The 72,089-nt window shown below is 43.6% G+C and overlaps 1 protein-coding gene across 4 annotated transcripts; it reads left to right on the top strand.

Annotated features, from left to right (window-relative positions):
• The first annotated feature begins 19,036 nt into the window (after window positions 1-19,036).
• Vldlr (very low density lipoprotein receptor) lies at window positions 19,037-52,733 on the top strand. 4 transcript variants are annotated; one of them, XM_028894286.2, is made up of 19 exons: window positions 19,039-19,718; window positions 32,635-32,754; window positions 37,585-37,707; window positions 39,046-39,168; window positions 41,239-41,610; window positions 41,695-41,817; window positions 41,907-42,029; window positions 42,625-42,744; window positions 42,848-42,973; window positions 43,452-43,623; window positions 44,204-44,422; window positions 45,842-45,960; window positions 46,546-46,685; window positions 46,971-47,112; window positions 48,338-48,484; window positions 49,371-49,454; window positions 49,794-49,874; window positions 50,780-50,949; window positions 52,081-52,733. In XM_028894286.2, the coding sequence occupies exons 1-19, from the start codon at window positions 19,637-19,639 to the stop codon at window positions 52,114-52,116; spliced, it is 2,622 nt and encodes an 873-aa protein (XP_028750119.1). In that variant the 5' UTR covers window positions 19,039-19,636; the 3' UTR covers window positions 52,117-52,733. The 4 variants fall into 4 exon arrangements, with proteins under 4 accessions (XP_028750137.1, XP_028750143.1, XP_028750119.1 ...); XM_028894304.2 differs by lacking the exon at window positions 39,046-39,168 and having other exon boundaries at window positions 19,037-19,718; XM_028894296.2 differs by lacking the exon at window positions 49,371-49,454.
• The last annotated feature ends 19,356 nt before the right edge of the window (window positions 52,734-72,089 follow it).

The following is a 72,089-nucleotide window of genomic DNA, read 5'->3' on the forward strand; positions in this document are numbered from 1 at the left end:
TATTTCTGCCAATAAGAGGCACTTACTGAGAAGTCTGGCTGGAGTATACCCTGAGTGTCTTGTTTTGGAGGGTGGGAAGTAATTTCACTTGGTCCTTCTCTATCTGATGTTTGATGTCAGTTGATTTGTTTTCCTTCAAAAGCCTGGAAAGGGAACAGGTGAGAGGGTCTTCTAGTGTTGGAACTTAACCTTGAGAAAAGAAGGCTCCACAGCACAGAGAGAAAATGGATCAATTACTCTTTCTCACAGACCACAAGTTAATCACTGGGGGACATGGGACCAAGAAAGCTAAAAATGGAATATGCAAAAATAGAATCATTTTTTGGGAACATTGCCTTTTTATAGAAGCTGAGACCCTCCCCACTGACAGCAGACACTAAGTAGAGCACGAGTCCTCAATTTCAGGTGCCTATTGGAGCCCATGACTCACCAGTTCATTTCTGTGCCTATTTGATGAAAGTGAGAAGGGCTGAAGACAATTTTGGCAGGTTTCATACAAGGCAGATCGATATTTTCCATTTCTCCGTTTATGTAGCCCTACAATTCACTAGCTGTAAGAACAAGCTGACCAGGTGCTGGGGAAGTCCAGCAGACCCATAAGTCAAGGCGAAGAGAAAGCAAGGAGTGATGGAAGGAAGCTGAAGAGCTGGAGGGAGCAAAGCAAGAAGATGCTCAGATAGGAGTCTGCAGACTAACTCCTGGGCATGTGTTCCGGTGCAGATGATGGGCCTGTGAGAAGGTCCCCTCACATACTCAGGGCTAGCCCAGCTGTGCTCATCTTGCACTCTGTGTCACAGTCAAGAATGCCGGAGGCCATAGAAAGCAGGAACTTCAAGCAATCCCACGAGAGAACCTAGAACCCAGGAGCTGTGGCCACTGGCAACATTCCTTCTAAGACTTGCCTTCGGAGGCAACCGGTCAGCCGTTAGGGTTGAGGTTGATGTCTCAGGCTTCAGGCTCCCTGTCACGTTTTTAGTGTCTTGCCTCTAGGGTTGGCATTTATTCCCAGAGAGGTGACAGGTGGCAATAAAGGAACAGGGATTTGCAAAGTTGGCCAAATATTAGCCAGGTGAATAGCAGCCTCTACCTAGATCCAAGCTTGCCCTGGTGGATCAGGATGAGGACTCTGTATCAGAAGTCGCTACTTAGGCTCTTCAATTAGGCAAGAAGAATAGGAGGTAGTACAAACTTAAGAACATGAGAGCCAAACCACAACACGGTCAGGGAATTAGGAAATACCCAGGAGACCAATGACCCTGCTGTAGATACTAAAATCCATGGAGCACAGTAAAGAGGGCAAAACAAACAAACAAACAAACAACAAACAAACCCGTAATAGCTGGACCACAGCAGATTCAAATCAGCTTGTCTGGGAAATAAGGGGGAATTAGGAGCAGTCACTAGAAATCTAACTGCTCATTCTGAGGAGTTCTCAGAGGCAACCCCAGCAGGAAACACAGATTCGGGCTTGGAAGGCCCTGCCTGAACCTCTTAAATCTCCTAAATTTGAATCTTCCCCACTACTTTACCCAATAGGCAGCCAATCTACTTATTTTCTATACTGTGTCTACAAGAGACATTTATTACATGTATTTCTGGACCACCTAGCTCACGGGTTGAATATCCCTTACCTAAAATGCTCAGGACAAACCTGTTGCAGGTTGCAGAGCATCATAGGTGAGGGGTGCTCAAACTATCTCTTGGTTAATGATACAGAAGAAGAAGACATCCTTTTGTGAGGCAGATGCTGGCGTATCTGTGCGGACAAATAGGAGACAGGAGGGAATAGTGTAGCTTTGTGAGAGCCTTGATAGGAGGTCACCCCCAGGAAGACAAAGAAAAGGAAGAGAGTGGAATTCATGGGTCCAAACAGTTTCAGGGAGGGAAAGATAGAGCTAAAGGGAAAAACACCTTCCCTCCAAGCCTGACAACTTGAATTTAATTCCAACTTTCCGAGAGTTGTCCTCTAAACACATGGTGTGGGACTTAAACACTACGTGGGTGATCATGTGTGGGTATGCCTGCCTCTGTGTGTGTGTACAGCAACACACACTAAGTAATAACAAAATAAAATTAATATTTTAAAGTTTTAAGTGTTATTTATAGCATTTTATTATTGCAAAATAAAATGGATTTGAAATGTTAAGTATAAGTGTTGTTTGCATTTGCTCTCATTTTTTAATGTATGAAAATGAAAGGAAGACCCTCCAGGGTAAAGAATAGTGGAAAAGATGGAGTAGGGCCAGAGAAGAGCATTGGGTGTCCTTCTCTATCGCTCTCTGCCATTCCCTGGAGGCAGGGTCTCTCTCGGAACACATGCTCTCTCAGCTGAGGCGGAAGCCAGCAAGCCCTGGCGACCCTCCCATCTCCACCCACTGTGGATCTGGGTCCCCAGATTGTTGATTTTGTAGCAAGTGCTTCTACCTGTACAAACAGCTCTTCAGACCCCAAGATAAAGGTTCAAAAAACCACAAATAGAGGAGGAGGAATTCTTTTAATCTAGGGAAAGACCCAGAGACACTCCCAGGAATGGTGCCATTGGAACTCCAAAGGATCAAGTCAGCAGATAAATCCCAGGCCTTTCATCATCATCTGAACTGCCCATCGGATACTTTAAACGGATTCACATCACCCAGCACACAAGTGTTTCTCTGAATTTAAAATTAAAGCTTTTATGCACAGAGAATTCATTTCACAATCAAATTCTGAATGGGTTTGCCAGGAAATGGACAGTCTGGTCTGTATGATAGGGTTCATTTACATTTCTGAAACCCCAGCGAGGGCTCTCAAGAAGCAGAACACCTGGTGCTCACCCACCTGCTGTGTTTGACACCCAAAATCCCCTCCCATTTTGATAGAAAAGAGGGCTTTGTTTTATACTTCCGTTTATCAGCTACCATTAAATATTTCAGTATTTAGTAGTGAAGCTGACAACTTCTGAGGTTTGCAGTGTTGGCTAGAGGAAGAAAAACATTCCAAACGTGTATTGATTGCTTCCTTTCAGTAACTGAATGCTAGATAATGGAGGAGGCTCCATCACTGCAGGCAGAAGCCACCCTCTCATTAATCCCAGCTGCTTAATTAAATCAACCAAAGCGCCTAATTTCATTGTGTCCTTTCAGATACCTACATCCATTCATTGGGAAAGGAAGACTTTCAGATGGCTCAATGACACGTTGGTGGAGTTGCTTCTGAAGAAACAGTCTCCATAGCAAAGTGATTATTGGGGGCGAGTTAGTGGCAGGTTCCCTCCCCCTAATTTTTAAGGTTATCATGTATTAAGATCCTGATTTCTGCAAGCCTCATCATCCAGCCAGTGAAAAACTACCAGAATTTAAGAAAATACAATTCCCACCCGTTCCTGGAACAGAATAACACAGGGAAGCAAGGGAAGGTGGGAAATGACCTATTTCAAAGCAATACAATGAAGCCATCTGTGAACGACCATAGCTGAGGTATCAGAGCCTAGAGGTCATTCAAGACATGCTTTCATGACTAAGGATGTAGCTCAGTAGAGTGTTTGCTTGACTTGTATCCAGAAGAATCTGAGTCCGATGCCAGCACCACACACACACACACACACACAATTAATTAATAATTCTCATATCTGTGGCTGAAGAGATGGCCCAACACCCATGTCAGGTGGGTGATAGCTATCTGTAACTTCAGTACCTGGGGATCCAATGTCCTCTTCTGGATTCCCCAAGCATATGCATTGTATAGATACATACATGCAGGCACAATATTCAAACATACAAAAAATAAAGTAAACTTCTTTTTAAGACATGCTTTCAGTGAATTTGTTGTTATATTAAGGAATCAGAAATTCTTGACTTCGGGGTAGGCCAGAGAGAAAATGGAATAAAGTAAGGGGAGATATTTGGGCACTTACATGGGAGAACTAGTTCAAAAGCAAGCGCCATATCTCTTTTTGTAATTAAAATTCTTTTTTGCCCACCCCCCTTCCAAAGAAAGAGATAAGAGAAGTTCTTGACCATGACCAAAGTGGCTTCTAAAAAAACTGCTTTGAAAAGGGGAGAAATCTTAGAAAGTCACATCACCTATTATCACTACCAGTGGCTGCTCTAATTTTACCTTGGATGAAAGGGCAGATCTTGCACATACTTAGTCTTTTCAAAATTGTCTCAGGAGGCACACTTGTTCTGTCTCCAGACACACATAATTGAGTCCTCATACCCCTAGGCTTCTCAGCTTGGTGTAAATTCCTGCAGATGCTTTCCCTTCTGATTCGGTTTGGCCTGAGTCTCCCCCATACTCAGGTCTCCCCTCCTACCATCCTGCCCATCCCTGTACTGATTCTAATCTCGCCAAGCAGCCTCTTTGCCTAATTTCCTAAGGCATCCCTTACTTGTGGCATGTGGCATATGACATACTTTATGGAAGGTCTGAAGCACGGTGAAGATTATATCATAGCACCCTGCACGTTCTGGTAATATAAAATGTAATAACCTATTTTATGCTGCTTAGTTAAGTGAAAAATGGAATGAATTTGTATGCACACCCTGGTGGTGTTAACATTACCCATGAGAAGTTTTTTTTTTTTTTTAAATAGAAATATGCAAAAGTGTGACAAGCAGTTAAGGTAATAAAATCACTATTAATTTTTTCCCCTCCTTAAAATTTTCTGCCTCTTCTTTGAGGTGCTTGTTCCAGAGGCATGATGGTCTTTCTTCTGCTTCATGCTTTGAGCTCCCTTTTTCTATGGCTATGGCAATGTTGTCTTTGCCTAGCTAGGGGAACTGGTCTGGAGCCTATGGCTTTGTACTTAGGCACCTGCTAAGCAGAGCTGTGCCCTGTTGCTCATCAGAGGTGACCTCTAGCTCTGTGGAGCTCCATGCTTCATATGCATTCAGTGACAATAAACGCTGAGAATGGATGACTACCTGGAACTTATTTCTCTTCCTTTATAGAAATGGACTTTGGCATGGTACCAATGAAGGCCATTATACAAAGCAGGCCTATACAACTCAATGGCAGTCCGTATGGAGAAACTGAATCATCAGAGTTCCAAACACCTTTTTTATGAGTAGCTAAGAAAACTCAATTCTGTTCTGTGTAGGAAGGAGAATGGAGCTATTCCTGAGAACCTTCATTTTTCTTTTCAAACAGGTAACCAGACAAATGAGATTTTTTTCCTTTTAGTTCTGGTCACTAGGACACTCAGAATTGTTATAGCACAGGAATGGATTTTCTATAGCTAACTTGGCCTTATTGCTTTCACTTTTTTTCTCTTTAGTCCACATTTATGCTGCTTTGAGAGAGAGAGAGAGAGAGAGAGAGAGAGAGAGAGAGAGAGAGAGAGAGAGAGAGAGACTTATAAAATCTAAGCTAGCCTTGAACCCATTATTTTAGCCCAGGCTGGCATTGACCTCCTGATCTTCCTGCTTCAGTCTCCCAAGTCCTGGGACTATAGATGTCTACCAACACACCCAGCTATATTGTATCCTTAAAGTCTTTAGGAAATAAGGCGAGTGTCCATGCTGGGTTTTATTATTGACTTCATACAACCTAGAGTCACTGAGGAAGAGAGGACCTCAACTGCAGAGTTTTCTCAATCAGATTGGCCTGTGGCCATGTTGGTGAGGAATCGTCTAGATTGATGATCCACGTGGCAGGCCCCAGGCCGCTGTGGGCAGCACCGTTCCTAGGATGGTGAACTTAGGGTATATAAGAATGCCAGGAGAGCCAGGCAGTGGTGGCGCATGCCTTTAATCCCAGCACTCGGGAGGCAGAGCCAGGCGGATCTCTGTGAGTTCGAGGCCAGCCTGGGCTACCAAGTGAGTTCCTGGAAAGGCGCAAAGCTACACAGAGAAACCCTGTCTCGAAAAACCAAAAAAAAAAAAAAAAAAAAAAGAATCCAGAAAGCCCCGTTGGTTCACGGTTCTCATCTCCAGGTTCCTGTCTTGAGCTCCTGGCCTGCTTTCCTTCAGGGATGGATTACGACCTGAAGTGTAAGCCAAGTCAGCCCTTTCCTTTCTGAGCTGCTTTTTGGTTTATCAGAGCGACAGAATGAAACCAGGGCAGCCGTCGTAAGAGAAATGATTGCTGTTACAGAGAGAAAGAAAAAATGGAAAAGTACCTATGGAATGATGGCCTCCTGTGACCAGAACTTCCCCTCATTCCTCAGAAAGGGCACAGCCTGCATCTTCTTTAGCAGAGAGCACTGATAAAAGAAAAGAATGCTTGTCACACCTGCAGAGTTTTCTCCAAGAGTCCTGGGCCACTTTCCATGGTAAGCCCGATCTCTTTTCTAAGTTGTGAGCTGGCAAAATGCTTTCACTGAACATACTCAAAGAGTTTTCCTCTATGCTTTGTCCAGGAGAACGGATGTGTAGAAGACTGTCTGGTCACTCATTTTGTATCAGCACAAGCACGAGCACACATTTTTATTCATTCATTTTTTTTATTTTTTTATTTTTTTTGGAAAAGAATACCTTAGGTGAGTCATAAGAATTCCTCTTCTAAGTGCCTTCCTCAGCACAGTGATAGATTCCAGGTCTGCTGAGCTGGAGGGAACCAAGCATTAAATAGCAACCCAGAGCTCCATGAAGGCTTTGTGGACAGCTTCCATCCCGTAAAGCATTGGTTCTCAACCTGTGTGTCATGACCCCTTTGGGGAGGACCGAAGGACCCTTTCACAGGGGTCGCCTAAGACCTTCAGAAAACACAGAATTTACATTACAGTTCATAACATTAGCAAAATTAGAGTTATGAAGTAGCAAAGAAAATAATTTTATGGTTGGGGGGTCACCACAACATGAAGAACTGCATAAAAGGGTCACAATGTTAGGAAGGCCGAGAACCACTGCCGTGAAGGTTACTGCATGGTGCAGTGACTCAGAGGTTCTGTTGGAACTCAGGATGAAGTATTAAGAGCGAACCCTCTTAAAGTCAGGAGTGGCGGCATGTCTGTGACCCTGGCTCTCAGGAGACTGAGGTTGGAGGCGCTGGACTGAGGCCTGTCTGAGATGTGCAGGGAGAGGCCACCCCCAAACAAGAGCAATTGCTGCAACAGTGGACATGTCTAAGCATGATGGATAAGACGTATGTTTATTTCCAGGCTCCAAACATTCCGTACAATACGATCTGGAGTTATCTTGTTCTTTCTTTGCTAAAGTGCTGTTTTTCAGGGAATATATATATTCCATCTCTTTGTGCTGGAAGGGAGCCACAACTTGTGACAGAGTTAGTTCGTGGAGCCTCTGTTTTGATTGACTTCCCTCAAAAGAACAAGCTTCCTGAGCGAAAGTGTAGTGCATCTTGCCATCCCAGTACTTGGGAGGTAGACACAGGAGGGTCAGAAGTTCAAGGCCAGTCTTGGCTACATTAGTCTTTGTTCAAACAAACAGTAAAATACATCAGCAAGCTTCCAAAGAGGACTACATTATCATAAGTAACAGCAATTAAACGGAGCAGGGTCTTAGCATGTGTCTGAGACTATAAAAAGTTCTGTATTAAGTGACTTGGGCCATGAAGCTGCAATGATCTGCATGTTTGTATCCCTCCAAAGCCTCAAGGGCAAGCTCTGAGCTCCAGGCAGAATCTTTTGTTGTTTTGTAACAAGACAAGACCTAGCATTGCTCACCGGAAGCACAGACAACTCTGGTTCTGGGACAGACACCTTCAGGTAGACTTATGGTCCACATCACGACTCCACCATGAAGATTGCTGTGACCTGCCTTTGCAGTTGGGGATTGAGATCTTGGTCCCTTTCTCCCAAGGAGAACTGCTAGATTCCTTGTGCAAATTTACTTACTTTTATTTTACAACCTTCTCTAGGATTCAGAAATCAGAATATGGACGCATAGTCACAGCAAAAACCTCACCAGATGTAGAGACAGGAATCCTCTCTCCCAGTTGAACTAAAGTGAGGCCCAGAAGGAGTTAAGGACCTTTTGAAAGGGCGTGGAGCTCATAAATGGCAAAGCGTGGATAAAGACCCCAGCTTTAGAGTCCAGATGGCAGCGCAGGTCACACCACACGAAGGTGCTGAAAAAGCACGATTGCCAGGATTTTTCTCACTGTGGTAGGAGAGCGAGGGTCCCATTAGCGCTAGAACTTCACACTACAGGGCAGGGGAGGTGACTCGGTGGTAATGTGCCTGTTCTGTAAGCATGGGCACCAGAGTTTGGACACCAGCACTCCCATAAAAAGCTGTTCATGGTCATGTGCCTCTGTATTGGTGGGGCCGAGAGACACAGGCAGACCCCTGTTACTCCCTGGCCAGCTGGTCTAACCAATGAGTGCCAAGTTCCATGAGAGACCTAGTCTTAAATACAAGCAGGTAGGTGTAACTCTCACTGCCCCTCATCCAAACACCACTTATTTCTGCAGCAGGAGGCTACTACGGGATCTGCGGCTGTTCAAATGCAGATAATAAGTGACCTGGGGCATCCAGCCACAACTGGTGCATCTACAATGTACTAACCTACCAAATCTATACCTAAGGCTCAGGGAACATCTGGGAAAAGGAAGTAGAAAGGTTGAAAGTGCCAGAGAACAGAATGCATGCTGCTAGATAATGTCTTCTAGATATGACAGGGATGCTGAACCCATGAAATCTCAACAATATAATTGCCTAGACAAAATCTGCATAATGACAACACCAGTTAACACGCCAGTGTGGACAGGGAAAATTCACCTGGTTCCACCCTAGATAAAGAGCTATAGACATATCAATGGCTGCTGAGAGAGAGAGAATCAGCTTCCTCCAAGGACTAGACTCCTTAGAGACTATCCAATCCCAAGTAGTCTCTCGAACACATGTAATAAGAGCAACACTAAAGGGGCTGAGGCATAGATTAGATACAGATAGAGAGACAGACAGACAGATACATACATAGATTAGATACAGACAGACACATACATACATACATATATATATATACATACATACATACATATAGATATAGATACATAGATAGAGAACAATAATAATTACAAAAGAGACCATGAACTTGAGAAGGAATTGGGGGAGACTTGGAAGGAATTGGAGGGATGAGAGGGAAGGGTAGAAGTGATGTAAACACAGGTCTTATATATAAAATTCTCAAAACAATTAAAAATTTAAATTAAAAGCATAGAAAAAAATCTAGAACTTAAATCAATAAATAAACAACTAAACAACACGGAGGTTTCTGCTTCCTGACAGCCAGATTGGCTTCCTGCCCCTGCCACTGTGTCTTCCTCAACAGGATAGACTGTGTCCCCTCTGGAACTATAAGGCCAAGTAAACCCTTTCTCCCCTAAAAGAATTATAAGGTGGGGAGTTACAGAGGAGGTCACCCAGTGTCACCTTCTGACCTCCACATACATGTACACACATATGCATCTGCATACAAACGTGCACATACATACACACAAAAGAAATTCATATTGCTCTGACAAGGCCATGCTTCCTTCTCCTTCGGATGACACTGGGCACCGAAGCACTCTACTCAAGGACCATCTCAGAATCTTTGGAGAACATTCCACATTCAGGCAGGATGGCTCTCTCGAGCATTTCTCAGGCTTAGTTCAGTTACAACTGCTCCGAGGGCAAATTCAGATCTCAAAAAGAATGACAATGGCTTCTGGAACAGAGAAAATCAGTGCTTGCTCTACTGGGGTGTCTCCAGGAAGAAGGCATAGGACAGAAATGGAACTTCCAGTTTCACTCACCAGAGTATAAACCCAAGATTGGTGCCTGATCCACATGGTCTCCAGCAATGAACACACACAGGATCCCTTTCAGTAATTATAGCATACAATGAAATGTTAGCATTAGTGTCTTTCCAAGAAACAACATTTGTTCAAGATAGACGTGGCTGTACAGAGTCCAGGACTGTGCTGCTGTTGTGCTGGGAAACTGGAACCACACATACTTTCAACATGCTGGGTATGAGTCTAGGTCCTTGGAGGGATTAGGCGGCTAAAGAAAGCACAGTAAGTACCCTCATTTGTCATTAAAGGACCTTTAAAGTAGATGTTGGGAACCTCCTAGGGAGGGCCCTGAATATTAGGGGAATATCAACACAGGCAGAGAAAAAGATTAAAAATAGAGTACTGCTTTGTGATCCCAACTTTACCAAATATGAGGACATGTCTGCAATGGCAACAATGTCACAAACCCTTCCCACATGATGCTAGGCATCAAGAGCAAAGGTAAGTATGAGAAGACATGTGATTGTATCATGAGATTCTGTGTGGGAAGAGGGCATAGGAACTCATCGTGATGGGTGGGAGGAGGCTCCCGGGGCCAATACAAAAGTGTTTACTAAGCCTTTGGAAGGAGAGGCACCACCATTTCTCAGCAAGAATAACTAATGTGTACAGCAACAACAGGTGAGAAGATAAATTTGACAGTGCAATTCTAAATACACGGCCGGGAACACCACTTTCTTATTCAGTCCAAATAAATCCAGTACCCCCACGATAGCCTCCCAAAGGTTTTCTTTTCTTTTAATTGTCAGTATTTGGGGAAAAAAACAGTCTTCTCCAAATTCAGATAACAACAAGACAGCCATTGCCAACCAGCTGCTCAGTATATGCAGGGTCAAGTCTAAATACAGGACAAGTATTTATAGCTGAGGGAGGTTTACCTGAGTGGTACTGTTTCCTACCCAAGATACCTTGGTAATTAAGAAACAAAGAATCTGGTGGTTATCAAGAGCCTTGGGGAAGTAGGGACCAATGGAAGATGTTGGTCAAAGGGTGCGGATGGAAAGAAAACATTTTGCCATCCATTGCACAGCCAATTGGGCAGAAACCAAAATAATATATTTTGTATTTCGCAACTGGAATCAGACATTTCAAATGTCCTACCATAGAAAGTGATAGGCAAAAGAAGTGAGAGGTCAATTACCTTGATTTGACCATGCAACATTTATATTAAAAAATCATGTTATAGCCCATAAAGGTGGGCTATCACGATTTGTTTATTAAATACAATATTAATGTAATTTAAGATTGAATTTTATTTTAAAAATAACAAAAGAAAAAAGTGAAAGAAAAGTAAGACACTAATGGAATAATAACTCTGTCTGACAGACAGACTATCAGACTCATTTGTAAAACTAAACGCCAGGCAGAGGCAAAGGAAACTAGAATAGAATTTGACCTGATAAATAGTTCCTGTTTTCACTGTCAATTTCCAAATAACCCTTGCTGCAACAGTTCCGATAATTTTTCCAATGAATGTCTGCTGAAATCAACTAGACTTGAGGAAATGTTATTAGATCCATAAGGAACAGCTCCATTTTTCTTCATATCCTAGGAACTTTCTTCCGTGGCCAGAACTCCTAATGTATTTTCAGACAGGCAGGCCGAAGGGAAAAACGGGTTTGGAGTTGGATGGGAATCAAGAGAGGAAAAACATAAGCAACTTGACTAAGATGTGACTGACATTTTCTTGCAACACAAGGGAAAAAAAGAAGTTATAGTGACTGAAAACTAGAACTCTCACTTACATTGTCCACTTCGAGTTGTTAACAAGGTTTTAGCAACTGTACTTAACTGAGAGATGGCAAGAGGACACCAGAGAGTATCTTTTCTCTGCTCCTGGGGTTGTGCTCTGGAACTCCAGACTTGATCCCAGCGGATCCTGCTTGGTATTATGCTACTTGCTATCTCATTTTGTTCTCACGTTATTTTTGTCTTGCTCAAAACAAAGATGTCTGATAAATATCTCTAAGTACTAAGACTGATCATTGGAAAGAAATAAGCAAAAACTAATAAAATGCCACAGTTTGCCTTTTTAAAGTATGAGTTTACCAAGAGACCTCACTTAGACTTCTTCCAGGCACCCATGAGTAATAATGAGTGCTCTCCTATAAGAAGGGCTAAGATCGAATCCTTGAAGGACACTTTGCATAAACTCAAAATGGGCACTAATCTGTGTTTGAGCTCCCCGAGCTCCTGCATGAAAGAGGATTCTTTTCCTGAGAGTTGGTCCACAGATCCCTCCAGGGAGTAATGATGTCATGTTTGTGGAGCACTTTGAACCCACACAGAAGAAAGGCAACGCACAAGTCGAAGGCATTCTTCTCCCGCTATGTAAGACATAGCTATCATATTTCTGTTCTGCATGTAGAAATAATCTGTCCCTCTTTCAAAGCCAGCTCTATAGAGTCAGTACACACACACACACACACACACACAGAGAGAGAGAGAGAGAGAGAGAGAGAGAGAGAGAGAGAGAGAGAGAAAGAGAGATCCTCTATGACCTCCTAGATTATTGAGTGCTTCAAATAGTCTCTCCTCCTTTTCCTCTTCCTCCCTTCTCTCTACTCCCATCTCTCTGCTCTGTCCTTCCCTCTATCTCCTTTTTTGTTTGTTTGTTCATTTGTTTGTTTGCAGGTCTTGGCAAAGCTGGGGGGGTGAGGGGGAGGAGAGAAATACAAAGAAAACCAAGCAATAGTCTACGCTCCTCATAGACACTCATTGAAAGGGGCTGTTCTGGAATTCACCAAAAGAACCTGATTGAAATGATATCTCCCAATACTTTCATTTGATATTTCACAAACATGTATTTTAACCCTAAGTTCTGCCCTCAGGGTACATATTTCTTAAACAGATAGCAAAGGAGCATGTTTTGACTGCAAGGGAATATTCTGATGATGTTAGGACAACATAGTTGAAAGAATGAAAAGTAAGTGTAAGAAGCAAGAGACTAAACTTGAAATTGCTATGTAGCCCAGGCTTGCCCAGAACTCATGATCCTGCTTCTGCCTCCCAAGGGCTGGCATTATAAGGGTGAGCCACCACACCTAGGTTCCCTTTATGATTCAGCAAAATAACCACATTGTTATGATGTCTGCTGAATTCATTATTCCTTTATGCTCTGAATCATAATTTATTTTCTATAGAAACTCATTTAAAAGATCTTTTAAACCTTCAATGGAAGATCCAGCTCTTGCTAAAAGAGCTTCCCTAGTTGTAATGAAATCCACCCCCAGCTCTTTGATCCATCTGTCTATTTGTTCCAGACTTCTGACTCTAAGAATCCTTAAGTGGTCTTTCCTTTCTCAGATGGCAAACTCTGTCATGCCTCATAATTGAGTGGGCACTCGATAAATGAATGCTATAGTGCTCTGCAAAATAATACACTTCCTATTGGCAGCAAATCCAAGAGAAACTTCCTTAGAAGAAAGGACTGTCAGTTACCACTTAACAAGCCTGAGTTGGCTCCCATAGAAAGAGCAAACAGAACAATAGCAACTTGCTCCCCTACAGCAGCCACATGGCTATCTGGTTGCTGCCTCCAGTCACCTGGCACCACGCTGCTGGTCCCACAGAAGGAGCTCAACAAGTCCTTGTTGTTAGATTGATTCAGAAAGGCATGCGACTGGTGATATGTAATCCATCACCTGATAGGTGGACGCCAGCTGGGTTTCTCACAGCCTGGCTGTGCCCAGCTTTTGACCTCCTGTGGTCTTTGGCTCCTTTACAGCTGACAAATTTAGCTGAGTGTGAGATGCCAGGCCAAGAGCAGGATGCCCAGAGCAAGGACTGGAAGGCTGTTCGGGAACACTGGTGGGAGATTCGCTTTTGCAAGACCCTCCTCCTCTCTATGGATGGTGTCACCTTCAAACTTTATCCCAAGATGTCCTCTACAACACTCCAGGCCAGAGCTTCAGACTAGACAGGAGTGATTCAGAATTAGAACACACAGCAGACTTAACAGGAAAGCTAAGGAAGTTGCCAATGGGCAGACCCCACTTTCAGTTACTGCTATTCTTAAGAAGAGCACCAGTGCTGACACTCTCATAAACCAACCCAAAGGGCTAATGTGCAGTGTAGACAAAAACCACTGCCTTACCTTTTTGCAAGGTCTGACTTCCCTTTGCTGCCCTTTTCACACCATCACAGCAACAAACATCATTATTATTGCCAGTAGGAAATTTTCATTGATAATGTTGTTTGCTGGTCACTGTTATGAGGACTTGTTTGAATGCAATTGGTCATTGTAAGAAGTAGGTATGCTTGCTAACCCACTTCCCGGTTGGGGAAAAAAACTGATACAAAAAAAGAGTTTAAATAATTGGGCTAAGTTCTTACAACTAGTAAGCATCAGAGTCAGGCTTTGAACCCCCAAAAGCCTGCCTCTATTCTCCACTCTCATAACCATTGACTTACGCTGCCTCTCCATATTCATTCAGTGGCAAAGACTTTCAGGTACCTAGTGGGTGCTGATCATATTTTTAAATATGCATATTAGCTCTCATCAACTCTTGATCATAAATCTTTAATGGTGTACTAGAAGCTTTGAATAAACACTCAGAGAAGATACCAATATCTTCGCCAATCCATCTATTTCTCTGATATCTCTTTTCGCCTTAAGTTAATGTATTTTCCAATAATTCCAAACTACCTGCTGTTTGTAAATTGAAGCAGTTTCAAAATCTGAACCTCTCCTTTCATCCCTAGATAAGCTGCTTGTGTTCAGTATTTGAACTCCAGTAACTACACTTCTAAAACAATAAAGATGTTTGGATAGCACCATCCAACGTGCCAGCTTGGGAGGAAACACATTTGTTCTTCAAAGAGTACCAGCTGTGATGTCACATAAACTGCAAACATAACCAACTAAGAAAACGTTAGATATATCATTTCTACCCGCATACAAATCTCGTAAAAGTTCAAAGTGGAACTATCACGATGAGACCGCGGACATTTCAGTTCATCTCCAAATCTCTTCCTTCATATTGTCACAATGGCAAGAGCAGTTCTGACCTGAGCCCATCTAGCCCATTAGTTAGAAGTAAACATCTTTCTAAACAAGAGAAAGCCTGGAGCTAAGTTCTTGAGCCTCTCCACAACTCAAGCAGCTTGGGGAATGTGGTTAAGGTTTCAGCCTTGAATGATGCACCTGGGAATGCCACAGGCTAACTGGTTGAGGCCCTGAACCAATCATGTACTTGGAGGAAGAAGTCCCACAGGTGGGTTCAGAAGTGATTCTCAAATCACATTCCTTGACTAACAGCATCAGTATCCCTGGGAAACATGTTCAAGACTGCAAATCTTCAGCAGCACCCTGAACCTGTTCAATCACGAGCTCTGGGGGTGGACCCAGGCACCCTATTGAAACCGGCCTTTCAAGTGACTCTGATAGAAGTCACATAAAAATGTGAAACACATCAGTTTAAACCATCAGGCCCTGCCCATGTGGCCTACAGAGAAGGCGAATCCTGTGGGTTTCACTAGCCTCTCACACAATTAAAAGGGGACAGAAGGGAGGCCTGGATGTAAGCATCTCAATACCTCAGAGAGGGTCAGTTCTTTTCTGACTTGCTGAGGCCTCAGCAATCAGCAGTACAATTAGCCCACTGGTTGGAAGATGACTTCTGAGACCTGTATGTGTTCATCCTTAGAACAGGCTTTGAAGAAAGGAAGATGCCAGAAGAGCATGGACTTTGGTGTTTTCTGTGGGCCCTGCCCTGATGGAAGCCTCAGAGAAACTGGACGAATAAATTTACATAGTTTTCACAGAAAAAAAAAAAACCTGCTTCTCAAATAAAACCACATTGGAGTCATTCTCTAAAAACAGCTTCTTTCATACATTTTTATATTTTAAAGAATTGATTTGGGGGGAATTTTATAGATGTATACATTGAAATATGATCATCTCTGCCTCCCAAATCACAGGAATAGGATTACGCATACAGATTTTTGAGGCACTATTAAAGCAGGATGTCTGAGGAAGAGGCCTGGAGTCTGCACTGAGAATAACAGTTCTTCCTCCCGTTCTTTAGTACACTCCATCACCCAGCATCTCGAGGTTTTCCTCCTCTGATGTTATTTTGCCCTATCTCACGCCACTGTAGAATCATCTTTCGAAAAGAAACTGAATGCCAAGCCCCTGATCACATCTACCTCAAGGCCTCCCTGGGCTTCATAGGAAACTCCACAGCCTGAGGTGCCTCACCACACCCTGCTCAAGCAGCCCCTGTCTCTTTCTTCAGCCCTGCTTCCCACCACTAGGCCCTTGGGCCCCAACCTTCGCCATTATGAATTCTCTCCACTACCTGTACTGCTCCTGTGCCTTGGTTTCCTCCACTCTCTAAGCCCTTCCTTACCTCTTCCCAGTGTGGCTGTCAAGTTAATTCCAGGTTACATTGTCTACAAACTCTCCATAGATGAAGTCAACATAGATTGTTTCCTCACTCAATACCAGTGGTTAGCAAGCCTTTTCCCTAACAGGACAAATGAGAAATAGTTTAGGCTTTGTGAGTAACATGGCCTATATGATATGTGTGAGTCTATATCTCCAAGCCTTTAAAATGTATTGAAAATCCTTCTCATTCATAGATGTCGTCAAAGATGTGATACTCATGCAGTTGATCAGAAACCTGGGCAAATGGCACAGCCACCTCTGGAATGCCTCCTGTTGCCAGGAAGACAGAAAGAAAGAGCCTCACACAGGCAATTAAATGGGCCAGTCTGGAAGTGATGCCCCATAACTTCCATCCATTAATTTAGTCAAAGTTACTCTCTTAACCCAACCAACAGTAAAAAGGTGGAGGCAGGATGTGACTTACTGGGTGAAAAATGCTGAATATGTCAGCTCAAGGGCAAGCACCTGAGGAAGCCTTTTCTTATAGCCTCATCCTGCAACCAACCCAGTTAGTTTGTCCCTATCATCCCATTCGCACATTCATTCACTCACTCATTCATTCATTCTTGTGATGCTTCAGATGGAATGTACAACCTTGTACGTGCTAAGCAGGCAATCCACCACTGAGCAATAGCTGCCTCATCTCTGTATTTCACAGCATCCCAAACTCCAGATTACAATGCTGTATGTAACATGCTGGAATTTTCAACATGTCTGTCTTACCTGGCTAGCTGCCACAGCCTCTTCAGATAAGCATGTATCTATGGCAGTTGTCTTGTCTGTCATCACCCTCCCAGCACTGCTCAGTGTGTGTTGTTTGGACACACTAATTCATGTGGTGGACTGCGGGAGTAAAGATGACTACTGGCACAAAGGCTCCTGAATCCCCATTAATTTGCCCACACTGTCTCCTCATGATCAATTTATTCTTTTAGTTATTGGTTACTCTCTCTCTGAATCACACGCATGCCTCCTTGTAACTTCTGTCTGATAATAATGGATGCCGAAGAGAGGTCACAGAAAATGTTGATTATCATGTGGGTTGTTGTTGTTTTCAGAACAGGTCAGAAGGCAGGCAGAGAAAAAGGAGTGAGTGGTTTGGGTTCTGTTGTTTGAAGTTGCACAGCCAATCGGAGGCAGAGTAAAAATGACGGAACAAAAAGCTACGGGATTGAGTACCGAGCCATAACTAAGCTTACCAATGGTTTATTTATGCTAGGAAGCATAATACATGTTTGTTGAAGATAAGTCTTATTGTACCATATCAATGTTTCCCTTGTAATGTACATTTCTCTCTCAAGGAAAACATTAAAAACATGCATGTGACAACTCATGCTTAATATTGAGCTTTTTAATGTCAACTTCACCTGTGTTCCCACACATTTCACTGACTGTAAAGTGACCATGAGCTTTTCAAGTCCCAGGGATGCTGAAGATTCTGAGGGCCTAAAGTGAGACCATCCCTCTCCACTTGGTCTGTGAGGTAAATAGTAGCTGTGAGCACCTGCACTGTGAATGGCATGAATTCTGTTTCCCATGCAACATGTGTGTGTGGCTGGTGCAGTTTTTACCCATCTCCTACCCACCAATTACACAAAACAGCATTCACATTGAGCTGCTTAGAACGACCCCAGATGTATGTGGCCTTATCAACCACAGTGAGGATAAATTATAGGGACCAAAATGTCTCTTGGGCCCAGGAAATTCTCAAATATGCATCCCTCCTAGAAGGAAGCCTGCCACTGACCATTGCTCTCGGGAGAACGAAGGCGAGGAGATTATAAATCCGGAAGAGAGCTAGCTAGGACGTGAAATCTGAAATCTGTCAACTTCTCTTCACTCAAGTTCCAGCAACTTATGAAAAGAAGAGCACGCACACTATATTAACAGGTGAAATAGCTCAGTGTACCCCTGTGGGCTGCTTAGGCCAGAGCAGAGAAGGCATCTCACCCAGGGGGATGTGTTCAAGAAAACTGATGGGCGGGAAGAGCAAGTCTTAGACTCAGGTCCTGTCTGGCAAAAAACCCATCCTTTCTAGGGCGGGTTGACTTTGCTTCCTTCTTTCCCTCCACAAGGCTTATAATTGAATGTTACAAAGTACACCAAGAATAAATCTACCCGGGCCCCCTTCCCCCAACCAAAAAAGGTTAAGCTTTTAATTACAGGCCCTCAAACTATCATTTTGTGCAATTAGCAATTAACTATAATCGTTGATGAGAGAATGCAGAGCTGGGCTGGCAATTTCCCTCCTCCCCATCCCAGACTCGGTTATTTTAGTCTTGGTCTTGTTCTATTACAGAGGAAAAGCCACAACCAAGGAGCTCTCTTGTTCTCTCTCTCTCTCTCTCTCTCTCTCTCTCTCTCTCTCTCTCTCTCTCTCTCTCTCTCTCTCTCTCTCTCTCTCTCTCTCACACACACACACACACACACACAGACTCATACTTAAAGAGACATTTAATTTTAACAAAATGGCATCTCAGTTTGCCATTGAGACGGGACCCCGAACCCCACAGCAGAGCAGCGGAGCATTCGCACCCCTCCTCTTCATCACTTTCAGGTTGGAAAGAAGAGTCCCCAGGAAGATGCTACCTACCTACCGACCTCACAATACCAGCCCTTCCTAGGGGCTCAGGAGAGGAAGGTAGAGAGTTCCTTGCCGCCCCCAGACCCCTCAACTGTCAGGCCCATCGTCCCGGAGGTGGTGGCAACAGCAGCAATAGTTGCATCAGCGCTCTCGGCCCCGGCGCCAGGAGGGTACAGTAGCGACTGTAGGGAGCTAGGGAGCGCACAGCTGCTGCGGCCGCAGGTTCCCTGGATCAGGAAATTAGGACAGGCACCCGGGATTGGAGGTGAGGACGGTGCGCGAGCCAACCAGCGGCCGTCCCGGGTCCCCCGTGAGCCCCGGGCCGACGCGCGAAGCAGCCGGGCCCCTGGAGCCGTCCGGATGGCGGCTGCAACAGCCCCAGCCACTGCCACTCACGCACGCACGCTGCCACTTGCCCCCGCACCCTCCGCACCGCACGCGGGAGAGCGGCGCGTGCAGGAGCTGCTGGGTTGAGCTCCCCCGCTGGGGTCCCCGCGCGGCAAGACCGCGCTCCTGCCGCCACCCGAGTGGGTGCCCCCGACCGTTCGCCTCGGCTGTCCCTGGCGAACCGGCTCCCCGCCCCCTCCTCCCGCGCCCTCCCCTCCCTTCTCCCTCCCCTCCCTCTGCAACGCCTGCATTATTTTCCGCCCGCAGGGTCCGCGCGCACACCGCGGCCTCGGCGGGGGAGGTGACCGGGTGGGTGGCTGGGTGGGTGGCTGGCTGGCTGGCGGGGAGTACAGCGTGCAAGTTGCAGGGAAGGGGTACCCGCTCCTTCCGCGCTTTCCGTGCTCCCGGCTCCTCACTCCTTCCCCCCTCCTCCTCGCCTCCTCCCTCCCCGCCCCCACCTCCTTCCTCCTCTCCGAAGGGCTGGTAACTTGTTGTGCGGAGCGAACGGCGACAACGACGGCGGCGGCGGCGGCACCATCCGGGCGGGCAGCATGGGCACGTCCGCGCGCTGGGCGCTGTGGCTGCTGCTCGCGTTGTGCTGGGCGCCCCGGGACAGCGGCGCCTCTGCAAGCGGTGAGTGGGGACGCGCCCCTCCGCACTCGGCCCGTAACAAGCCGGGGCGCCCGCGATCGCTGCGTTTTGGGGGGCCTTGGGGCTCCTCTTGCCCACCCCCTCCTAGGAGGCGCCTCTCCGCGCTCCTCTCCTGCCTCCCCTCCCCGCCCGGGTGGCGCCTCTGAGCTGTCAGAACCGAGGCTACTGGGAGCTGGGCCCGGGGGACGGTGGGGTTTAGGGTGTCCTAAAGCGTTCCTTGAACTTGTTGTCATTCCCCTGTGTCCCCTTTCTTCCCAGAACCTCTGTTTTACATGGTTTTCATCCCTCTTGACAAGGGCTTGGGGATGTGGGCTTTGGAGCCACTGAACAATGGTTCTGCCTCCTCTGCCAGGCGGGCTGTTAGGACCGTGGCAGAGCACCGGGCCTGGAAGCCCGGGTGCACCCCTCAGACTTGAGCAGGGTTGAGAGCGCACAGTGGGTGAAGGTGGGCGTCTCCGAGGACACCGGGCGCCAGGTGCCGGCCGGACAGGGAGTCCTCGCGCAGCCGTGAGCAGGCGCACGTTCGGTGGGCGGCAGCCTGGAGGCCGAGCCATGACAAGTGCGCAGGCTGCGCACCGGGACTGCGACTCCCCAGGCGCCCGGCCGCCTCTCCGGCCCCAAGTGTGGCTTTCAACCGGACTGTCCTCCGAGTGCTTTTCTCCCTTCCCCCGTGATTCCGCCGCTACTGCGGCGTTCGTATACCTCCGAGTCTCTGAGATAACTGAACGGGGGAGGGGAGTGGGACCCAGACTTAATCAGGTTACTTTGCTGAGCCTCGTTCTGGGTGACACTTCCCCCCAAAGAAACCGATGTAGTGACTGCAACTAGCCCTTTATTTCACACAATAGATCGAAGGTGTAGTGCTAGAGCTGGGGTGTGACTGTAGCTTGGGGAGGGCGGGGTTTACTGTCCTGAGTCCCCTAGGGTCAGCGCCCTGGCTTGGGATCCCTCTGTGTTTTCAGTTCCCCATCTTGGGTCGCACAACTTTCCAGAGCAGGCGATAAGACGCCTTCCTAACAAGGTCCGGTTTGATCCTTGGCAGGCCACTGAAGAGGTCTTAGAGGTCTTAAGAGGTGACACCAAAGAGCTTGCTTGCCAACCAGCTCTAGGTAATTAGGGCAGAATGCTGTCCCAGCTCTTAAGAGTCCACAATACCCATCTCCTGTCGCCGGGTAGCTTAGAAGGACCGCCTGCGTGCGGTCACGTGTGTCCTGGAGTGAGAGCGAACTTTCAAGTGTGTGGTCAAGCAGTCTGTCGACCTATGCTGGGGTGTTGAAGTCTCCCAGCGCCCCTGAGCCTTTGGTTCCGCTGTCCCGAGCGTGAGAAGCTGGGCAGGGCTTTTCTGCCCCATGCGATTGGCTGGTAACTGGATTGCGTTTAGGTTGGTCACGTGTTTTCGCGGACTTAATTGAGCTGCCCCAGCTGGGTTACCTTTAAGATCAGCCAGGCTCAGAGGGACTGTGCCTTCTGGTGCTTTCTCCTGCTGCACTCTGAAAAGTCCATGTGTAGTGACGCTAGAATACTGTGTGGGGCAAGCCTACGAGCCCAGAGAAGCCCTGCTTCACAGAAATTCTCAGACGCTGACATTAATCATTAATGGATGAGTAATGCTAACTTATTAAACCATCCCTCAGAGTGATTGACTTGCGTTATATATTTTGTAATAGTTCAAAACACGAATGTGTATAAAATCCATTATTGACTGTGATCCAGGGAGGTGGGAGAAAAGAGTCCTAGCTGCAGGTCCTTTTGTATTCTGGGAATTTTTTAACGTGCTAACTTTCCATTAGGTGCTGCTTTTTTATGGGGTGCTAAGAAAGCACCCAGACTGCTGCACTGAGCTAGTCCAAAGTCAGAAGCTGTTCAGTTGTGATCCATAAAGTGAGGATATCCTGTGCTCCTCCTTTACTGCAAGTGGAATATGATGGTGCTGGAAAAAGTGGAAGAGAGAACCTGGCACAAACCTAAATCATCAGAGTGGGGGGAGCCGTTCTTTCTGAACTGCCCAAACTTGAAATTGGTTGAAGCAGGTATTGACCCTAAGCCAACCCATTCTGTCTGTGCCTTAAGTTCAAAGTACCAAGACATGCAGACTGATTTTCTGGCCCTGGTCTTCTATACTCAGTCTTTCTGTCTAGCCCTTCCCCTTGTCCCCCAGTACACAGACACACTCGGAGGCTGCTTGGAATTACCTGATCAGAGCAGGCAGGTGTGCACCAACTTCCTGTAAGGAATTTAAGTGAGGCTAACAAGAGATCTTACAAGGGCTGATGGCAAAATACGTGGGGTCTCTGGGACTCTTTCCTCCACCCCAGGTATAGATTAAGATGTGAGATGCTGTGTAGTCTTCAAAGCCAGAGTTCTGCGAGAGCTCTTCCAGTATGACCAATGACTCTTACTTTTCCTGCTCTGGGAGTGAATGATGTGTACCTGCAGGCAGGAATCTGGAAAACCAGGAGAACTGATATCTGGCTTACCGAAGCACCAAGAGAAGGAAGAGACCAGAGCAATCTCATCTACATCCAAGAAAGGCTGCATAGACCAGACGAGTGCATTCTTTTTAAAAGAGGGTTACAATCCAAGCTTGAAGTCTGGAACAGTTTTTTTTTAATTTTTATTTGTTTATTTTTATTCTATTTTATTTTATTGTATTTTCCTAGAATCATCATCTGAAGTCTGGAACAGATTTTTTTAATTTTTATTTGTTTATTTTTATTCTATTTTATTTTATTGTATTTTACTAGAATCATCATCATCTTACCAGCAAACTCTAGTGCTGGTCCTGTATCATTTCATCTCTTTGTGCTTGAGTCTCCAGAGACCTACAGCGTGCATATAAAGGCCAACTTCAGTAGAGCTGGCACATGTTAAGACTTCAGGTGGACAAACTGCATTAGCAAACTTGTAAAGGTGGCCATCTCTACCTTCCAAACAATTGCCAGCTGATCATTGTGTTTCTGCTTTCTTAAAAAATGAATAGCCATAGACAGGATTTCACTGCAGAACTTTTGTGATGCTTCTGGAGGAGCTAACACACTATTAGGACCCCCTTCTGTTCCCTGAACAATGTCAAACCCATAACACAAAAGGCTCTAGAGCACAGCCTCAAGGTCAGGAGTGCAGAGAGGACCCCAGGCATATGGCTTCAGGCTTAGATTCCCAAACCCTTCTACTTACCAAATAGAATAGAAAGAGAAAATGTATAGGAAATATTTCCTCTGCCCTCACACAATATAAAGTTGTTCTCAGTAGAGGAAACAGGATGGAGATGGAGTAGTTTCCCTTTTTGGCCTCTGCTCTTGACCCTGATTGGCTTCACTTGACCTTGCTTTGGAAAGCCACTGGCATGTGCTAGCCTGTGAGACATTATGCACATTACAGGGCCGAAATGGGCCTGAAATGGTGTACCTGGTGAGTCTTATGGCAGACTAAGGCAGCTGCCTTTTACATGTGAGGAGATAGATTCTTCTAACTTGAAGTAATCTCAAGAGATCACCCGACCACAGCACAGTAGACAGCTTTCTGGAAAAATAAAAACCCTTCTTTGGAGGTTATGAGTAAAATGTACTTTTTGAACGGGAGTAATCTAAGGCCATTTTCCTCCTCACTGAGGAGGGGACAATCTGAGGACTGGTAGCTTGTTCTGAGGTCCCCAAGGCATACTATAACCCAGTTCTTGGAGAACCTGATTTTGTAAGTGGAAACTTGCTCAATTTTAGTCTCTGGAATTGTTTTCGCTACAAATCCGTATCTCTCTGCTAAGCTCCAGTGTTGGTTTACAGTCAAGGCCCTGAAATTGGTAAATTTCAACACGTTAGACATGCTAACTGCAGTTTAGCTAAGTGAGAAAGCAGGTGGCACCTTAAACGGGGCCCACTTGGCCTTCTTGTGGAGAACCCTGGATGCTTTGGGCCTGCTAGTCATTTTTAGGCTCTAAATTAAAAAGAGAGAATCTGCTATGTATAGTGAGAGTAAGCATAGAGATCTCCCAGAAGCATTTCATCGTTTGTGCAGAGGGCCTTTCGCCAGCTTTGTGAGGTAGAGATGCTCAGTTTCATATGGTAGAGCTGCCCTGTGGGGAGGGGAGAGAGTATGCCAGAGCCAGCATTTTAAAAGTACGTTTAGGACAAGAAACTATACCTTGGAAAGGTCAGGCACTCACTAGAGTGGCCAATCTTGCCACTAACTTGGGGCATCTGGGTTGGCAAGGTGGCCAGTAGTCTTTGTGCGTCCAGAAATAGTATTGGCAGTGGAGGTGAGGGGGTAGGGGAATGTGCAGTTTGCCAGGGTTGATGACTGACCTTTGAGAGTTCACACATTTCTAACTTTGCACTGCACAGACTGGTATACTATACTATAGTATACTGTGTATACTTGTCTATTCTCTAGACCTGCCCCTGATCTTTACTTTTCCTAGCATGCTTTCCTAAGATCTAAGTTATTCATTGGCAGGGAGATTTACCAGGCAGGGTATAAATTGAAGCCAGCCCCCCCTGTACATCTGCTCAAGACCGCTTGATGGACAATACAGAAACCAGAAAGCTAGCCTCTGTGCCATTTCTTTGTAGGAAGTCAAACCAAGACACTCAAGATTCAAAAAGAGCTGAGTATAGAAGCTGTGAATGGAGTGAGCAGAGCTAGTGTTTCTTAATCATGCAAGCCACAGACATCAGCTGAAGATGTCTTGAGAGTTCCCACATGCTGCTTTGATTATAGCTCATAATGCTTCCCTAAAATCACCAGCAACTTAGACTTTAATATGCCAATACCAGAAGGGATCTTATCTCTGCCAATGGTCCTGTGAAGGTGATGATTCAAACCCCAGTGGGCTATTGCCAGCTTTCCCAAAGAGCAATAGAATGTCAAAAGTGAAACTTGGGTCTGACATACCAACCTCCTCACCTTGCCAGATCTTCCATGTGTGTTAGAATCTCTAGCATGTGGAAATGTGGCTGACACACTAATTATGGCAAATAGATGTGCAAGCAAGGTATGTTTTTTTTGTTGTTGTTTTGTTTTGTCTTAGTGATAACTTGCCACACAGATGAGATGAAAGTACTCTTATAGGCATAGGAAGCGGGTACCTCTTTATCTTTCAAAGGATTCTACTGGGCAAGACTTCATTTAGCAGGCCATGCTTCCTTTCAAGTTCAGAAAAGCTGGGAAAATATTTTGACAAAAGTCTATAATGCAGAACAGATTTATGGGTTAATTCATTAACCAACGAATACATTCATGACTTGTAGGACTTAGCAAATCTTTGGATGCTAGGTGACAAGGCCTCAGTGCACTGGGGCACGGGGGCAGGTTAGAAAAAGTTTTGGGAAAGAAGCCAGATCATACCTGGCTCTGGGGGCATATTTAAGGGTCCAGCGGGCCGCAGCGAGGAGATGCTATCTGAACCTGCTCCTGTGGGGAAGACACAGGAAGACAACAGGAACCATATGGGCAAACAGAAACTGCGCACTCGTGAGGATGGTCAAGGCAGGGGAAGTCAGGGAAGCCCCTTCGAGCTGTTAGCTCAGCTGTGGCAGCTCGAGCAGATGGTGGGTGGTGGCTGAAAGGAAGAAGTCAGGGAAAGCTGGTAGGGAATTGAGACTCAATCCTGGAGTCAGTGGGAAGCCAGGAAATGATCCTATCCTTGGCCCTTCTGGATATCCTAAGGGGCTTAAATCACTGTCTTAATTTGGATAGAGACCGAGACAGCCTGGAGGCAAAGGGAAGGGTGACTTAAATTTAGATCAAGTGAGAGATGAGGGGTCAGACATGGCCATCAGGCCCAGTGTCAGGGGAGAAGAAGCTGGGCTCCCTCCCGGGCTACAGATTTAGGGAAGTCAACTTAGGCTGTGTAAGACACAAGAGAGGAGGGCAAGCATGGGGACCAACTGCTTTACTCTGCATGTCTGCTGAGGCATCCCGATGAATGCTACTTATACAATGCGCCCAAAAGCTGTGCTCAGGTCGTCACCAACATGTCTGTTATAAAACACTTCCACCTCTCTCCTGTCTCCCTGCAGTGACAGTGTTCTGAGGTCTTAGGGGGATTACCAGTATATTCAGGAGTACAACCTTGAAAACAAAGCCTCTCCCATGATTTGTTGCCTCTGTAACTTCTTGGTCTTCATGCTGGTGCCCCTTGGGCTGTTCTCTATCCCCAGGCAGATAAGATAGAGATATGACTTGGTTAATGTACCCTAGTCAAGAAAGTTAGAAAAATTAGAAAAAGCCACTATGGGAATTCTAGCAGCTACGATGAGAACAGGAAATAGGGCCCTATCTCAACTACAAAGCTATGCTGTAGAGTGTCCTCTTGAGACAGGAAACCTCTTTATTCTTGATTGATTTAAGCAGAGTGCACTAGCTAAATTCCAAGCGAGTGGAATATTCTAGAGCTATGTAGTCCTGAGTTGGCTACTGTGATTGGTGTGCTTGGTAGTATAGGATTTAGAGCCAGCAGACCTGGGTTCAAATCTTAGGTCAGCCCAGGGCAACTTTGGGCAAGTCACTGTATTTTTGTTCTTTTCCTAATCTACAAAGAGGGAAAGGGGAAAGGTCACGTAGAACTAATGAGTTAAGACATGAGAAGTCTTAGAGAAGCAAATAGGCCAACAATACAAAGTGTTTGGTTGCATCTATGAATGGAAGATGCTCTCAGTCAGGTGTCAATGGAACAGCCTGTGACAACAGTCCCTTACTGGGCATCTCAGGACCTCCTCCCGGCCACCCTGCTGCACTGTTAGCCACTGACTGCCTCTCCTTCCTGTAGGAAAACTTCTTTTGCTGACTCAGAAGTCTGCCTGGCCTAAAAGGAGTTTTAGCCTATGAATAGAAGAATTGGCATTAAATTAGCAAGCAGTAGAGGTGAGGTAGTCTAAAAATAAATGCCCTTGGTGGCCCTAGAAGTGCCAAAAGCAATGGACTGAAGATATTCCAGCAGATGATAACACCCTTCCATGTAGGCAAGTGAAGTGAAGGCTGGGCCTGGCAGAGTGTGGCAACATGAGACCCTCAATAGAATCAAGTTCTCCCTGAGCCTGATACTCTGAGCATCTCCTCACTATTCCAGGATCCAACCAGAGGAATCCTGCCAAAAAGTTACTCAAAGCCTATGGGGAAATTCATGGCCCATCCTTACTGCCAGCTAGGCTACTCACTGTAGGACTAACACAGGGCTTTATGGAAGCTCACATGCTGATGTTCCATGTTAACCCTTACAGAACCAATTAGGTAGTGGCAAACTGACATCCCTGTGCATTCAAACTGCTGTGTCTCCTGAAGCCAGTGAACTGCTGATTGTGGGTAGCAATCAGTGTTAACTATTTAGGTGAGCAAAGCTCCTGGGACATGGACGCCTTCCAGTAAGCTTCAAGTCTGATGCCATACATACAAAGGACAATAAAGGCAGGACATTCTTTGACATTTTGGGACATCTATCACTCACTTTAATAGCCACACAAGTGGGTAGATACAAGTGACCTCAAATCTCCTGACCTCAAAAGATGAAAAGTATTCTTGCTTAATATTAGAGCTGGAAGGAAACTTAGTTTGATCTCTTCATGGAAGAGGACCCTTTGCATATTCCTTAACTAACAGCAAGAGTCTTTATGGTTTGGGATGGAGGTAGAGCTCCAGGCTCCATGCTGCGCTGCTCTATCCCCCTCCCCCAGCCCTTTAGCCCCAGGCTATTTTCTGTGAGCACTGCAGTTTTTAGGAGCCCACTGAAAACTGTGGTTTCCTCCATCTCCCACCTTTTCAGAGCAGACAGATGCAGGGATATAGAGTCCCTAGCCTTCCCACTCCCAAGGTTATTTATGCCTTACCGTGGCTTTAACTCGGTTTAACAATGAAAAGAAACTGGGTTGTGGATGATTTCATACCTGTTCTGTTCCCTCGATGAACTGTAATAGTGAATTTGAGATTTAACATTCATGGATGAAAATAGACTACAGGTCTACAATCCTATAATCCCCAAAGCTTTGAGACCCAAAAGCTTCTTAATTCATGTGGTGCTTTCAGTTCTGGACCTCTGAGCTGCAGTGGTCTCAGTGGAACACCCAGACAGAAAGATGGAGTCTCTTTGGAACCTGCAGGGGAAAACCCACAGTGTTCCAGGAGGGTGGCTGCGGTCTCTGCACTCAACTTAGTGGCTGAGCTCTTCTGACTGTGCATGAGACATAGAACTGGACAGAGCCGGGGAGCACTTTCTGCCTAGTTGTAGCCTCTCAAAGTGCTTAGGAAGCTAAGAGTCTGAGAGGCATGGCTGGAAAGCTTACTTTGCTTCTCTTTAGAGGATCCTTTACCAATCTGGCTGTCTTCCCAACCATCTTTTTCTCCAGCATCTTTCAGACAAGCAGGGACATTTTGGTACCCACTATCTTCCTTGTGTAAATTCTTCCTCTTTGTTAGGGGAAGGTCACGTCTGTCATGATGACATAGAACTTTCTGATAAGCAGGCAGAAGCCTGGGTGACATGGACACTTGTATGATATGAAAAGGTAGAAGCTAAACTCCTTTCTGCTTTAGGATATTGAAATGATCATATGAAAATGCTTATGTCTTTAATAACCCGTGTCCTGAGCCAAACCTCCAGGATTTTAACATAACTTATTACTGTTGATAGCTTGTGTATTACAACTAAATCCAGAGTCCAGAGCGACCATGAACTGTATATTAGTCTTAGCATGTTATATGCCAGGCTTTAGTCTCAAGACAGCTTGAGTGTCTACAAAATCCATCACACTGGCCTCATTTTTGAGGAAGTTCTCTCCCACAGGCCTAATTCTGGAGTTTGCTTTTTATTTTGTTTATTTGGTTTTTTTTTTTTTTTTTTCAATCTTCTTAATCTTTCTCCAAGTCTGATGGCATGCTCATCATCCTCACTATGTAGAGTTCAAATGTAATGTTTTTGGCTCATTTTGACTTACCCTTCAGAATGAAAGCCCTAAAAATGTCAGTCTTTTAGGCTTTACTGTATTGTAACTGCAGTGAACAATCCTTTCTAAGTGTGTTTCATTCTGTATTCTCTGATTGTGAACTCCTTTTTCTAATAAAATCCTCAAAGTGGATTCCTGCCATTCCCATCGTCCTCAGAGCTGCAAGGGTATAGAGCAGAAGCCAATGGCCCCTGGAACCTCCAACTTTGAGAATATGGAGAATATTCTGTGGTCACAGTGGCAATGGGAGGGAGGGAGGGGGCCGCCAGGTACATCACTCTTGGCTTATTGGTCTTAAAAACAAATAACTGATGCTCACCTCTTATTCTCTTTGTAATTCCCTAGGATTTTTTTATTCAATGAAATATTTATAGAACAAATAAGCATTATGAAATATTGGTAGGAAATATCAAGTTACATTGCTCTGTAGCTAAGTTCTAGCTTGCTAAGCATTTAAGAGCTGAAAGGTTCATAGAGTTTTAAAAGCAATATATGTAGTACCTGAAGGTAACCACAGCTGTGTAGTAATCTTGACTTGAGCTAATTTTTAATCTCTTTGGGAATTAGCCACAAAGTGCAGAATTCTCCCCGACAGCAGGGCGCGGTTGACACTCGGGACCAACTAGAGCATTGTGTGTTTCACACAAGAGTTCCAGTCTGTGCTTGCCTCTGCCCTGTGCTTGCCTCTCCTATGCCAGCACGCCCCAGCTGCAAATGCTGAGAGGTAGCAGGAAATCTGAAGGCTTTCTGCTTGCAACCACCCTCCCCCAGCAAATCTGCATGCACCCCAGGCCTCATGCTGGGTTTTGTAAGTCTATGTAGTGTATTTGAGGGAGGCCTTTAAGGGACAAGAGCTGCACCTTTTATCACAAAGCAATCTGGTCCTGCAGAAGGATAGAAGTACTCTTGATGGAAGCACCCAAACTGTCCTGGCCGTGGAGTGCCTCCATGAAGTCTTAGTTCACACCTTCGTAAATGGTATGTCCATAATGAGCCAAAGCAACTGAGTTCTGGAAAGCAAAATCAGGTCTGTGGCTCTAGCTTGCTCTCCTTTGTCTCATCACTGAGTTAAGATTGGCACCCTGTTGCCTTCCAAGCTTTCATGGTGCTTTTGACCTGCCTTTGGAGCTGGTTTGTAATCACGTGTTTTCCGAAGGAAACCTCAGTTTTAAGATGCGGAATCATTATCAGCCCGTCATTTCTGCCCTCTCCTTGTGGCCCTCACAAGTCCTTTGCTCTTTCTTGTTTGTGATAGCAGTGTCACTCCTGAATAAAGCTGTGGATGTGGCCAGGAAATGCTATTAATGGATTAGGGTTGTCTGCATGTTGTTGGCAACACACACACCATTTATGCAAAAAAGAGTCCAGAGGTCTTGTGATGGCCCCTTGTGTCTCTGACCTGGCTAGGTTCATTAATCTTGGACTGATTCCACTGGCCCAAGATCACTATTGTAGCCACCATGTCCAATTTTTTAGACGTATGTAGTTATGTGTGTGTATGTATGCACATATGTGCCATAGCGTGCATAGGAGGTCAGAGGACAAACATAGGAATCAGTTCTTTCTACCCTATAGGTTCTAGGAATAAAACTTATGTCCCAAGGTTGGTAGCAAGTGCCATTTCCCACTGAGCCATTTCACCTCTGGGTCCAGGAAGTAAAAAGGATGAAAGGGAAGGAGAATGAGTTCCCTATTCTTTTAGAGATATAGCCATGCATCACATGATGAGCAAGAGAAGTCCTAAGGACTTATTCATTGCTCCTTTACTTAAACACACAATGATATGTCTTAGTTACTGTCCTGGTACTGTGATGAGCTACCATGACCAGACCAACTTATAAAAGACAGTACTTAACTGGGGGGGGGGGGGCTTGCTTAAGTGTCTGGGGGGGGGCTAGTCTATGACCATCATGGTAGCATGGCATCTGGCAGACAGGCATGTGCTGTGAAATAATGCTTTTGTACACTGGTTTAATAAAACGCTGATTGGCCAGTAGCCAGGCAGGAAGTTTAGGTGGGATAAGCAGACAAGGAGAATTCTGGGAAGAGAAAGGCTGAGTCAAGAAAAGCCAGCCTGCCGTCCAGGGAGCAGCAGCATGTAATGACACACAGGTAAAGCCATGGAATACGTAGCGACATATAGACTAACAGAAATGGGCTGGGTTTAAGTGTAAGAGCTAGTCAATGGTAGGCCTGAGCTAATGGCCGAGCAGTTTTAATTAATAAAAGCCTCTGTGTGTTTACCGGGGTCTGAGTGGCTGTGGACCGAATGGGACACAGGAAAACTTTCAGCTATAGGCATGGCACTGAGCCAGTAGCTGAGAGCTTCCATCCTGAGCCATCTGCAGACATCAGGTAGAGAGAGGGTGGAGGAGACTGGCATTGGGCTTGGTGTGGGCTTTTGAAGCTTCCTAGTCCTTCCCACACAGTTCCACTAACTGGGGACCAAACGTGAAAATTTATGAGCCTATGGGGTTCATTCTCATTCAAACTACCACAGTGGTTTAGGGGACTTCATTTCTAGACTCTGTGGGCTATCCTGTTGATTCTAGGCTCCTGTACACAGCATGGTACTTGCACTAAGTACTGTAGGCAGCTGTAGCACAGTGGCAAGTATGTGTGTGTCCAAATACATCTAAACATGGAAAAGGTACAGAAAATATATCTGTAAGATTAAAATGGTGCCTCCGTATAGGATGATTATCACAGATGGACTTGCAGGGTTAGAAGGTGCTCTGAGTGAGCCCGTGAGTGAATGGTAAGTGAAAGTCAAGGCCTAGGACATTGCCATTACTTTAGAAACACCGTATGCTTAGTGGGCCTTCAATTTAGAAAAAGTTTATAAAAATATTTCTGTCTCCAATGATGAATTATCCTTATTTTTCTTTTTAAACATTAAAAATTTTTGTGTTCGTTTCCTTCCACCATGGGTTCCAGGGCTTGAACCCAGGTGGTCAGGCTTGGCAGCAAGCACCTTTAACCACTGAGCCATCTCACTGGCCCATTTTTTAAAAATTTAAACTCTGATAACAGCTTAAAACACATGCTGTGCAGCTACACAAAAATATTTTCTTTATATGCTTGCTCTATAAGCTTTTCTCTATTGTGTGTGTGTGTGTGAGTGAGTGAAAGCTTTTCCTAAGAACTAACACATAAACCCACACCTTCTCCTAGGCCTAGAGAGGGTCGGGCCCGCCAGTATCTTACCCTATGGGCACTAATGTGCATGCAGCTCTTCCCTACAACAGAAAGGCCTTTTGGACTCTCTCCTGAAGGAGCGGACTAGAGCTCTCTGTGGGGCAGGTTCTTCCTTCCTTCACACTTTACAGAAGCATGCCCATGGTGGCTTGGTTGCTCTGTATCTTCTTTTCAGTCAGACAATTCTCTATGAGCATCCCTGTCTGTCAGTGAGGACATCTTGGGGCTGGGTGTCCATGTTTTCCAATGCATTCCTGAGCTGCTTGAAGTCTGAAGTCTTCTCCTAACCCTTCCTCTGTCAGTTTCCTCAGAGGTGGTTCTTAGTCTTCTGTAGTTTTCTCTTGCTGGTTCTTCAGCTGTATGTTCTCTAGATGCTGGGAATTATTTTGCTCCATTACAATTTTATGGCCACTGTTGGAGATGAGGTACATGTTGACATACTGACTAAAACATCACTGGCCACTATGTGCCGGGATTTCTTAGAAGCTGTATAATCCTTTTCTGTTGGCATTCCACTAGCTGGAGCCTGGTCTCTCAACTCTGCCTCTCCGGGAGAAAGGCTTGAAATCTGGTGTTCACTTTTAGTTTGTTGACCAGTGAAGGACTCTGCTACTGTTGTTCACGGCCCCCAAACTCATCCAAGGCTGGTCCCTACAATGTTACAGCTTGCTGAGTCTGTGGCTGTCCCCATCCATGGGCTTTGGGGAACGTGTATCTCTAACTTAGCTTCTATGCATGCATTGCTCAGTGTTCCTTCCTCATCCTAGGGAAAAAAGCCAAATGTGATACTTCCCAATTCCAGTGCACAAATGGCCGCTGCATTACTCTGCTGTGGAAATGTGATGGAGATGAAGACTGTGTTGATGGCAGTGATGAGAAGAACTGTGGTAAGTAAAGACTTTGGCATTCTTACTTGTTACCAAGCTTCAATTCTTGAGCGGACTTATGCATTCTGTTAAAATGTGCAGATGTTCTTTTAGTTTCTACACATGTATTGAGATTCTGTAAATAAAATCCATTTTAAAGTATTGCTGTCAATCAGAGTCAAATGAATCTATACTGGTTGGGAGGCATATAATTGAATATTTGATATGAGGTAATCAACTTGAATATGGAATGTTGACCACCAAGTGGAATTTCTTTCACATGACAAGACCTGATTTATCTTACCTCAGACAAACATGTGCTATAGAAAGCTTAGAAAGGAAAGAAAAGAACAGATGTAGAAGAAGACAATAGATTGCTTAAAAGTAACTTTATACATTTACAAATGGGGGGATATGTGGAGTGATGTCTTAGTGGTTAAGATTGTGTACAGTTTTTCCAGAGGGCCTGAGTTCCACTTCTACCACCCATACTGGGTAGCTCTCAGCTACCTGTAATTCCAGCTCTAGAGGATCTGACACCCTTACCTGACATCCATGGGTATACCCTGCGTGCGTGCGCGCGTGCGCGCGCGCACACACACACACACACACACACACACACAACGTACAATTATACAAACACACATGTATACACATAAACGAAATAAATAAATCTTTAAATTCACAAATGGCTCTGATCCAAGAAGATAGCAAGCTATGGACACTACAAAATCCCCTAAAGTTTCAGAAGCTAACTAACTCTGGCTTAGAAATAACAAGCCAGCACATGTCCAAGATCAGATAAGGATTCTTCAAATTCTCCGCTCACAATACTTGCTTATTCGAAAGCATTGGGCAGGGTAGAAGACATTCTCTTTCCAAATGAATGTGACTGCAACAGCATACCATTGATCAGAAACTATCAAAAGGTCATTGTGAGAAATGCCTGCAGGTATAGGCCCCATAACGTCATGTCACAGAGAATAGCTGAGAACTGCATGTCAAGATCACAAAGACCTGGAATTCTTGCTGACGTTTACTCTTTCATCCCTCTGTTCTGTGTTAGAAAAACCCTAAAGCAGTGGTGAGTGGGGAGATTAGTGTGGCCACTGTCATTTGCCTTTTGAAAGATGGTACATGCAATGCGGAGTGCAGAGGTACAAGCATATCCCAGCATGTAGGAAGAGAAGAAAAGTAAAGGCCGTGGAGTTTTGTAGACTGCCATGTTCATTATGCCATTACCTGTGTCTTTGTTTATCATCATTTAAATGCTGCAGATATCATCCTAGGGAGCAATACCCAAGGGACTGTGACAGCTCTGAAAGTCCGTTTTTGAAAAAGCTTATCCCCAGTCTCAAGACCAAGAATAGTCCTCCTGTGCTGTCCTTTTCCATTGTGTGTTTGCAGTGGAAAGATTTCAGTCTGCTCTACAAAACACTGAGTTCCCTGCTATTTCTAGGTGGCCCAGAGAATACAGTTTTCTCAATACATATCTTACTAGGAGGACCTCTTTTCAGCTGTTCTCTAGTAGGAAGGGGCAAGGCTACTGAGAATCGGGGAAAAGCCATCCCCCACCAATTTTTATACTTCTTATTATAGACAGTTTTATCATCTAACTCAGCAGAGACACCTGGGACATTGTAGGAGCAGTGACTGGATTTTCTTTAAGTTCCTTCTGCATCAATACTGTTTACCAGCCCCATGGTAGAAGAATTTGGCCGAGGGAAAGAGGTAGAAGAACAGCACAGTAAATCAAGCTCACTGGAGGTGGGATAGATTAAACACATCGATGGGCAGATTTGTTGCTGGATCCCAGGTATGGCAGTAAGCAGAGAAAGTGTGAGCATGCCCAAAGCAGCCTTAAATGTGTGTTTAAAATGGAAAAACTATATATTAAAACTTATAGCCGGGTGGTGGTGGCACATGCCTTTAATTCCAGCACTAGGGAGGCAGAGGCAGGCAGATCTCTGTGAGTTTGAGGCCAGCCTGGTCTACAGAGCGAGATCTAGGAAAGGTGAAAAGCTACATAGAGAAACCCTGTCTTGAAAACCCAAAAATAAACAAACAAACAAACAAATAACTTACAAAGCCTCCTTCCAACTTCCCCATCTAACCTTTGACCTGTACTTGGTTGTAATTTTTGGGAGTGCTCACTTTCATGCTTACAGCTAGTATAATCAGTTTGAGTGTTGATTCCACATCACTTGCTTCTGTGGGTTTCCAAAGTAAGTATCTTATGGCTTTCCTCCCCTGTGGAACACTTTCTATCTTTCTGTCAGTGTGTAATTCGAACATCTTTTCTTTGCCCTTATAGTGTACGCTCAGAACTGAGAAAGATGAACTCTATGAAGATGTGTCCTTATTAATCTTTGCTCAGACTCTCTGTTGCATTGCTGATCTTTCATATCATCATGACATTTTCCACTTTGCAAAACCATCTGCTTTCTTTATGGCCATTCCTCTGTTCTCACTTTTGCAAGTTATAGAGGTGATCATGGGTTGAATTCCAGCAAAAGGCCCAATAGCCTGGCCTCTGTTTCCATATGGGCCCAGGGGAACACCAGCCTTGGATAGCATTTGCTGTGTTCACACCATATAATGGTGATTTAGAAACAGGGGTGAATTATGAGCTGGCATGGCTTTCCTTGGTTCCTTAGCTATGTAGTTCAAGGATATGCATAATCCCTTAGGATCATAATTCATCAGCCCATGTTGAATGTTACAAACTGACTATCTCCCGAGTTTAAAGGCTAGACAAGAGTAGCCGAAGAGTAAGCCCTTGCCTCCAAGACCTCCACCTAGCTTAAACCCCCGTGCCAAGGGATCTCTTTTAAATTTGCAACATACTTCAGGCTTTGGCTGATTTACAAACACAGAATATTGATTAGACTGGTGCTTTAAAATGGAAGTCTAAGCAGAAAGTATAGACATATAGGTATGGAAGAATCCTATCTAAAAAGACTATCACAGGGTGTGGGTGTCTTATCTAGCTGCTTTGGCAAGACTTCCAGATTCTGGGACTCCTTCGTGGGTACAGTGACCAAGCTGCTTGATTTGTTTGTCTTTACTTTCCTGGTCTAATTACTGGATGGTATGTTGTATTGTAACTCTAAGTCCTGCCCTAGGAAGAATTAGTAGTAGAATTGATAATTTGCCTTAGGCTCTTTGTATGGGAGCTGTGAATTATGGGACTCAGTGCTGGCAGCTTCAGTAACTTTCAGTTGGTTGATGTTAAACCAAACTTTGGCTGGAGGCCTGAAATCTCCTTGAATTCGAAGTTCTACCACTTGTTGTAAGTGTTCTAATTGGTGTAAAGTCTGTCTAGTAGATGAGTTCCTCTGCCCTGGTCGACCCATTGGAGTGGCAGGATTCAGTTCAGGAGCATCAGCATACCTTTACACTAAGTGCATGCTTTGTGAAGAATGTCCCTGAAATAGTCTTGGTTTACATTGCTGTGACAAAAATACCATAGGTAGGGCAACTTAAATGATGGAAATCTGATGGTAGGGTTCTGGGTATTAGGATGTCCCTAAATTAAGAGGTGGCAGATCCGGTGTCTGATAAAAGCCCTCTTTCTGAAGTGCGGGTGGCTGTTTTCTTTTCTTTTCTTTCTTTCTTTCTTTCTTTTTTTTTTTCATTTTGGTTGTTTTGTTCTGTTTTTGGGGTTTTTTTTGGCGGGGAGGGGGGGGTTGAGACAGGGTTTCTCTGTGTAACAGTCCTGGCTGTCCTGGAGCTAGCTCTGTAGACCAGGCTGACCTCAAACTCACTGAGATCCGCCTGCCTCTGCCTCTGCCTCCCAATTGCTAGAATTAAAGGTGTGTGCCACCACCTCCTGGCAATGGCTATTTTCTTGCTGTGTCCTCCCATGGTAGAGGAGAAGGAATAAAGAGGGAGAGGGAGAGGGAGAGAAACAAGCACTAAGGTTTCTAACAAGGGCATCAATCCCATTTGAGGGGGGGGGGAGAGAGAGAGAGAGAGAAAAACAAGCACTAAGGTTTCTAACAAGGGCATCAATCCCATTTGTGAAGTCTCCATCCTCCTGACCTAATCGCCTCCCTCAAGTCCTCCCTTGTAGAAAGAACAGTGCTGTAGGGATTTCAGGATATGAAGTTTATGAAGGCACACATATTCACTCCACAGCGAACAGTTATCCTAAGGGCTAGTCAGAGGATGGAGTGTTTGATTGTTAAGACTTTTTCTATGGTTTGTCTCCTCTGGAGCTCATGCTGAAGCTTGATTTTTAATAGTATGGTGTTGAGAGGTGGCAGGGCATTTAAGAAGTGATTAGATCAGCGAGAGGGAATAAATCCTTTCTCCCTAGACCAGATTAATTACTAAGAGAGTGGGCTGAGAAGCAAGGCATGAGGTCCTCACCCAAAGCTAAGCAGGTGTTAGTGGTATGCTCTTAGGATTCCCATTTCAGAAGCTTGAGTTGAAATAAGTTTCTTTCCTTTATAAATTGCCTACTCTCAAGTGTTCCATTTTAGGGACAGAAAATGGACTTGGAGAAAAACACCTCTGAGTTTGTGAGTGAGTTGGAAGAAATCCATAGTGTTAACATTGTAAACAGACCAGTTCGTTTGAAACATCCCTGGGTCATAAGACAATGGACAGCCTTTGTCTTTCCTTCAGTTTCTTGTCCTCAAAATCTCTCCAATGAATAACTCCCTCCCCTGAAACCTATGAGGAAAAGGATGAGCTTTCTAAAGATGCCAACAGTTGAATATCAGTCAACAGATTCAGCATTACTTTTAAAGGAAAACATACCAAAGTATAGTTTTTACCTTAATATGAAAATTGGGGTCTGGGATCATTGACTTTAATTCTAACTCTGAGAATAAACTCTTGTAGTAAAGAAGACATGTGCTGAGTCTGACTTCGTGTGCAAAAACGGCCAGTGTGTTCCTAACAGATGGCAGTGTGATGGGGACCCTGATTGTGAAGATGGTTCTGATGAAAGCCCCGAACAGTGCCGTGAGTGTGCCTTGACTTGCTTTGGACTTGATTTCTTTTGTGCTGTTCTGTCTCCATTCTAAGTGATGCTTTATCGATTGCTTGGCATTCATTTTTCTTTGCCTGCCTTGAACTTGAGGCCAACTGACTTGAAGGTCATTCAAGCTATTAACAGTTATTCCATCTCCTCTAAAGACTGCTCTCTCTAGTCTAACAAGACTGACATTCTCTTGGGTAGCTTCGCCTTTGAATACTTAAGACTGAAGCCAGCAGACTCAATTAAGAACTCCTTGACTAGGTGCATAGATTTCAACTGTTTGACAATAACTGAGTAGATGGTCCCCTGAACCTAGAATGTAAGTCAAGATATGAAGGTTTCCTAAGGGTCACACATAAGCTTTGAAATGCACAGATTTTCGTACTATGAAAACATGCTATTATTAAAACAGCAAGGTGGTTAGTAATAGGGTAGTTGGGGGATTTTAACAAATGTATAACCTAATGCAGGGGCCATAGAGTTTGTTATTGAATAAGAAAAACTTCATGAAGGTACAAATATATCTCTCTGCCCATAGGCTGATGTGCAGGGAGAAGTCCACAAACCACAGAGAAAGGTGTGTTGAGCTCAAATAAACTGGGATCATTTGGATGCTAGGATGCAGGAAAGTCTGAAGATTCATCGCAGTAGAACCCTGTTGACACAGAAGAAATAGGATTGGCATGAACCAAGTTTAGGTTAAGGATATGATTATGAAAATAACCAAGGTGGTTATTTTCTACCAAGAAGTAGACAATTTTGTCAGCGAATTAGAAACCTGAGGGTCCTAGACAGGATCTACACAGGTTCAGCCCCATGTTTCAGGGGTTAATGACATGGTATAATCAAGAATCAGGGTATATTTCTGCTTTGCATATATAAAGAAAGATGCGAATGGAGGCCTAGGAAGGCTACTATTCCATGGAAGGTCTCATAGGTATTAGCCCATCTGACCTTTAATAGAGTCAGGAATAGGTGACAATATCTGGTGTGCCCACTGATAGCCAAACATAAGTAATGGACTAGGAACAGGCCAACAAATCAACTTAATCATGCCAAGTAAAACAAAAGCCAGAACTGAGCATGCCGCAGAACCTTGAAGGAGTGACCTGGTCAAGGTTCTCGGGTGTGCTGCCAGGTGGCCTTGCTTGGCATAGCTTCTAAGGACAGAGCTGGCGAAGGAGCTGCCTGGCTTCCACTAGTCAGTGTGCCCCAAGTACCTGACCACTGAGTCCCAGGTGTTGCCCTTCCAGGCAGCACAGGAGCAGCGGCTGTGCAATGACCAGTTTGGAGGCTCTTTTGAGACTGTATGTCATCAACAGATATGAGAACATGCCGCATAAATGAAATCAGCTGTGGCGCCCGTTCTACTCAGTGTATCCCAGTGTCCTGGAGATGCGATGGGGAGAGTGATTGTGACAATGGAGAAGATGAAGAAAACTGTGGTAAGAAGACCAGTGTGAAGTGGCATACCCCAAAGACCCTTTTCCTAAAGAAAGGTGGGCGAGGGATGCTAACTTAAGCCCGAAGACACAGTGCCACTGAGTCACTTTTCAGTGGCTTTGCTGTCTGCTCAATGTTGGTCCTTCCTGGCCACCATAAAACTGTGAAAGGCCTATTCCTGGTAATTGGCCACTGCCTGGTGCATCTTCCAGGCAGATAGAAGCAAGCAAAGAAGTCATCTCGATGCTTACATTCAGCATAGTACATTTAGTGTAGCTTAGTAAGGCCGCAGCTATGTGGGCTTTTTTCTTTTATGACAGTAATTCAAAGGTCTTCCTTACATTTGGCTCAATAAAACTAAAAGGTGATGGGGCCAGCAGACACATTCAAAGATTTAGTTAGATCGGCTTCTTGGAACAAGTTACTTGAGTGTGATACAAGCATTTCTGCCAACTAGAATCTATTGGTACATTAGCAAAGAAGCATGGCCTAACATGTTGCCAGCAGATAGCTAAAGTCTACCCAACCTTTGTGTCCTATGATGATTCCTATCTCTGAATGCTAGCACTATTTCCTATTCTTTCACGCTTATATTCTCGGGGTGTCTATAATGAAGTGTTCCATGTTAAAGGTGAGGCCCTGGAGAAAAACCTGTAGGTTGAAAAACATTGCTTTGAGTGTTGTTGCAACCTACCACTCCTTCATAGTGCTTCTAAACCTGAGTCTGTTGAGCCTAACTCTAGGCTGCTGTAATATCTAAGGGAGTTTAGGGTCCTTGCAAATGAAAAAACTAGTCTGGAGCTCAGGGTCTTACAGGTGAAACACTAGTCTGGAGCTCAGGGTCTTACAGGTGAAACACTAGTCTGGAGCTCAGTGTCTTTGCAGGTGAAACACTAGTCTGGAGCTCAGGGTCTTTGCAGGTGAAACACTAGTCTGGAGCTGGAGCTCTGGGTCCTTGCAAGTGAAACACTAGTCTGGAGCTCAGTGTCTTTGCAGGTGAAACACTAGTCTGGAGCTCAGGGTCCTTGCAGGTGAGACACTAGACTGGAGCTCAGGGTCCTTGCAGGTGAGACACTAGTCTGGAGCTCAGGGTCCTTGCAGGTGAGACACTAGTCTGGAGCTCAGGGTCCTTAGAGGTGAAACACTAGTCTAGAGCTCAGGGTCCTTGCAGGTGAAATACTAGTCTGGAGCTCAGGGTCCTTGCAGGTGAAACACTTGTTTGGCATGTACAAGTCACTCTGTGGGGGCAATCCCACTGCACCTAGTCCAATGAGTTTCATGTTCAGTCATAGACTCGAGCTTCATCCATTGCCATGGCAAGCCCTGGAGCTGCCGAACATTTCCCTCGCAAATCTACACTTTGCTTCCCAAGAGAGTCGTGGTCTCCTTTCACCAATTACCACCAAATTGTGACCTTGGTATGTTTGGCAGGAATTTAAATCAAAACCTAAACTGGCTACTGTGACTACTTTGTCATGACTAGCATGCAGAGTTGCTAGGCTGTGATTCTGGTCCTAGCAGTGGAAAAAAAATCTGAAAATTATTAAGATGGTATTCCTAATGTTTATTTAAAGAACCCAAAAGAAAGGAACCATGTAGAATGTTCTTTGGTTTGTTTCTTTTTGGATAGTGCCTTAATATCCATTTTACATTGCCCATATATAGCTGATACATATTCTCAGCTAGTGATGTGGTTTGGGCTGACATATAATAGGTTGGTCTAGGTATAACTCTGCCTTCCAAAATGAAGTCCCTGAAACCAGCTTAAGATATTGATCACTGTCCCTTTAAGTGTCAGTTGTGGGTCTCATCTCAAATTAGTTTCTAGCCTTCTACTGTTTTCTTGGTCCTTTATTTCTGCTCTTATATATAGTATGGCTGCATCTTATTTTATACTGTGAAACTGTTTTGTCATATTTCAGAAACTTGTTCTCAATATAATAGCACTATAGCTTTTACGTTCAAAAGCTAAAGTTACTCATCAAAGATCAATACATTTGATTTGGTGATGAGAGGCTTGTATAAAAAGCAGATGCTGATGTACTTTCAACGGGACATCTTCCCTCCGACAGGCAACATAACATGTAGTGCTGATGAGTTCACTTGCTCCAGCGGCCGCTGTGTCTCCAGGAATTTTGTATGTAATGGCCAGGATGACTGTGATGATGGCAGTGACGAGCTGGACTGTGCCCCACCGACCTGCGGGGCTCATGAGTTCCAGTGCAGCACCTCTTCCTGCATCCCCCTCAGCTGGGTGTGTGATGATGACGCAGATTGTTCTGACCAGTCGGACGAGTCTCTTGAACAGTGTGGCCGTCAGCCAGTGATACATACCAAATGTCCCGCCAGCGAGATCCAGTGTGGCTCTGGCGAGTGCATTCACAAAAAATGGCGATGCGATGGAGACCCTGACTGCAAGGATGGCAGTGATGAGGTCAACTGCCGTAAGTAACTTTCCAGTTCTCTTCCATGCATCGGCTGGGGACCCTTTGACTGGCTTCATCCCATTGTGTTACCTCCTTCCACAGCATCTCGAACCTGCAGACCTGACCAGTTTGAGTGTGAAGACGGTAGCTGCATCCATGGCAGCAGGCAGTGCAACGGCATCCGAGACTGTGTTGATGGCTCTGATGAAATCAACTGCAAAAACGGTGAGGTTCTCTCCATCGTGTTCGGGGAGACCGTTGGTTGCACTGGTTGGACCAACAATGGGACTTCTCTCCTGTGTTTGGTGTTATAGTCAATCAGTGCTTGGGCCCTGGAAAGTTCAAGTGCAGAAGTGGAGAATGCATAGACATCAGCAAAGTGTGTGACCAGGAGCAGGACTGCAGAGACTGGAGTGATGAGCCCCTGAAGGAATGCAGTAAGTGAGGGGCTTGCTTGAGGCCAGAGTTGGGGGGTTCCCTTCAGTCCGTCGGAGCCAACGCCGTTTGGACCCTGCTTGATGCCCTGTTGAACTCAGAATGAACTAAAATTTAATATAAGCTTGACAATAAAGTCTTATGACATGGGATTCCACCCAGTGGCAAACTTACCCTGAGTTTAGAAACTCCTTAAAATAACTAAAATTGATAGCATCATGAGTAAATCCTGCATAACTAACTGGTCGCCTACCATCCAGCCTGAAACATTTATCTACAGAACAAATAATCAGATCTTAGAAAGGCCAGCAGCAGCAACCTGAGTTTGAATGTGAATAAGACAACTATCAATTAAGAGTAAGATGTCGTACTAATTTGGACTTTGAGTTTTGAAACAGAAAAAAAAAAAATGAGCAGTTGAAGTTGGGAGGGAAATGTGTGTGCAGCATCTTCAGAGAGTTGGATGGGGTATGGAACGGGAGATAAGATCAAAATCCATTGTATCTGTATATGGAAGTCTCAAAGAAGAAATCTAAAATTTTATATTAAAAACCAAGACTAAGCTGCCAGGTGACTTTTGCTACCCTTTTATTCCAGATATCAATGAATGCTTGGTCAATAATGGTGGCTGTTCCCACATCTGCAAAGACCTAGTTATAGGCTATGAATGTGACTGCGCAGCTGGGTTTGAACTGATAGATAGGAAAACCTGTGGAGGTGAGTGGAAGCAAAGAGCCTGGCCCCTGGAGGACATGGGAAAGAACAACATGCATCTAGTAAGGCAGAGGAACAGCAAGACTAATTCTAATTTCCCTCCTAGATATTGATGAATGCCAAAATCCGGGGATCTGCAGTCAAATTTGTATCAACTTAAAAGGCGGTTACAAGTGTGAATGTAGTCGTGGCTATCAAATGGATCTTGCCACTGGCGTGTGCAAGGCAGTAGGTAAATGGACTTGGGCTGGTGTTGCTCTGGTACCTTTATGAGTTAGTGATTCTAAAAGGTACAGCCGGTGACTGCAGCAGTCAACCTACACATAAAGTCGTACCCCAGAGCAATGCTACTAAACTAGCGCAGCAGGATAACTTAAGGCAGATCACCTTCCCGTGCATCTGCCTTGGTCTTTCCTTTTGATTGGATACTATGAAGACTCTCCACATTCACTTCCTTTTTGCTTCTGGAACTGAGCACAATGCAAACAAATATCTTTTTTATCAGCCACCCTACTGTTGAATGCTGTAACCCCAGGACTGCCTTCCTAAATAGGGTAGAAGTACTTACGGGCCCAGGGGGCTTGAACTCCAGGCTGGGTACTACTGAGATGTTCAGCATTATCTTTAGAAATGGTCCTCTGTGGAGAGGCAGTGACTTAGAAGATCTTGCTTTATAGCAAAACTAAATCAACCTGGCTTATGTCTTATAGGCAGAGAGCCAAGTCTGATCTTCACTAATCGAAGAGACATCAGGAAGATTGGCCTAGAGAGGAAGGAATACATCCAACTTGTAGAACAACTAAGAAACACAGTGGCTCTCGATGCTGACATTGCAGCTCAGAAGCTATTTTGGGCTGATCTAAGCCAAAAGGCCATCTTCAGGTAACTTTCACTTGCATTCCTGACATCCAAACATATAAGTCACTGTCATTGGGCCTATGGAAAAGATTGGGGTAGGGAATGGGGCTTCTGTTGTCGCTGGCTCCAGTCTACCATCTAGTCAGTTGGGAGTATTAAACCCAACACTGGTTTTCCAGCTAATAAGTTACTGTCGGCTGTTATTTAGGAATGAATCATTGTCCATGAAGGAAAAGGTGACAATGCCTGCAGATGACACCAGAATTCCTCATATTTTCTCCTTCTATAGTTGTGAACTGTCTTCTCCTGCTAACAAACAAAAATGATGGTAGTAGCTTCTCCTCAGTGGAAACTGTAGACCTGATGATGGCTGCTGAGTTAAATGCTTTTCTTGCATCTAGAATACATAACCACAACTAGACAAGCTACAATATTGCTAGTTTTCCATCCCTAAGCAACATGGCTGAATAATTTTAGTGGATAGCTGTGGGGTTCCTAGGGTCCTTTCTGAATAAAGTCCTTGACCATTTTATAAGCAGAAAGTCCATTCTCCGGGGTCCAATGGTGACAACTTTTAAATTTCTTGTGACCTATTCTGTTTCAGTGCCTCAATTGATGACAAGGTTGGTAGACATTTTAAAATGATCGACAATGTCTATAATCCTGCAGCCATTGCTGTTGATTGGGTGTACAAGACCATCTACTGGACTGATGCGGCTTCTAAGACTATTTCAGTAGCTACCCTAGACGGAGCCAAGAGGAAGTTCCTGTTTAATTCTGACTTGCGAGAGCCTGCCTCCATAGCTGTGGACCCGTTGTCTGGGTTCGTATTCTATGTTTTACTTCACTTAGCCTTTTGAGTGCTAGCCACGTAGGTTGGGAGCTTATCTCATGCATCCTAAGAGTGCCCAGGAACAGAATTATCTGGTTCAAGACATCAATGACACTGTTCACTGTCCAGCTCATCCCACTTTTCCCTGTACACCTCCAGCTAACTCCCTTTCTTGCTTTATCTCATGTCTTCTCTCTCTCTCTCTCTCTCTCTCTCACACACACACACACACACACACACACACACACACACAATTTATGTATCTTTATGAAATCTAGGAAAGATTTCATAGTAGGAAAAATAGATGTGATATTTATTCTTGGAGTCTTACTATACCTAATATGATCACCTCCAGTTTCCTCCATTTTCCTCAAAATGACATAATTTCCTTCCTCTTTATGGGTAAATAAAACTCCATTATGTACATGATAAACTTGAATGAAAAGATCTTGAGACCAATCATGATGCATAATGAAAGTACACTAGTAAAAAGAAAAATGTTGTGAGTAACAAAATACAGAGCAGTCCTGGAGCAGCCCTTGTGTATGATGTCCCTCCCAATCTCACTCCTGACTGTCCAGGTGCATGACAGCATTAGTGAGGCTTTAAATTTCATGTATGACATACACCAAAAGTGATGTCTGAATCCTTTGTCCACCCAGATTCTATACAAATAATGTGTGTGTATGTGTGTGTGTGTGAGAGAGACAGAGAGACAGAGAGACACACAGAGACACACACAGAGAGAGAGAGAGAACACTTTGCTGGGTTAGTAGCTCTGGGTAGTCAAATCCAGGACTCAAAGAAAACACTGGCATTTGTATAACCCTGTCCCCTCAAGGCTTCCGTCTAAAAATACAAATTGTGTGAAAGTTCAATTGAAAGGAACAGACTATTGTCAAAATGTTTCACTAAGGCAGGCAGCTTGGAAAAAGTCGACTATAGTCATCACAGTTGGTCCCTGTGAAATATTATCAGAACATAATCCCCCAGCTCCTTCTATAGAGCTTACAGAAAAGGCATCCTTCATAGATCTGAAAGGATATGTCTTTAGAAAGAAAATGTACAACCTTGGGACTTTGGGCTGATACTTACACATCAGACCAACACAGACTAACACAGCTATAACCTGGACATTATATTATTGTCTCCCGTAGTTCTGAGGAGTAGATCCAGAGCCTCATGCATGGTGAGCCAGGTGCTCTACCACCGAGCTGTGCCTCCAACCCCTGTCCATTCTCGCTGTTCAATTTCATGTACACAAAACATATGTAGAGCCTTGAGCATCAGCCTTTATCTTGAGAGCCTCAAGCACAAGAGTTTTCTGTGGCCCCATTAAGCTTTGGATTTAAGTCACAACTTTCTTTCTTCTTAGCCACTAAGGCACGTTTCTGGTTTAACTCTTCCCAGCTTTGTTTACTGGTCAGACTGGGGCGAGCCAGCTAAAATAGAAAAAGCAGGGATGAATGGATTTGATAGGCGTCCACTGGTAACCGAGGACATCCAATGGCCTAATGGAATTACACTTGGTATGTATGTCCTTCTCGCTCCTTCACTGGTAACTCCCTTCATTGTGTTCAAATGTATGCTCATTGTAAATTTGAAATGAGGCTCCTAGTTCCGTCTATAGCCGGAGAGAGGGGCTGAACAAACATGGTGGACTTAACAAATTACAGGTGCCAGGATGGCTGGCTTGTCAGCTAGTTGGTCTAATATACAATGGAAACTCAGTGAATCTTGGATCTCTGGGGTTTTCATATGGAACACCACAGGCATGGGTGCCTTAGCCTTTCCTGGGAGTTAACTTGCAACTGTTTCCTTCTGAATTATCTGGAAGAAGTGAAAAATACAAGCCTTTTAAAAACCACTTTCTATAAAGTAACATATCCCCAGTCAGTGACTTTGAGAGTCTTAGAAATCCCATTGCCACCATCCCCCCCACCCTCCCCACAAAGAGAATGCAGATACAGGTTCTATCACCGGCTTCACAAGTATTATGGTGTCCCCATTAAGAACTCTTGATAGAAAAGAAACCAGAATAGATTCTTTGGATATTTTTAAATAGAAGTCAGAACATCCACAGCTCATATTGTGTCGATTATCTTCTTGCCTAGACCTCATCAAAAGCCGCCTCTACTGGCTTGATTCCAAGCTGCACATGCTGTCTAGTGTGGACTTGGATGGCCAAGATCGCAGGATAGTACTCAAGTCTCTGGAGTTCCTAGCTCATCCACTTGCACTCACAATATTTGAGGTAAGACATGCACCTCACATCTAAGAGGACACTATTAGAACAGGTGCCTGAAAAGAGGAGGGAACAGCAGGCAACTGAAAAACTTTTACCTAATGACTGGTACATGTTGGACACTAAGTCCTCAAAGAACTTCAAGAAACATGAACTTCTCTTACCCGTCATACACAATGTCCCAGAGAACCATTCAATAACCTTAGCCCATTACATGATGAATAAATCATGATATTAGATTTTGATTTGTGCTAATCTTGGATGCGCATGCTAATTGTCAGGGTTCTGTTTTAGGATCGTGTCTACTGGATAGATGGAGAAAATGAAGCAGTGTATGGTGCCAATAAGTTCACTGGGTCAGAGCTGGCTACTCTAGTCAATAACCTCAACGATGCCCAAGACATCATTGTCTACCATGAACTCGTTCAGCCATCAGGTAACATGAGAAACCCACTCCTTAATGACCATGCTAAAGGAGTAGTGTGATCTAGCACCTACTACCTACTGGCTCCTTAGCTACTCAACCTCCTTTAAAATGTCTTCTTGCCCTCTTGAACTCTAGGCTAACCTCCACACCTGATGTCTGATATTTTATTCCAGCCATCTTGGAAAAATGACTTCTGAGTCAGCTCTTGGCTCTTTTCAACCCTAGTGGCATAGTTTTCATCTCGATTTCTTCTAGATTCCCATTGCTAAGCCTACTGTACGAGCTTGCGCAGTAGCCTTCAGGCCACAGATTCTCCTTATGATTTGTTTTCTAGGTTTGTTGTAACAAAGTACCACAAATCGGGTGCCTTAAACAACAGAAATTTACTGCCTCACAATTCTGGAATCTGAAAGTCCTAAGACAAGGTGTTAGTAGATCGGTTCCTTTCAGGGACTTGAGGGAAGGCTCTATCCCAGACCTCTCTTCTTGGCTTGAAGATGGCCATTTCTCCCAGTGTCTAGTCACACTTTTTTTTTTTTTTAATATATGCTGCTGCCCATATTTCATCTTCTGAGGACACTGGAAACTTGAGGTTAAGACCTACCCCAAAGACCTCATCTTAACATGATTACCTCTGGCAATACCCTATCTGCAAATAAGGTTGCATTCTAAGACATTGGCAGTTAGGACTTCAATGTGCGAATTTTATAGAGACACACAACTTAACCCATAATACCTATTCTTCCCCATGGCACATCTTATACAGGACTTAACAAATCATCAAACGTATCTATCTAGTCATGTTTTCTCCTGCCCAGAACACTGGCTTGCCTATCAAATGAGACCCTCACATCTCCCTGTGGCTGAGCTCCCATTCACTTTGTAGGAGTTAGTCAATATAATTCCAGGAAAACATGACTTGTCTCCTTCTTCTGACCCTTCACTCTAAGCTTTGAACAAACAGTATGAGCCAGGCCTGGTCCCTCACCTCCCTCCACACCAACCCGTGGAAGACATAACTCTCACTCTACTTCCAAGAAACCCTGACTCTGGTATCTTTAGAGCATGTTTCCAGTACATTGATTGATACCCATTCAACATCAGTGATGGACAGTCTGCAGGGATGTTAGTCTCACCTGAAAGATTGACAGAGTACACAAAGTTAAGCTCCATTGAGACTATAGATAGTTAACATTGCAATGCCTATTTTAAAGGACCTTTTTCTCCTGACTAGGTAAAAATTGGTGTGAAGAAGATATGGAGAATGGAGGATGTGAATACCTCTGCCTGCCAGCACCACAGATTAGTGACCACTCTCCGAAATATACCTGTTCCTGTCCCAATGGGTACAGTCTCGAGGAGAATGGACGAGCGTGTCAAAGTAAGGCTTTCTGCATCTCAGCAATAGGCAAGACACATAACAAGCACTAAAAGACACTGTCTATGACAATTTGCCTGGAGTCTAGAGATTCTGTTGTAGTTTTGAAATTGATTACAGAATATTAGGTGGTGGTGTTGCACAACAGGCATTTGTATCAGTACGTTGGAGCTGACATGTGCCCCATTTCAACATCAGATGAGTTTATCAATGACCAAAGTGTCGATGTGTCACACACTGATTTGTACCCATCACTCTGTAACACCCCTGAGCTAGCCAATGTTCAGGTACTTCAAGTCCTCCACAAAAGGCAGAATAAAAACACTGAAGACATTTGAGGAAGGAGGCCATGGTTGCAGGATACTTACAGACCTCAGTAGATTGACAGAAATTTAAGCTCTCGGGTAGTCAGAACTTGAATTTTAATGTTTTGTTCTCAGCTTTTGATTAAGCAGTGGGCTGAACTTGCTTATTGTAAGCCAAGTGCTCACACAGTGATGTCTTAATTAGCATCATTCTGCATCAGGATTTCCTGAGAAAATAGGTGCAGGACCACTTGATGTGCATACCACACCAGAGCATTTTTAGAACATCTGTGGTTCTTCAGGAGCCTGGGGTTTTGTTGAGAGGTAATCTGTGTGGCTGTGAATCTTTCTGCATTGTCAAATTCCACATGCTGACTGCCCTGCCCAAAGTTTTGTGTTTCTGGTTTTTGCTTGAAGCTGGCTAGTTCTCTCCATTCAGATACATCCACTTTACAACTTAGTTCTACAATGGGTTGTCACTTTTCCTGGAGTTGAAATGACCCTCCAACATGATTTCTCTGGACTATGCAGCCAGCCACACAGGAACCTTAGCCTTAACCAGGTTCTTGGTTTTTATAATCCAGGTACTTCAACTCCTGTGACTTACAGTGAGACAAAAGATATCAACACAACAGATATTCTACGTACTAGTGGACTGGTTCCTGGAGGTATTGGGTCCAGTACTGCAAACTGTTAATCTCAACTAACTGCCGCTTAAACAATTAATGCAGCCTTTAACTACTGGTTCTGCCCCAACTGGCTACTTGTGTCTGAAGTCCAAAGATTTCAGAACCTGTGTATCCTGGATTTCTCTGACTTATTTAAACCTGTTGGTGAAATGGCCGTGTAACTCAAATAATTCTAATCCCAAGTTTTTCTGGTATGGAATTATAGTGGATACTAGAGATTAATATTAGGTACAAAGGTTTGAGGACATCTACCTGATGGGTAGATTTCTAAGTCTTAATTCAAATCATGATAGACGGATTCCTTGTATGTCCTTGTAGGGATCAATGTGACCACAGCAGTATCAGAGGTCAGTGTTCCCCCAAAAGGAACTTCAGCTGCCTGGGCCATCCTTCCTCTCTGTAAGTACATTCGCTTCTCATATAGACAATTCTAGTTCATCGAAAGCCACCTTTCTGTGGTCTCTTACACTATCATAACACATGAGACACTGAATTGCATTCACTCCCTCAACTGTCTGGTACCTACTCTTCAGTAGTATCTTTCACGTGACAGTGGACTCCAGTGAACATTCACCAATTCCCTAAAAGGTCTTAACTGCTTTCTGGGTTGAGCTTGTTAGCCTTGCTTATCTCTACATAGAGGAAGCTAGTTTAGCAAGAATTTTGTTCTAGTGCCATTTGTTGTATATAATGACCACAAAGAGGTCAACAAAGGTTCAAATGCTTTTTTGACAGAGTTGTAAAATTCATAAAGAGTAAATTTTTGTGGGGGAGGGTTTTTTTTTTTTTCCTTTTCGGCAAGAAGTTTCTTTGTAGAGCCCTGGAACTAGCTCTATAGACCAGGCCTCGAACTCACAGAGACCCACCTGCCTCTGCCTCTGAATGTTGGGATTAAAGGCGTGCACCACCACTGCCTGGCCATAAAGGATAAATTTAAAGTAAAGTTTTTTAAACTCAGGGGAAGGGGTCCTCTAAAGCTGCTTTCAGGCATGTGAAGTCTAAGGCACTTTGATTTAATGGCTCCTTTGACCTAGCTTACTGGTTTCTCTAATACACCAGGACCACTTGATTGGCACTCCAAAGGCTTCTGTGATTTTCATGAAGGTGGCCAGGGTTGTGACTCAGGACTCTGTACTTCACCCAGTGTGTAAAACCCCAGTATAAATATTCACACAACCACTGGGCTGGACTTACTTCAAAATTTTGTGTCATCTGTATTCCACCTTCCCTAAAACATGGAACTTTCATTAACGTCAGTTACCATAGATCAATGCCTATTAAACTTCACTGCTGATGTTTTTCAGTGCTCTTGGTAATGGCAGCAGTAGGTGGCTACTTGATGTGGCGGAACTGGCAACATAAAAACATGAAAAGCATGAACTTCGACAATCCTGTGTACTTAAAGACCACTGAAGAGGACCTCTCAATAGACATTGGTAGACACAGTGCTTCTGTGGGACACACGTACCCAGCAGTAAGTCTTCTTTGTCTGTATTTACTGTGGCTTGGCATGAGTCTCTTCAAAGGAGACCAGAACCTCTAGTTATGGGTACCTGGGCTGGGAAGGATCATGGAGTCCTGGACACTTTATCCACTGGCTACATGTTAGATGCTAAATGTCTGGCCCAATAAAATAGTCAGCCGATCAGCATCTCACCCCCAGAGGAAGGCAGGTAAGTCCTATTCCTCATTATTTTAGATTATAAAAATGACATGTAAATCGCAGTATGAACCAACTGGCTTGTTTTTAAACTTCAATTCCTGCATCCTGGATAGCTAAAGGTAAATCAGGGTGGTCCTATGAGGATCGTGTATAGAGGAGTTGGCTGAAAGCCAATAGCTTGAGTAAGATTCAATTAGCCTAAAGGACCAAATGCTTTCCTTCAAGAGGTGCTCCATCCCACCCAGGAGAGCCAGCTTTCCGCAGGAGCAGCAGCTGCAATCATTTGTTCCTCCCCTCAAGACCCAAGTACACATTCAGCCTCTACTTTAGGACCATGCTGAGTGAAACATGCTGAACAGGGGCACTGCCCTTGCCCATTCTCCAGGGGAACATGGAATAGTGTTCAGTCCATGTTAGGTGTCTTTCACATTTGTTTCCAAGATTTATACTTCTTAGAATCAGGCACACTGTTTTTGTTTGTTTGTTTTCTTCTAGCAAGCAGGTGTAGGTTAACTATCCCTTATTTGAAATACTTGGTGGTAGAAGTGTTCAGGGTTGTTTTTTTTTTTTAAGGGAGTATGGATTTTGGAATTTTTGCATACACAGAAAGTCTGAACCAAAAAAAATCCATTTGGTTCACGTATTCTTATACACATAGTCTAAGATATTTTACACAACATTTTAATGTGTGTTCATTTTGATCACAACCAATAACATAAGGTGAGGTGTGGAATTTTCTATTTATAGTGTCATAGTGGCACTCAGAGAATTTCAGATTTTGGAGCTCTTTTGGATTTCATATTTTCAGGTTGGGAACAAATACAATTCATGTATCTGGCCTTCAGTTCTTTGCATCTGTGAATAGCCAACCCAAGTCCACTTCATAGAGCTGATAACAGGGATTAACCACCAAGCTCACCTGAACCTTTTTCTTCTCTGCAGATATCAGTTGTAAGCACAGATGATGATCTGGCTTGACCTCTGAATAAGTCTTGACCTCTGAGGTCTAAGCCAACAACACTCCACTCCAGAATGGTAACCGAACCAGCGCTGAAGTCGCCTTTCTTCCTCCCATCTGGAAGAACATCAAGATATCTTTCCATGGATCAAGTTTGTGTACTTGACCATTTTTATATTACTTTTGTAAATATTCTTGGTCACATTCTACTTCAGCTTTGGATGTGGTTACCAAGTATCTGTAACCCTTGGATCTCTAGACAGTATTGCCATCTCTGGCCAAATATGCACTTTCCCTAGAAAGCCATAGTCCAGCAATGAACCTTGTGCTATAGTGAATCCCACCTGTACATACATTGTATAGGCCACCTGTACATATCCCAGAGAACAATCACTATTCTTAAGCACTTTGAAGATATTTCTATGTAAATTATTGTAAACTTTTTCAATGGTTGGGACAATGGCAATAGGATAAAACGGGTTACTAAGATGAAATTGCCAAAAAAAAAAATTTGTAAACTAATTTTGTACGTATGAATGAAATCTTTGACCTCTGTGGAGGTTTACAAAGACTGACTTCAAACTACTGTACATTTTTTTTCAAGTGCTAAAAAATTAAACCACACAGCTTAACCATGGTTTTGATTATTCCTCTAAAATGAACTGGGAACAGCCTGTGTATCACCAAATGTTCTAGATATTTGAGCTATAGCTCTTGGTGTTGTATACCTAGCCTATAATTGGACTAGCATCTTTTACAACCAAGTGCTAACTAAAGAAATAGCTACCATTTAATATTTGTTCCCCCGAATTTATCAACCTTCCCTCCTTCCTTCCTTCCTTCCTTCCTTCCTTCCTTCCTTCCTTCCTTCCTTCCTTCCTTCCTTCTTTCTTTCTTTGCTGGCCTCAGGCTTGCAGTGTTCCTGCCTCAGCTTCCTAACCTCAAGGATTACATGTCTCATGTCTGTACCACTACACCCAGCTGACGTATTTCTTATTTTATAAAAGACACTGTCTTCCCAGAATTCCTTTTGCTTGCAGAAGATTCCCATTCCTTCTCTTTTTTTCACAATGATCTAGAATCCATGCTAAGATTCCCACAAGTTCTCGTGCTTTGTTGTTCATGTTCTGTCATGAATTGTAGGTCAAAGATAAGTGCCTTCCACGGCATAGGGAAGGGTTTACTCTAACAAGAGCCTGACTTGTCTTACCGTGAAGATGAGTAGGAAGGATACTAGGCAGCATTGTTGTTAAACAGTCTAAGTTGTGGTTCTCAGCATGCCCCCAGGATCAGCAGTATCACCGATAGGAACTTAACAGAAATGAAAATTCTTGGGCCTCACCCCAAACCTACTTAATCAGAAACCCCAGTAATGGGGACCAGGAAACTCTTCATATAGTTCTGATATAACCTAAAGTTTGATACAAACTATTCTTATGTGGCTTCATGGAGATCATAATTGTAATGTGTTCAACACATTGCCAGTCTATAGCATCAGACATGTAGACATGTTCTTCCTATGGAGAATTTGTGTGGAGAACAGCTGGGGAGTTGGAGGTGGAAAAGGGTACTGTGTCAGGGGAGAGTTTTCTGAGTTTTCCATCACATTGGCCATCACGTCCTTACTCTGACATCTCAAGACATCTAAAAGTGAAGAAAGATGCAAGGCTTAAAGCACAGATGAGATGCTCCAGTAACTCCACTGTGAGGTGGGCACAGTAGAAAGGGCACTGGTTCCTTGGGGATGAGATGGCTGAGCTAGCATCTAAAACAGACAAGGTCATCTCATTTTTAAGAACCTTGTCTCCTCTGCAGAAACCTAGCATTAGAACTAGAACTAACTGTATTTTAAAAGGCACAAAGTCATTTAAAAAAATGAAGTGCTTAAATATTGATAGAGTGTTGATGAGTATTGCTAGAGAGGTTAGTTATCTGCTGAGACTGCTAAGTGATTCAGTGGACAACAGTTCACAAGGGATGAGAACCCTGACCTTTATCACCCATACAAGAGCTTGAGGACTGTATGTGAGATGGGTTGACGTAAATTGGCTGTATCTCTAGAGTTTAATGTAGTGGGTAACTCATTAAGAGGTAAACCATGAAACATCAAATTCTTAGAAAGGATATTTATAATTAAGCCTGTCACATGAGGCCACAGTGAGTGGAACCTCAAGGCACTTGAGGAATACCTGCAAAGGACAGACAATCAACAGATTTGTGGATCCTGCTAAAGAAATTCAGCCAAGTCTAGGAGTCCAAAAGTTTAAGAGTTTGTTGCAAGCTACATGCTCCTTGGCAAGAAGCAGGCCCCGTAGATCACTGGTTCCCTTAGAATATTCTAACAGCTTCTTCGAAGATTTGGCATCATTTCTGAGCCTTTGGATCTGGATAAATAGAGGGCAAAAATAATTCTTTGAGGCTTCAACTTGGGCACTTGCCTTGACTCCCTATATTATTAGAAGGCAGACATCCCCTCTCAAAAATGAGCAGGCAGGTTTTAAATGGCACAGTTGCTGACCAGTTAAAGGAGTCCCTTTTCAGTTGGAAACATTGCAGAAATCGGAGACCCACCAAATGTCTAGCTTTTAACTTCACCCCCATCCAAAGATGCTGGTGGACTTCCCATGTATCGTGCAGTTAAACAAAATTGATTTCCTAGCATTCTTACCTAGTAAAATCTTGCCTACTGGAACAGTATGTTCCCTTAAACCCAAATAAATGGTCACACTTCTTTCACTTCTGGCAAAATAAATAAATAAATAAAGCAACCACAGACCTTTTTGCTTACTTAGGTTCAAGAACAAAACAAAATGCTACTCCTGATCCAGAACTTTGAGCCCTTCATTTCTGAAGCCAATGTTTTGCCCTCTTTGGAAAGACTGAGAATTTCGTCCCTATTGTAGCCATAGTCTAGACCCTTACACTGGGCTAATTCTAGAAATGTAAAAAAGTCTGAGAAGGTGTCTTGTTTTCAAGGAGAAAGGAGATGACCTGGAAGATGAGACAGTCAGGTTTTGTTGTTGGTTGTTTGCTTGTTTTTCTCACGGCCAGCACAGAGGTTTCCAGCTCACAAGAACTTCATGGAAAGGACAATAACCACCATTTTTGTATGAATCTCATTCCCACCTACCTTCACTAATGAAAAGCTGAATGTTAGTTAGTAGAGAGTCTGAAATTGAGGTTTGCTATCACATGTCCCATCTCTTTACAGCATCACTTCAATCTGTTTAGTGTTTCTGAACCTGGTTCTTCCAAGAAACAGGAATGAAGTGGGACCACAGATCCAGAGTCCATTTAAGTCCTCCTGTATGTGTCTGTGTGGACCCCGAGACAAGTGTGAGACAGGGAGAGTGTGGGCGGGGTGGGCTCAGCAGGAACTCTGGGATATCTCAAGAATGGCTGCTTCTTGGCTGTGCTTGGTGGCCAAGTTAGATGGGCGGCTTGGTGGGTGTGTTTAGAGTTCTACACATTATGTCAATAGCATGTATTTCTCTGTCCTGGGTGTGCTAGCTCGGTCAAGTCACCAAGCATCTCTGTGGTATGGAGGTGATAGGGATACACTGGGACGATGGGATGGAGGGGTCCAAGAGCTCAGCCCAGTGCCTGGCATTTGGTGTGTATGGGCAAACGTACTGACTATCGCTGTCAGTATGTGTTCTCACACAGCCTGAGAACTGGTAAGTGACTACCAGTGAGCATGGCAGGCAGATTCACTCATTGAGTAACAAGAGCCTTTCCTCGCCCTGAGTGGTTGTTCCCCATCACACTGAAGTCTGAAGTTCAGGATTTTTACCTCATACAGGTGAAAGGCCTTAAAGGATGATATGGTTTAAACCTTAGAATCACAGCTGGTATGTGTCTACCTCCATCTTTGACTGCTTCTCCTAGGACGTAGAAACACATATTGGTACCCGCAGAGTCTTTAAATGGCTAAATGTTTGTAATGACCCTTCAGTTCTTACCATATGCTTAATGTCGTGTTAAATACAGTGTTCTCCTGTCATATCAGATCCTCACAGTAACCCTAATAGGAAAGCATCTTCATTCTGCAGATGTGAAAGCTAAGGACATGAACCATGTAAGATCCCAAACTAAGTATGCTGCCATGGTCTCGGGAGAGGGTGCTGTCCTGTGCAAATGTTAAGGTGGATATCACATTGTATGTTTGCTGAGTCTCCTTTCCTACAGATTGTAGAGCACATCTACAGTTTCTCAATTGTTTTAGATTCCCCATCCAGCAAAATGGTGCCCAGAACTAGAAAGCTGGCATGGTACCATGAACATGGTACCAGAACAGCATGGTAGCACTTGGTTAAGTCTAGTATCTTGGTAGCCATCAAGGGATAGCTTTAAAGCAAAAGATACAGGTTCCCTGAAGGAACTTGGAGATATCACATCAGTCCCTAGCAGAGCATGTTAGAAGAAGGCATGCTACCACACAGTAATTCTCAGTTTCCAAGGTAGCCAAGTGGACAATTCGCCAGAGGAGACAGGAAGGAATGTGGTTTGTTCACAGAGTGATGGTGCTGTGACTTCAAAACTGATCTCAACTGTTCTAGAATCTGCCCTAACACCTGGCTGTTTCTCAATTGACATGTACACTTGGGGAGAAAGGAATGTTTTGAACAAAATTACTTTCACAAAACTGTCTCGCCTCTTTTAAACATCACACTTGATACTAAGAATATGATTTAAGAGCATGTGATGCCTCAGAAGGCCCATGAACACACCCTGACCATTGCCTTAGGGTTGTCACTGTTGTAAGGGCACACGTTGGAACACATTCAGTCCTTCTGACCTGTAGATAACTATTTTTCTCTAAATGAACTGTACATTTATCTTAAATAAAAATTTATTTTTGAGATAACTGTTGCAAGTCTATTTTCTTCTAGAGACCTTTTGGAAAAACATTTGCTCAAATCTTCCTTCTTTGCTCAGCTGAGTAACTAAGGGTGGCTCAGTCGCCCTTTATAGAAAACACTAAGAATCATCCAGACCTGAACTGGTCAGGTTAAGATGACTCCTCTCTTGCCACACTGAGAAGGCCTCCCTACAAGAGACAGTGTGTTAGTTACCTCCTCACACCCACAATCTCTGTCCCTCCTTCTGTGAATGAAACAAAGTCAAAGCCGTTTTCCAGGAGACTGCTGGACCAGTTCTTCCTCCCCAGGATGGCTGGATCAGGCTGCACTTGGCTCCTGAAGGGATGATGCTCCAGGATGGCAGCTCAAAGAGGCACAGACAAACAAGGAAAGCCATTCCTCCATTTTCTGCCTCATCGGCTCTTCCAAGGTCCATTGAAAGAGATTCATGATCAGGATAAATCGTCATGAGCCTTAGAATTATTTCACATGAACCTTTTCTACGAAATGGGTCTCCAGAGTTTGGATTATATTGGCTGCAAAATCTTGAAATTGACTCTGGGTGGAGAGAAGTAAATTGGAAGATAGAACAACTCAAAAAAGGAAGACAGGAAAAGGGGAAGAAAGGGATGGAGGGAGAGCAGCAGGAAGGGGAGGGGAAGGAAAGGAGGGGAGGGAAGGAATCTTGGAAAAGATGGAGGTCACTCACTCTAGTGAGTCCTTAATGAATGGAAAGAGGCACAACAGGTGGGACTGGCCACCCAGCACTTGACTCTGCGGTCACAGACCTGCCTGCCATCTACACTCTTCCGACAACTGCCACGCCCACCTTCATAGGTGTCTCAGAAAGAGGCAGCACGTACCGACTAGATCATTCAGACGACAGCTACTGCCCTTCTTGCACCATCCCTACATCGCCCCTATGATTCTTGTTCCACAGAGATTTTATTAAATTTTATTTTATGTGCATTGGTGTAAGGGTATCAGATCTCCTGGAACTGGGGTTACAGACAGTTGTGAGCCGCCGTGTGGGTGCTGGGAATTGAACCTGGATCCTTTGGAAGAGCAACCGGTGCTCTTCACTGCTGAGTAACCTCTTGAGCCTGTCACTGTTTTTCTTTTTAGTAAAGTTCAAATCTTTTACTCCTGTTCACTTGGGGATCTGGTTTCTCATCTACCCTTTGTGTATCACTCTCCCATGTACAAGTGTTCCTTCTTAATCCTCTCCTTGAAACACTGGCATTGGTGACCTTTTCTGCATTCCTAAAACACAAGAAGATTAATTGTCCTGTACTTATTGGCTTTGCAGAAAGCCTCACATGTGACTTTCTGATGATTAAAGAATGCAAGTGGTTGTCTGGGGTTCACCAGTTACACAATGAGGTCCTTTTAATCAGGGGTGGGGGGATGGCAGGTTCCACATCCCACCACTCAGCAAGGCGAGGCCAACACACCCTCCAGATTGATTGTGCTCAGTAGACAGGACTGGCCTAGAATCTAAGAAACAGAGAATCAGGTCTGAATAAGTAGCTAAGGGTGGAATGTTTAATTTTGGGGCAGAATGTTTGTTTCAAGCCTTTAGTCATTATATGTGTTTTCTTTCATTAAAAAGATGATGATTTTTAATTACATGTAGGGGTGTGTGTGTGTGTGTGTGTGTGTGTGTGTGTGTGTGTCTTGTGCGGGTACATCCATGTGAGTGCAGGTGCCCATCAAAACCAGTGATGTTGGAGTCCACTGGAGCTGGAGTTACAGGCAGCTGGAAGCCACCCAACATGGGTCATGGGAACCAAACTCAGGTCCTCTACAATAGCAGCTTAATGGCTATTAAAGAATTTAAGAGCTATTAAATAAAAAAAAATAGTATTGTTTTCATCCATTCATATGTGACATTTTCTGAGGATTAGTTCCTTAATATTGAAAGGAAATCTACCTCTCAGCCTAGTCCCAAATGAATAGGACTATGGTTTTTTGAGAGATATTTTCTCAGTGGAGGACAGTGTAAGGTAGACAGCATAGTGTTGTTCCCTTGGGCCTTGGAGAAACAGTGGGAACAGTCTCTTAGAAGTTCTAGGACAGTTTCAAGATGGGCAGATTCTAGATGGAACATCAATTAGGGCAAAATGCAAAGCTCTTTTAATGAAATTAAGCTGAAATTAAGGATGTATGGACCTACCCTTCATAAGTTACTCCTCCTCACATACACACACACACACACACACACACACACACACACACACACACATCACATCACAAGTGTTATCCTTATTTTGTTTCTTTAGTATGCCCTATGGGCCAGGCACTGTTCTTGGTGCTGGAAAGCCAGTAAGACCAAGACAGACAAAGCCACACCGTTCATGATGCTCATTCTAGCTGGGAGCCAGGAACTGAACAGACATTAAGCCAGGTGGAGACAAGAGCTATGAGGGAAAAGAAAACAGACCATGGAATACAGAATGACAGTTATAGTTTAGGTAACATGTCAAGGACACCCTCCGGGAAAGTGACTGGAGCAGAAAACCCAAATGAAGTAAGGGGCAAGCCCATCATCAAGGGAGGAGCAAGGTTCTGAATGAAAAGCAAGCATGACTCATCATAGACAAAGCAAGGTGGCTTTGTTGCTACAGGTGGCAAAGCAGAGTGGGATGAAGGAAGGCAGCAAGGACCAAACGTGGTCAACTTCAAGAATCATGGTTAGAACGCAGGAATGTCTAAGTGATAGGTTGACATTAGAGGAGGGTGAGATAAAGGTTTGCACGGGATGCTTTGCTTGGAGTAGATTGCAGAGACGAAAACACAAAATCAGGGTGTAAGCTAGAGGATTATGACAGTAGTTCTGGAAGATGTCCATGGCTTGGGTGGGGCTGGCAGAAAGCTACACTTCACATTCATTACCTGAGGAAGGTATGTATACAGGATGCCTCCCTGAGTGGATAACAGAGTGTGACACATATCCCTTCATCCAGGCTCCTGTCTTAGCTGTGTTCTCTGCCTGAAGATACCGACAAGATGGCCCCTGACTGACAAAGGATGATAGGCACAAGCCACATAGATGGAAAAACCTAACACTGCTGCGTGCAATCTGAAAAGAAAGTTAATGGTGCTGATTGTGGTGGTATTGTGTTCCCCAAAATATTGTGCACCCTAATAAACTTATCTGGGGTCAGAGACAGAACAGCCACTAGACACAAAGGCTAGAAAATGGTAGCACTCACATCTTTAATCCTAGCATTCCAGAGGTAGAAATCCCTCTGAATCTCTGTAAGTTCAAGGCCACATTGGAAACAGCCAGGCATGGTGACACATGCCTTTAATCCCAAGAAGTGAGCCTTTAATCCCAGGGAATGATGGCAGATAGCAGAAAGGTATATAAGGTGTGAAGACCAGGAACTAAAAGCATTTGGCTGGTTAAGCTTTTAGGTTTTGAGCAGCACAGTTCAGCTGAGAGCCATTCGGATATGAGGACACAGAGGCTTCCAGTCTGAGGAAACAAGACCAGCTGAGAAGTTGGCCAGGTGAGGTTAGCTGTGGCTTGTTCTGTCTCTCTGATCTTCCAGTGTTCACCCCAATATCTGGCTCAGGTTTGATTTTATTAATAAGAACTTTTAAGATTCATGCCACAGCTGATCCCAAGCCAAAGAGAGTTAGAATCTAGAAGACTCTAGTAGCACCAAGAGCACTGGAGCTTCAACATGTCAGTTCTTTTCTATCTTGCAGTTGAAGTCCTTCTAGGGACACATTTGGATGGGGTCTCGAACACCTGCCTCTGGAGGCATGCTTTCTATGGGTGCTATTTTCTCTTTTATAACGCAGCAGCTTTAGACAGTGTTTTCTGCCCACCCAGCTGCTTCCTGTGTCTCTGCTAGCCGTTGGGCTCTTAAGAACTTCAGAGAGGCATCCAAACTGCTTTCTCAGAGAGCCATCCAAACTGCTTTCTCAGAGAGCATCCAAAATGCTGGGATCCTGGCATTTCTGAGTTAAGGGAGATTCTAAGGCATATCCTGAGCCTGCTATTCAATGGAGGAAGATGTGACTGCCCTGGTGGAGCAAAGAACCCATTCATAAGACTGGCTTCAAGGTGCCCACAGTGTAACAACAATTCTTATCATAAGCCACAAATTCCCTGACAGCTCATGCCATTCTGATTAAAAAAAAAAAAAAAGAGGAAAGAAAAAAAAGGGATAATTGTCTAGGAAAATAAAGTCTCCCTAGGATCAAAAATTTGTAGGATTTTATTTAAATGTGCTAAGACATGAACTGAGTTTCCAAATTGCCACTTGCCTGCCACAGAGCAGGATCCAAATGTTACCAACTAGCATAAGAAAACAGAGAGCCACTTCCCACACATCAGGCCCAGTACCCGTTTCTGCTCAGAGAAGCAAGCCTGCCTCATGATATCTCCGGATCTGGTAACCTCCAGGAAGGACAGCGCTGAGAATAGAGACTACGTGCCGTTCGCCTCGCAGCCCTTCCCAGCTGCAGACACAACGTTCCCAACACTCTATGAACTGTCTCCATTAGGAAACAGATAAAGGTTTCAATGGACCTAATTAATAGCATCAATTCACCAGAAGTGGTGGACTAGTTTGCCTGCAATCTCAGGCTCTCAGAAACCCAGTGAAATTGAGGTGGAACGGGATCTGCTTTTGCCTTGGCAGAAGGCCTGGGAACATAATGTCCCTGGAAAAGGTGATTTCTATATTGCTGTAGGAATGGGAAATCTTTATATTTACTGGAGAAGGGCTCTGAGCCGAGACTGGGGAGTGGGCTTATCCACAGATCCAGATTCTATAAAGAATAAGGCAGGAAAGAGGGTGGAGCCAAAGTTTAGGGAGTGGAACTTTGCACCCTAAGTAAACAGACAATGGCAATGTGAAATACACAATTACTTTGTGTGTGTGTGTGTGTGTGTGTGTGTGTGTGTGTGTGTGTGTGTGTGTGTGTTAGTTAAATGAATCCTTCCACCTCCATGGCCCTATAGTGAAATTTATTTACTTGAATGGCTTTTGATGAAAATCATAAGAAGGCAGTAATCCTAGACCTGGGTGGACAAGTCAACAGAACAGTGAGGGGACTTACCAGGCAACCCATTAACTGAATAAATTCAGTCACTAGAGAAGCATAGAGCCCAAGAGACTGAGCACTCCAGGGAGTTTTGTTCATTTACGGTTGAAGTGCCCTTATACATGTGGCTTGAAGGTGATCTTGAATATAAAGAGTTTGATCATTTTGCATATGAAACAAGGTTCATGGTGTGAAGTTTTCTTCTTCTGGTATCATGTTAGAGCTCAGAAAGTTTCTATTTGGTGTCTAGGGGTCATGGATGCATAACCTGTAATCTTGATGTGATTTAAAGGACATGGGAGGATGAGTATAGGTTGTATGCATTACTACTATTTAAGGAAACATATAAGAAACTCTTCCATCCATGAAATTTGGTATTAACAGGGGTCCTGGGACATATCTATCCCTGGTAGATACCGAGGGGTAACTGAGACATAAATTCTCACCTTTAATGTCAGTGACCCAGGATCTCCTGCTGCCTACCGATGAAGTTTAAAGATGTGTACAACTCAGGCTAGAATTCTCCAATTCATGCATGTCAATAACTCCAAGTTTTCTCTTACTGTTTCCTTATTCCTAAGACCCAATATTTAAGTCCTGAGATGCCACCAAAATGAACAGAGCCACCCACAGAATTAGTATCTTATGGGAAAGCCAAATATAGGTGTCCTTTATACAATTGTAACAACTCAAAATTTCACAAAACACCCAGTTCTGTACGGTAGACAACATGCTTTAGTTAGAGGACACAGAGAAATCAAGCTGGAGCTGAGCTGTAGGTCTCCTCCCTAATGGTCACTGTACTTAGGACCAGAAGGTGCTATGCAGGGCTGCTGGGGAAGAATTGTCACCAACGGTCTTACCCAGCTTCGACCCACGTGTGCTACAACATCGACCTACCAGGCAAGATACGCCTCCTTGTGCAATGGTATGATGGCTGTTCTGTGGGTGGGGGTTGGGAGAGAGGTAACCAACTGCTTTCCTGTTGGATTCAAAGCCCGCTCCACAGGAGGCAATTAATTCCTGCTATAGTAAACGCAGCCAAAAGCCTATGGCTGGTGAAAGAAATTTAATAACCCAACTCCAGGAGTGTAATGTTGACTTTAGCTGTGGCTTGGGGATGGGGGTGTGTTTTAATCTTTCAAACTGAACACTTAACTGTAATATCTGTGTTTTTTGCTCTGGAGAAAGTCCCACAATGGTAAAACCATGAGAGCCCAGGTTGGAAGCTGTGGGTTCTAATCTTAGTTGTTTCCTTCTAATCCTGGCAAATTCCCTTCTGTCACCAAGTCTCCGTTTCTCCACCTTACAACAAGCCAATGATAAACTCTGACTCAGTCACTGCACACAGTTGTTGCGAGGACCAGATGGGAAAACAGATGCGCACCATTCAAATGGGAGCTCTCTGCCCCCAGAGCTGTTGGAATAAAAGACATTTACCGTGTGCACATTTGGCAGGCTCACATTCCAGATAGAGACTGTACTGGAATTTGACACCACAGACTTGGGGTTTACAGAAAGAATCACTGAGCAGGGTGTTCTCTGGTTAAAATAATCACAAAGCCAAGTCATTCACACTGAAGCCAGTGAGCCCTACTCCCTAATCCATTAAATCTCCAGAGACATTGACTGTGACTTCCCCCTGATAACAGTGACATTAGCAAGGTATGTGTACTTTACTAACACTCAGGCTTTGTTGGACTTAAAGAGCAGAAGGGAATCCCAAAAGATACTCTCAGAAAACTTGTGTCTTAGGAAATATTTTCATGAGCTGCAACTGATTTACAAGATCCAGTGGCTTTGACCTTCAAATAAGCTTATGTCGCCATTCTTACAGTTGAACTTACTAAGCTTTATTTGGCCCTGTCCTATCCTGGGAGCTGATGCAATGCAGGGCAACTCAGTGTGAGCGGCCTCGGCAATCCGATCACATTGCAATGCTGTTCTCTTAAACACAATGAACAGTATAGAAGGAAATAGCCCGGACACCATGTCCAGAATAGAAGACCAAGTTCCAGATTGTACTTGTTCATCTGACAAATCCTCAGAGTTGTGGGCAGCCAGCAACTTTATAGAGTGCTGTTATGAATAGTTCCTTTGGGTTTCTGTTTCTTTTATGACTGTTTAAACATACAAAGAAAAGGAAATCCAAAATAGTCTTTGAAAACCTCGGTCACTTAAAAACATTCTGGTCTAATTTCATTCCTGGCGCTTCATAAAGTATGTGTGAAGCCAGGCTGGATTTGTTTAGCTAAATGAGAAGCTCCAGGCAAGAGGCATCACTCTTCAGTGACCGCGGTTACAGCCTTCTTCTAGCCTTTCCATGAAGAAAACCTTTCTTGCAGTTTTCATCAGAAATACCCTAATTGTTATCAGAGAACCTTCATCCAGTAACTGATGGAAGCAGATGCAGAGATCCATAGCCAAGCACTGGGCCAATGTGGTGATATACTGTATCCCCTATATATTGTGTACCCTAATAAAGCTTATCTGGAGATCAGAGGGAAAAGCCAGCCATTATATTAAACATAGAAGTCAGGCAGTGGTAGCACATACCTTTAATCCTAGCATTTGGAAGGCAGAGATCCATCCAGATCTCTGTGAGTTCAAGGCCACATTGAGAACAGAGCCAGGCATAGTGACACATGCCTTTAATCCCAGCACTAAGAGGTCTGGAAGTCTGTACAGACATCAGGAAATGATGTATCTGAGTGGAGAGAAGAAGTGAGATGGCAGAACAGAAAGGCATATAGGTGTGGATATACAGGAAGTGGGTCTCTCTGGAGGCTGAGGATTGGTAAAGTGGGGTTGGCTGTGGCTTGTCCTATTCCTCTGCTCTCTCAGTTTTAACCCTAATATCTGATGCCATGTTTTTTATTAATAAGACCATTTAGTAATTCGTCTTACAGGCCAAGATCCTGGAGTTTAGTTGAAGAGAGGGAGGAGGGATTATATGAGCAAGGGAGATCTAAACATTCTCCCTACCTACAACTGCCAGATTCAATTTTTCAAGCAAACTGTGTAGACATCATCTTTTTATACCATGGGTATGCTCATGAGTCTGGTGTTCAAAGCCCTCCCCATCAAGTATTAAAGAAAACCATAGCACTGTGTTTATCTAATATCTTCTGGAAACTAAGAGCCATAAGAATATTTCTCAAATTATTTCAAGATACAAATGTTATTTTGATACAAAACCAGATGAACTATTTCAAAAAAATAGGTCAATGTACCCCATGATCAAAGACATAAAAATTCTTCAGGTATACATGTCTACTGATACATTATTGAGAAACAAACATTGAAATCTCTTATTATAAAAATAGATTATCTACTGCATTTTACTTATAGTGAAAATAATCCTGCCCTGTCCTTTACACTGATAGATTGCATGCATGCATACACAACCACATTCACATGAATCTATACATGCCTATTAACCTACAGATCATTATCACTTATGAAGTCAAATGAAGAGAAAACCCCAAAGAAAATGCTAGCAAATCAAATTTGAAGATATTATAAAGTGCAAAATCTGCCACAATCAAATCATAATTCTTAAGCTAAACTAGAAATATTAAATATTAAGCAACCTAATGACATATCAATGAATCAAGTAGGAAAAAGCTTATAGAAGGCATTCTGTAAAATTCAACTGACAAGTTAAATAAAGGTCCTTTGAAATTCAAGATTGTAAGGAAACTTCATTAAGATGGTAAAGAGAGAGGGAAGGAGAGAGAACACACCATCTCAAGAGTCAACAGGCCACTTTCAAACTTATTGGAATGTAATTAACGTTTTTTTAAGACTCTCAATCACATGAAAATGCAATGTTTACCAAGGATGCTTGAAGCTTTCTACTCTCTCCTCGTCCTATCTGCATCCTGGTCCCAGGGCCCTTGAGTTTCTCCAGCTTTACCACAGGTAGTAGCTGTGGGCTGTTGGGTCACTAGGTGCCACAGAGCTTATACTTTATTTCACCTCCTATTTGGCCAAAGAGTCAAGTCAAAAATATCTGTGAGTTACACAGATGACAAGAGGTAGAAAAAAGCCAGAGCATATAATCTTCTTATACATCATCAAAGGAGAAAGCTTTTTGAAAAGACAACTCTTTAGTTTTATATTTAAAGAGCCATATTACCTCATTGATCTTGTTCATATAGCTTTTGCCTTATTACTCAAAATATTTAATCATGACAACAATTTCACAGTTAATATTTTTTTTTTTAATACATTACCAGGTAGTGGTGGCATATGCTTTTAATCGCATCACTCGGGAAACAGAGACAGGTGGATTTTTGTGAATTCAAGGCCAGCCTGGTCTACAGAGAGAGTTTCAGGGTGGTTACACAGGGTCAATGTATATACATATTTTATCACATGAACTTTTGGTTATGAACATTTTCCTATGTATCAAGTTTGCCTAATAATTATTTTATTATCCAAATATCAGGGCAAGGTTCCATCATAATCTACTTGATTTTGTCCCTATTGCTGGCACTGCATTTTATCTCTAATTTTCCTAAATATTGCATTTTAAATTTTAATACATCAACCTTCTCTCATCGATACAGCAAATTGAAAACCCCTTAGATGTCTTTTATAACATAGCTCATCCCCTAATCTCAAGGGGGAATATTTAGCTCTACATTCTTCTTTTTTTTTTTTTTTTTTTTTTTTTTTGGTTTTTCGAGACAGGGTTTCTCTGTGTAGCTTTGCGCCTTTCCTGGAGCTCACTTGGTAGCCCAGGCTGGCCTCGAACTCACAGAGATCTTCCTGGCTCTGCCTCCCGAGTGCTGGGATTAAAGGCGTGCGCCACCAACGCCCAGCTGCTCTACATTCTTAAAGAGACAAAACAAAGACTTCCCTTAGAAAGTAGGATGGTCAAACTGAGAATCAACACTGTGCATCAATCTTGTTTTCAAAGATTTATTTGTATGTGTTTGGTATGTGTGCTTGTATATGTGTGCACATGAGTTGTGTGTGTGTGTGTGTGTATGTTGTGCACACATGCTCACGCGCGCGCGCACACACACACACACAGGCTCGCACACCAGGAGTTTGTAAGTCCCTGTGGAGGCAAGAAGAAGGTGTCACAGCTCCTGGAACTAGATTTGCAGGCAATTATGCATCCCCCATGTGGGTGCTGGGGATTCAGCCCAGGTCCTTTGGAAGAGCAGCGTGTGCTCACAACTGTTGAGTCACCTCTCCAGCTCCCAGAATGTCAATCTTAACCAGAATGTTTCAGCCTAAAGTTATAATCCTAATCACTCCCCCAATACAAATGTACATCACAGAGGACCAGAAATTTTGATACACCACGAAAATGAACCTACAGTCACGAGTTCATGAAAGTTTCTCTAAAATGGCCAGGCCCTGAACTAACCATAGATAAGGAACACTTCCAGTCCACAGCTTATACAAAGTTCTAACCATTATTTTAGTCCCTCACTCCTAAATATGAACAGCAGAAGACCAAACATTTCAAATATTCTGAAATGAATATTAGAGTGAGTTGAATAAAGAAGAAATTGTATAAGTGGAAGGAAGAGAGAAAAACAAAAACAGAACAAAGCACTGTATGTAATTCTTTCCTTTAAGATATAAGATCTGCCTATGTTTAAAAAATAACAGAAGACTGTGAAAAAGGAACTTTCAAAGAACAAGAAAACTCTTGAAAGTTAAAAATACTAAATCAAGTGTAAATATAAAAAAAATACTAAACTAAAATAAACATGTCAGAAAAGAATCAAGGATGCTTTTTAATTCTAAAAAAAATACATAGAAGAAATGGAAAGGAAGGGGAAAAAAGGAAAGAAAATACATATCAACCAGAAGGCTGGTCTAGGAGACCTCCAGAAAGAGTTAAAGAGCATCATCAAAGGGATGATGTGAGTTTACTAGAGTAAGAGACACAAGTTCCAGATGGCCAGGGACTACTGACTACCCTACACAGTGACAAGGCTGGTCATCTCAACACTCAGAAAAACAAACCGAGTCAGAACAAATAATAGACAAAGCAACAGGATGCCATTAGACTTCTCAAATATACCACCAGAAACTGAACAACACAACAATGGCCCTAAGATTTAGTACTCGTAAATCCCTAAGAATTCTATGCCCCATCAAAGTATCAATCAAATGGAACACATTTTCAGATATAATATCTTAAAAAGATTTATAAAAAAATTCAGTTAGAAGATTATAAAGGACATTAAAAGTGATTATGCAAAAATTAAAACATGCATGATTCAGTTGAGAACAAGACTTACAATGTTATAAAAATGTAAATATCAGCTATTAATATAACCCAATGTTGCTTAATAAAAGGATGTAAAGAGGAACAATGTGGGCTAGAGAGCTGGGAGAAATTTTAAGTGAGAAAATTCTCATATTTAATTGTAACAAGTCAATTGATAATATCTAACTCAATAAAAATAAGACAGAACAGCAAAATTACATAATTTACAAAATGGAGTATGATAAATATTAACAGTAAAAGCAATAAGAGTTGATAATACTTGTCTCTGCATAGCTAGATTCAGGAGGAGGGATGAGTAAGAAAGAAAAGACTGCATTTCTTTATAATTGCTATAGAACCTTTTGACTTTTAAAACTGCCTGCTTTAAAAATAGTAACTTTAAAAAAGAAAGCCATGAACACACAGGAGAGAGGAGGTTCCTTTGTGCTTTAGTATAAGGAAAGTAAAATTGACACTCTAAGAAATTGACTGGCTCTAACTCTCCAATGATGGAGGAATGTGTGGACCACACCAGCAATACCAGAGACACAAAGAAAGGACTCTGAGCTCCAGTTTAAACATCTGCACAGCTTTCCAAACATACACCTGATTCACAGACTGTTAGCTCCATAGTAGCTGCTCCCTGAGCCAGCCAGCACTCACATCTATCATTGAAATCTTTGATCAGGGGAACAAATGTTTGCAAGGCAGAAACAGCAGGTTTTGAAATTGTGCCTTACCTTTTTTTTAAACTTTGGCAGGACACACATCACAGAAATTTTAACCATTTCTAAGAAGGCAATTCAGAGGGACTGTTTTAGTTAGGTTTCTATCGCTATGATAAAACGCCATGACTAGAAGCAACTTGGGGAGAAAAGGGTTTATTTTGCAGCTTATAGTCCATCAAGAAAAGAAGTCAGGGCAGGAATTTAAGCAGCGCAGAAACCTATAGAGGCAGGCACTCAAGACAGGAACCTGGAGTCAGCAACTGAGGCAGAGACTATGGAGGCAGGACCACCTGCTCAGGAGTAGCCCCACCCACAGTGGACTGGTTCCGTCTCACATGAATCACTAATCAAGAAAATGTCCTACAGACTTGCCTATAGGCCAGTCTGACAGAAGCAATTCCTCAACTGATGTTCTCTTTTCTTAGATTACTCAGGTTTGTGCCAAGTTGACACAAAGAAAAATTACCAACAGGGGAGCCAAGTGCATTCACAGTGCTGTAACTGTCACCACTATCCATTTCCAGAACTTTGTCAGCATCTCACATAGAATCCCATACTTGTTAACAGTGACTTCCCAGATCCTGAAAACTCCTATGCTTTCTACCTTGATGAATTTATCTGTTATATTTTCCTAATATAACTAGAACCATGGAGTATATGTCTACTTGTGTCTGACTTACTAAGCATTATGTGTTCAAGGTTCAACCACATCATAGCACACACCCAAATTTAATTCCTTTAAAAGACTGAATAATGTTCCATAGGAGCTACATAACACATTCATTTTATCCAATAACCTGTTAGACATTTGAGGTTGCTTCCATAATTTGGCTGCTATCAATTATAAAGTGATGTGAACTTTAGTGTACATGTAAATGGCCAATGTTTGCTTTTAATTCTTTAGACTATTTTTATATACATTTAAGCTTTTCCTTGAATGTAATACTTTAAACATCACAAAGTTTCTCCAACTCTCTCTCTAACTCATTACTCTAGCCACACTGCATAATTCAAACATCTTTGAGTTGTTATTGCTGTTTCATTTGTTTGTTTTTCGATAGGGTAGAGTCTACATAGCTCAATCTAGACTTGAACTCTGGCTCTTCCTGCCTCAGTCATCCAAGTGCTACCATTATAGAGGTTCACCACACACTTAACTCATACTTCCCACCTCTTCAATCTATCAGAGAAGAAGAGAAAGAAGAACCATTGTTTCCAGGTAGCTCCTTACATACTATGGACCTTTTTAATGAATGACAAACACATTAGGATCTTCATTCATTCCTTATTTTACTTAAATATTTTGAGGACTTTTTTTGTTTGTTTGTTGTTTTTTTTGTTTTTTGTTTTTTGTTTTTGTTTTTGTTTTTTGTTTTTGTTTTTGTTTTTGTTTTTGTTTTTGTTTTTCCGAGACAGGGTTTCTCTGTGTAGCTTTGCGCCTTTCCTGGAACTCACTTGGTAGCCCAGGCTGGCCTCGAACTCACAGAGATCCGCCTGCCTCTGCCTCTGCCTCCGGAGTGCTGGGATTAAAGGCGTGCGCCACCACCGCCTGGCGAGGACATTTTTAATGTCTGATAGTAAGTGTTTGGGATATATAATTTGACAAAATAAATTTATTTGTATACAAAAGAAATTTATGTGTATACAAGAGAAATGTGTTTATAGCCTACTTCATTGTTCTGACCCACCTTTTTCAGAACCTTCCCAAGGCCCAGAAAGATTTTCTGTAGAACATGACAAGCTAAATAATATTAGTCATTCCAGAATGCAACTTGTATGTCTGAAGAAATAGGCAGAGATATGGCCCTTCTGGGATGATTTAGAGTCTTCAGAAGGATGTGTGTGATAATTTGATCCTTTCTTCCCTGGTAAGGAAAAAATAAACAAGGTGGGCAGCAGATGGGGGAAGAGACAAGAGGAAAAATCAAGGCAGTGCTCACTTTGGGCAGTCCCGTTTCCAGAGCAAGCTCTGGGGGTGTCTGTAACCTCTCACCACACCCTTGGGAAGGCAGAGTCCGTCCCCTGTGTTTCGCCCAACAGGGCTAGGTGGCAAGCCCATCGAAGATTCCCAGCTGAAGCTGGAAAGGATGACTGCTTTACATAAAGGGTTAGCCTGCTACATTCTTTAATTTAAAAAGGACCCCAAACTTTCTGGCTACTCTCCAAGGTATACTGCTGCATCTGCAAACGTTTCGGAAACAACTCTGACTTTCCCGGCTCCAAAGCCACTTTAGAAACATCAACACCCTTGAAAACTGGAGCAGCAGGCTTTTCTAAAAGATGTAGATTTGGGTTCTGTAACTTGGTCCACTTAAAGTCTTAGCTGGGTCAGCTTAAAGTCTTAGCCCCAGCTGGCCCGTGAAGAGCACAGTACTGGTTTGCTTGATCTGTTCAAAGCACCAGCTAGAACTGAGTGAGAACCAAAGAGGTATGCTTTTGTTGTAGTCAAAAGATTTCAAGATTATCAAGATTACAATTTGGTATTGCCAATCCATCTTAAAGAAGTGTGTTTCTCTAGTTTGGGCAAGAGGGGCCAGAGGAGCAAAGAGCTGGTTACATTTTGTGACACATACCAGTGTTAATCCCTCTACCAAAACCAGCTAGGCTGCCAGAGTGAGTACTAGCACTGTACTCTAAAGCCCCACCAACTTGACCAGAAAGCAAATACAGCAGAGCAAACAGAAATAGACTTGTCAACACAACACTGCCCACGATGAAACCCAGGAACAGCTAGGATGAGACTTTCATGGTTCCCATTTCTCATGTGTGTGTGTGAGTGTGTGTGTGGTTCCCATTTCTCGTGTGTGTGTGATTGCGCGTGTGCATGTGCGTGTGCGTGTGTGTGTGTGTGTGTGTGTGTGTGTGTTCCCTTCATCTGTCTAACTCACCTACATACAAATTCTATCTAGCCTGATTTTTTTTTCTAGGACAGTAATGCTCTTTAGGATGGTTAAGTGAGGTGTCCTCAGGCAAGTGAGTTTCCATAAATGACTACTCAAATTAATTTTAAAGCCTGGACAATCCTCAGGAGAATGATTTTAATGTAAAAGTTCAAATGGCACTTTCTACTGGGAGGGACCAAAGAAGGGACGATGATC

Source organism: Peromyscus leucopus, chromosome 1 (assembly GCF_004664715.2).
Source record: "Peromyscus leucopus breed LL Stock chromosome 1, UCI_PerLeu_2.1, whole genome shotgun sequence".
In the NCBI taxonomy this organism is placed as follows: domain Eukaryota; kingdom Metazoa; phylum Chordata; class Mammalia; order Rodentia; family Cricetidae; genus Peromyscus; species Peromyscus leucopus.

Bases quoted from the DNA above. Each gene is read 5' to 3' on its own strand.
- Vldlr (XM_028894286.2), top strand. From the start codon at position 19,637: ATGGGCACGTCCGCGCGCTGGGCGCTGTGGCTGCTGCTCGCGTTGTGC. The intron at 41,611-41,694 runs GTAAGTAACTTT...CTCCTTCCACAG, and splicing joins CAGTGATGAGGTCAACTGCC to CATCTCGAACCTGCAGACCT. The intron at 41,818-41,906 runs GTGAGGTTCTCT...TTGGTGTTATAG, and splicing joins TGAAATCAACTGCAAAAACG to TCAATCAGTGCTTGGGCCCT.